Genomic DNA, 72089 nt, shown 5'->3' with positions numbered 1-72089 from the left:
TGCAGGAGTGTTTGTCTGCAATATAATACGTATTAAAGATGAATGGCTACATAGAGCTTTTAGCATCACTCAATTTTTTGATGGATCATGAGTTAAGTATTGACTTAATTCTACATAGTTTACCGATAAGTCATTCACAATTTGTGATGAATTATCGGATGAACAATTTGGAATCGACCATCCCCGAGATGATAAATATGCTTAAGACTGTGGAGCCTTCTGTTAAGGGCGAACAGAAAACTGTGATGTTAGTAGACTTCTCCAAGAAAGGTTATAAGAGGAAGTCAAAATATCAGGCTAAAGGGAAGAGAAAAAAAACCAAGATTGTAGAACAGACACAAAAGGGCACATGCCATCATTGTGGCAAGATGGGACACTGGCGAAAAAACTGCAAGATCTATCTTGAGCCCGTGAAAAAGAATAAGGCATTCGATGCCCCATCCTTTTCAGATATTTTTGTTATTGATTGCCATGCTATTTCCTCAGATACTTAGATATTAGATACTGGGTGTGACTCACATATATATAATGACATACAGAGGCTAAGGAATAACAGAAGACTCGTCAAGGAAGAAACAAGTCTGCGAGTTGGGAATGGAGCAAAGGTTGCTACAGTCGTCATCGAAACATACTTGTTAAAGCTTTCTAGTAGACTTGTCTTAGAACTAGATAATTGTTATTTTGTTCCAGCATTAATAAAGAATATTGTTTCTATTTCTTGTTTAAATAGAAAAGGTTTTCATTTAACTTTTAGTAACAATTGTTGTTATATAACCTTAAATGACATTCTTTATGACACTAGAACATTATGCAATGCCATCTACGCATTAGATATATCTAGTGACATACTCAATATCGAAAAGAGCAATAAACACGCTCGATTAGATAATCAATTAACCTCTTACTTATGGCATTGTCGCCTTGGCCATATAAGCAAGAAACACATGTCTGAATTACAAAAGATTACAGTTCTCGAATCATTTAAATTAGATACATTTGATACATGTGATTCATGTTTAAAAGGCAAGATGACAAAGTTATCTTTTTCTTGAAAGGGTGAATGAGTTGATTAGTTACTTGGGCTCATACATACCGATGTATGTGGACTAATGACAACTCATGCATTAGGAGGTTATAGCTACTTCATTACTTTCATTGATGATCACTCTCGTTATAGGTATGTGTATCTAATGAAACATAAGTCTGAAGCCTTTGAAAAATTTAGAGAATTCAGAAGTGAACTAGAGAAACAACTTGGTAAAAATATTAAGATACTTTAATCCGATCGAGGTGGTGAATATTTAAGCCAAGAGTTTCTATATTATATAAGGGACAATGGTATATTGTCTCAATGGATTATGCCTTATACGCCACAACATAATGGTGTATCGAAAAGGTGTAATCGAATCTTGTTAGATATGGTTAGATCAATGATGGATCGTGCAGATCTTCCCAAGACCTTTTGGAGTTATACACTCATGACAACTGTTTATTTGCTAAACAGAGTCCCGACGAAGGTAATTTTAACTATTCCATATGAGGTATGAACTAGTAAAAAAACCCTCATATCTTATTTGAAGGTATGGGGATGTCCTACTTATGTGAAGAGGACTATATCAGATAAGTTGGATGCCAAGTTTGATAAGTGTTTATTTATTGGATACCTAAGGAAACTGAGGGTTACCAATTCTATCACCCCTTGGAACAAAAAGTGTCTGTTTCAAGGCATGCTACCTTTCTAGAGAAAGAATTTCTTTTACAGGAAGCAAGTGAGAGTATTGTTGAACTTAATGAAGTTCAAGCGACTCTAATAAACACTAATGAGTTGCCTAGTCAAGAACCACAATCAATTATGATATAACCTCCTCGTAGATTAGGTAGGACACGCAATATTCCTGAGAGATATGGATCTCTTATAAGAGAATCGAATGATGTGTTAGTCATTGAGGATGAGGAACCTGCTGATTACGAAGATGCTCTGAATAGTTTAGAAAAGGACAAGTGGCTTATAACCATAAAGTTGGAAATGGATTCTATGTACGAAAACCAAGTTTGAAACTTGGTGGACCCACCTGAAGGCATTATGCCTATAGGGTGCAATGGGTTTTCAAGAAGAAAACTGACATGGATGGTAATATTTTTAACTACAAGGCAAGGTTGGTGGCGAAAGGCTATCGTCAAAGGCAAGACATTGACTATGACAAAACTTTCTCACCTGTGGCCATGCTTAAATCCATTCGGATACTCCTGACTATATTAGCTTATCATGATTATGAGATATGACAGATGGATGTGAAAATAGCTTTCCTTAATGGAAATCTGCTTGAGGATGTATATATGACACAGCCCGAAGGTTTCACATTTGTCAACAAGAATAAAGTATGCAACCTTCAATGGTCTATTTATGAACTAAAGCAAGCATCCAGAAGTTGGAATATCCGTTTTGATGAGGCGATCAAACAGTTTAATATCTCACAAAATATAGACGAATCTTGTATGTATCAAAAGGTTAGTGGTGTTGGGGACCAGTGGCCGGCTATAATGGGGGTTGAATAGCCCTGTACAAAATTAAAACAAATACCCTTCTCGGACTTTTAAAATAACACTTACATAAATAATAACAAAAATAAAATAAAAGGAAGAGGCACAGGAGTTTACTTGGTTACAACCGGGGAGGTTTTTAATCCAAGGAAGTTGAAGCGCAATAGATATCTCCTTCAGGCGGAGAAGCCTCTTACAACATTCAAGCATAGAAAATGAGAAGCTAAATTAACAATGAAAGCGTACAAGTGTTGTATACAGAAATTACTTGTTCATTGTTAAGCTTTTGGACCAAGATTATATTTATAGCTTTGGTTGGGGTGCCGGAAGGGTTCCAGGCACCTAGAGTGGGATAAAAAGTTATCCCCGATGCAACGGTCAAACTCCACATCATTGTGGATAAACTTTAGGTTCTGGGCGCTCGGATTCTGAGGCGCTCGGAAGGGTCTGGGTGCTTGGACTCCGAGCGTCCGGACCCTCAAAGTCAACACTGTTGACTTTTTTGGTCCGGACCCTCTGCTTCAGTTTAACTCGCCTCGGCTTGGGTTTTCCGCTCTGGCTCTGCTCACTTAGGTGATCTCGGCCATCCGGAATAGGGCTCACCCGAACCTAACTTCCGGCATTCTCGAGCATGCTTCCGCTCTGGCTTCTCGTCCCTCGGAATAGTCGTGTGCTTCCTTCTCTTCAACCAACGTACTCATCCGCAGCTCCTCGTCCCTCGGACGCACTGAGCCTGTCGGCTCTCTCCCATGCCAACCATCTCTCTAGCTGCGTCTCTTACTCCTCGAGTAATCTTCCGCTTTGGCTTCATGTCCCTCAAAAAACCACACGCTTCCTTCTCGTCTGCCGGTGTACTCTTCCATAGCGCCTCGTCCCTCAGACGCACCGAGCCTGCCGGTTCTCTCCCGCACCATCCTTCTCGCTAGTTACGTCTTCTGCCCGACTTCTTGTGCTCCTAAGCTCCTGCACACTTAGACACAGGGTTAAATATAAACAGGACCTAACTTAACTTATTTGATCACATCAAAACAACCTTAGGGTTCCAACAAGTGGGAGCATAGTCGTATTCCTAATATTATATGTTGGTGACATATTACTTATAGAAAACGATGTGTCAATTCTACAGTCAGTTAAGTTTGGTTGTCCAATACGTTCTCCATGAGACACATGGGAGAAATAATTTACATCCCTGAGGATGAAAATCTATAGAGATAGATCAAAAAGGTTGTTTGGTCTTTCGCAGTCGACATATATAGACAGAGTGCTAAAACGATTTGGCATGTCTAAATTCAAAAAAGGTTTCATACCTATGAGGCATGGAATTAAACTTTCGAAGTCTATGTGCCTACGCACAGAAGACGAAAGGATTTGCATGGAGAAGATAACTGGAAACCCATTAAACTAAAAAGAAGAGTTGTAGTAAGGAGTCCAAGTTATATTTTTTCTAGAAATAACTATTACATGTGTGTGAATTCTAGATTCAAATCTATTTTTGGGGTTTCTTATCTTAATATTGCAAATCAAACAGAATAAATCTGGAACCCTATCTCTTTATCCATAAAACTTGAGCAATAGTTCTCATGATTCACTATCATCTCATCAAATTAGCAATAATAAAGTTTGGATTTTAATGCATCATTAAATCAAGTAAACAATTAACTGATCATCAAATCGCAATCACAATCAACAACATATAACAGAAGCAAACAATTAACAACTCATGTAACATTTAAGCTCAATCACAGTCACAATATCTCAATTGAATAGAACGGTAGTTTGCTAACTCAATAACCGAAACTAAGCAATTTTGTAGTAAATGAAATGGCAAATTCAAAATAGATAGAAACATTGCAAATTAAGCTAATCAGATCATCAGATCTGAGCAAGTGAATAGAAATCAAAGTAGATAAAAACAAAACAAAACACATTCCACATTCAAAACCAAGATTCAGCCACTCACTCTATCGTGACATAGAAATGCTCTGGGAACCCCCCTTCAAGCATCCAGCGAGGAATGTCCAAGCTCCTTACTATTATCAAATGACGTTCACGGCTCCTGGGTATCTCCCTTTAAGCTCACAATCGGCTGGTAATCACATCACCTGAAGAACAGAGGATGAACTTTGTGAATCGCTTAACCAGATCGATTGGTCAAATCGATCTAGTATCGCTGCGGAATGAAGATCGGAATAGAATCGGAAACTATTAGGTACCTCCCTTCAAGCTCTGTGAATGGAGAAATTTGTAGATCAAGAACCTCCCTCAATCTGGAATGCAGCAATGAACAAAAATCCGAATCGCAGATTGGGGTACCTCCCTCGTTGTTCTCTGACATCGGATGATGAACGCTGGCAACTCAGAGATCGCCGTCGGTGATAGAACTTGCTCTCAGATCTTGAATGTGGATGGAAGCATTGGGAGGAAGAAGATGAACAGTGGAAAAATCGTAAGGAAAGAAAATACCCGAGCCCCCAAGATCACTGTAGCTTCTCACGCCTTTTAAATAAACTTCCAATCTGATCGGACGGTCCAGAATTCTTCTATCTTGATTAACGGTCCAAATATCTCAGATTTGGATCAAAAGCTCTGGATCTTCATCAATGGCTGTGATCTACTTCCACATGGCTCAAATGGAGTAGATCTTCGATGAATAGCTCATATCTATCTTAATCTTGGATGGACGGTCCAAATTGCTCCAAAGCTTGATCGTCTTACTTAAAATTTGATTCGAGCACAATTTTGGTTCAAATTAATCTGAGTCCAAGATCCTTTGACGCCTACAAAATAATAATCAAATATTAGCTTCAAATAACACATTAATAAGATAATTTGTAATTAAGTCCAAGAATAAATGCAATGCATGAAATGTGATGTAAATATGAGTTTCATCTATGAACAAAACATCAAATCATATATGTATGAATCAAAATAGTGTAGCAAAATCAAGGTTATCAAATCCCCACACTTAGTCTTGAACGTCCCGTGCAAGTCAAGAAAAATAAAGATCCTACTTTAATGGCACCCCCTAAACAAAGTCCTAAATATGATTAGAAAAATAAAGAAGGAAACCATCTAAGATTATCACATTCCAAAATCTCAAGCATTCATGGACTTCCAACTCCACTCTTGGTTAACTACATAATAATTTCCATCCTTCATGAATAAATTGAAAATAATTTCACACTAAAACCTCACAAGATTTAATTTTTTGTGGCCCTCATCCTATTTCACATATAATCACAAAAATAGAGGGCACTCATGCTACTTGCACTACCATATGCTTGCTTATCTTCTACTCTCCACCACTATCCAAAGCATTAAAATACATAATTATGAAGGTTTATAATGATGAAAAAGAAAGCATGAATCAAATCAATTGAGAGTTTGTGAGAATAGAAATGAGGAAGATAAAATTCAAAGCTATAGTGGAAGACATGGACACAAAAGAATGCTATAGAGATGAATTTTGGCCATACTTCCCTCTCCTCTTCTTTGAATTTACTGCCCAATATACAAAAGAAAATTTCTTAGAAGTTCAATTCTAAAATCTAGAATAATTTCTTGTTTTTTCAAAGTTGTCATTTCCACATCCGAATTCAATGTTGTAGCAAGATTTCCATGAAGATCATTCAAACTAGCACCCTATGTCAAAGTCTTCAACTCTATTTCCCAATTCTAGCTTCATTTCAGTTTAGCTCAACTGGATGAATCTCAAAACTAAAGAAGTGAAACTGCTTTTCTTCACTACTTCTAATTTCAGAGGTTGCCACTTTCTTCACATTCTCAAGTTTTATGTTGCATGTGAAGTGTTTATGGTACTCACTACTTGAAGTTTGAATTCTGATCCAAAGTGATCCATCTCCAGTAGCTACATACTCACTACTCAAGTTTCCTGAATTTTTTTAGCAGTTCAAATTCTCTAATTCAACAACCAAGAGCTCCACTAAACCTTCTTACTGATATACCTTTGATACAAAAATTTCCAAAGACCACTACACTTACACTTCCATTTTCAGTGGTTCACAAGAATTTCATATTACAAATTGAGTTAATTCTGTTAACTACTAGATCCTGTTCATACTGGATTCTGTACATTCTGGATTCTATGCAGTAACATCACTTCTTCCCCCACACTTAAAATTTTGTTCGTCTCGGACACTTAAACTCATCAAGTGATCTGTTGTACAACATCACTTTACAGACTCTCAATTTACAAACTTTGAAGTTAGAATGTTGGCACAATTTTCTTGCTACATCCTTCATTCTCTTTTGATATGCAGATTCAACAATTTTTCAAAACTATCAAAGTTCTATTTTTCAGTCAAACAGATTAGAATCTGTTCTGTAGATTCATCTCTAGAATTTCCTTCAGGGCCTTTGGTGAATCAGTAATTTGAGTTGGCCATTGCATGCTCTTGATCCCATTCATTCCTTATCAACAACAGCAAAAAGAATTGAGTTCACTAACTACAATTTCAATAACCAACAAACAAACTACAGAATATATTTTGTTTCAGTTTCCAGTTTCCAGCTTAAACACTTAGACTTCTAGTAACTCTTCCTTACTCATAGCTAGTAGTCCTCTTCTAGTTAGTTTAAAACTAATCTTCTAGAGAAACCATTCAAATTTAATCTTGCATAGGAACAATTTTCCATCTTTGCTTATCATTGTTTTCAGTATCAATTGGTTGCCATTATCATCATCTTTCATTTTTAAAAATTTAAAACACCATCTAGAATGCTTCTCGAACTAAATGGCAATCACCAATTGAATTTCCAATCCTACTCTTCAATCATCTCACAATTTTCCATTTCAGCAGTCCTAACAATTCAAAAATCTGTCCATCAGGTTTTTGAAAAACATGGAAAGGAAGTAAATAACATCTATTTTTGAGAACACAAGAGCTTCACTTAATTTCCCATTGGTTTCAAAAACTGATGATAAGGGATTGGTACACACTTGATACAATATTTCAAATTAAATTTCTATTTGTTCTTGTTGTCTTACAGCATTTCTGAAGCTCACTCCCACTGATAGCATTCTAATTAAACTTGTCTCATCATTTGTATTTAACACTTGTTTCTTGGTTAGTTGAAAAATATCACTTGAATTTTGAATCCTAACAATAGTGATTAGAGTTCCAACATTTGCCTTCACTGGTTCACAGCTTCATCATTTCAGGTTTAAGAATTCTAGAATTTCTAAAACTTGTTCATCTAACTTGTTACTGAGAATACATTTGTTATTGAAAATACAGGAGCTCCACTTAGTTCCTAAATGATTCGAATGTTGCCCACAGATTTCGTTTCCTTTGGGCCTGATATTTAGCATATCAGGCCTAATGCGGTCCTGATATGCACAATATCAGGCCCAATGTGCCATCAACTTTCTCCATTTCATTTTTTGAATTGACATAGCTTCTCAATTGATTACACTACACCATCTATGTAATTTTTGCACAGCAACCATTATTAGCATACATCTGTTTCCAGCAGATTCATTTCCAGCAATTTAGGAGTTTCAAAAATCACAAATCAATATCATCCAAATTGTAGAAGACCTGGAAACAAATGAACTCCATTTGTTGCTGAAAAATATATGATCTTCACTCTCATTGATTTGAGGGTTGCTGATAGGATTGAAGTACAAACTTGATACATCATATTCAAAATCAAATTCTGTTTTCCATCTTTTCACCTCACTATTTTGAGCATCAATTTCTACCCTTTTCTTCAACTTTTCAGAATTAATGATACCATCTTGAAGTGCTTCATGAATAGAATGGTACTTCCCAATTGTAGTTCAAATTTTGATCCTTGATTAAGTTACTAGCATATCAAATAGTTCACTATTTCTGCATTTCAGCAACTTCTGAAATAAAAAATCACAGCTTCTAGTGCCATTTGTTTTGAGGATTCGTAGAGAGATATGAAATCCATTTGTCATAGATAATGCAAGAGTTTATTTGTTCTCCCTCACTATTTTGAAAGATGGTTATAAAAACTGATACATACTTTATACCACACCTTAAACTGAATTCCTGTTCTGTAGCAATGTGCATCTCAAATCCAGCAGCCTTCCTTGGTTATAATCTCCTTGGAATCCCATTTCGAAACCTCCATAATCTATCTCATTTAACACTCAATCAATACAAACTTGAATTCAATTCCCTTTAAATCGGATTACCAATTGACAACTTTGTAAGTTGGAAAGTTCTAGCTTCATAATTCTAGTTACTAAAATTTCAAGCTTCCTTGCTTGCTATTAAGAGACGACTTCTTGTTACTCATATGCAGGAGTTGTTAAGATTTGACCAACTACTTCATTTCAATTCCAGTAATCAGCCCTGGATTACAGAATTAAGGCTTAGGCTTCATGAGAATTGAAAGTGGCTTCGGCTTAACTCCTATAAGATTCAACTTGAAAGTAAGTATCATTTAGCACTAGCATGATTAAGTTTCATGTTTCTACATTTCCTCTTCAACTCAACTCAACCTCTGTTTATCCATAGATTACCTGCAATCTTCTTAGCATTCCATAGTCTCTTAAAAAACTTACAAATTTCAATAGCAATGATCAGAATCATCTTTGTTTCACTAACATTCCATATCTCTTAATGACATATGCCATTAGCAAGTCAAATGAACAAACAACCTCTGAAATTACTGCTCACAGCAATGTGCAAGTTTACAGTTCTGCATTTCTTGCACCTTAAATCATCAATTTAATACAAGTTCATACAAGTAGTACTTCTGATATTACTGCACAATATCAATGTCCAATTCTCGGATTCAGTAGTCCCTTCAATCCATCTCTACAAATCTCATTTTTATATTCTTTAGTGTACAGATTTATCTATGCAAAATTTGACTTCTGCAATGGCTGCTCAAGGGCAATACTCAGTTTCTGAAGTCATTTCAGTTCTTCACTTGCATTCCATTACCACTCAACAACAATCACTACAAGAAAATTTGGATTCTACAACACTTAAACGACAAATTTTTTTATAAAAAGAGTTGTCTATTTTTTTTTAACAACGCTTTTAGTGAAAAGCGTTGTCTATTTCATTATTTTCTTATTAATAGACACCGTTTTTCTAAAAACCGTTGTCTATTAGGTATTTTTACGGGTCAAAGACAACGCTTCGTAAAAAGCGTTGTCTATTAGACTTTCTTTTAGTGTCTACGACAACGTTTTATAAAAAGTGTTGTCTATATTTAAATTCTCATCTAAATCTTGATTAATACAAACCGTTGGATCTAGGTAAGGAGTAGAAAACCCGAACCCTTCTCTCAACTTCTATCTTCCGATCGTTTTTGATCCCGAACCCTTCTCCCAACTCCTCATCTCACGCGGCCTTCTCCATCCAACTCCTCTCCAACAAACTCCTCTCTGGCGAACCCCTCTCCGCGAACCACTCCTCCGAACTCCTCTCCGTCAAGACCACACCTTCGTCAAGCGGCAGATCCCGATGCTGAGGCGATCGACGACGACAGATCGACCCATCTCTTCACCTCCTTCACCCCCGCAGCAGATCCCATTGTCTTCTGGTATGCTACTGTAACCCCAATGATTCCTTGTCCTAGTACCTTTTAAGTTGTTCCTCCAAGCCTTGAAACTCCTTGTGAGAGTGATTTCATCTGGTATGCTACTGTAACCCCAATGACGCTGAGGCAATGTGCTTTCGGTAGCTTTCTTGTGAGAATTTGAGACCTTTTGTGAAATTTTGAGATCTTTCTCAAGCTCCCTTCTTTGGTCTTGTTTCTTTTTCCTTGTTGTTGTCCTTTGTCTTGCCATTGCATTCGAGTCCCAAATCAGCATTCAGTAGCCTCCAAGAAGTCAAAATACCAATTGTAATTTCACCCAAAAAACAAAATCATTCTCTTTCATTAAATCCATCTTCTAATCCATGCTAATCATATAATAATTGCATCCAAGAAGTCAAACTTCATTCTCTAGCTGTTTAGATTTTCATCACAAGTGAAAAACTCAATTTTCCCATATCTTTACAAAATATTAACCACCTACTTCTGTTGGGAGATATAAGTATCTCCACTGCATTAGCAAACTTATGCCTAGAAAACATAATTCATAAATATCTGCTGTTGTTTGCTGTTTTCTTTTGTTGTTGATATTCTAAAATATTTGTAATTAATATCTGTTGTTATTTTTATTTTTGTTTTTTGTTATCTACCTTTCCTTTGTTATCTGTTGTTTTAAAACTTATTTTTGTTTGTGTTAATATTTTGTATATTATTTACAACTATTTTGAAGGTGTTAGCTCATTGTTGGTTATTTAGTTGTTACAAGAATGGACAAAGAATGGATGTCAAAGGATAGACTATCACGCGAATATGAGTTTGGAGTAGAGTCTTTCTTGCAATTTGCAGGGACAAATGCTAATGATCGTAATGCAATACCTTGCCCATGTGCAAAATGTGGTAATTTAAAGAAGAGAAATGTACAAACTATCAGAACACATATGTATTGTAATGGTATAGATTTAACATATCATACATGGATATGGCACAGTGAAAGAGCTATGATAGGGAACTCAAAGAATGATAGTGATCAAGTAGGGCCAGATGAACAAAAATATGTTGCTGAGGACCCAATAGATATGGTACATGCTGCATTTGATAGTTATGCCGAGAATCCAACCCAATTCAATAAGCTACTTGAAGATGTCGAGAAACCTTTATATCCTGGATGTACTAAATTTACAATGTTATCTGCAATTGTGAAATTATTCAACTTGAAGGCCAAATATAGTTGGAGTGATAAAAGTTTCACTGACTTACTTAGTTTGTTAGGAGAAATCCTTCCAGATGATAATGAATTACCTTTATCTTCTTATGATGCAAAGAAAAATTTATGTGCATTAGGGATGGATTATGTGAAAATTCATGCTTGCCCTAATGATTGTATCTTATATCGGAAGGAGTATGAGGATTTTATCAATTGCCCTACTTGCGGGATGTCAAGGTGGAACTTGGGCCAAACAAATACGATAAAAGAAGGAGTTCCTGCAAAGGTTCTATGGTACTTCCCCCCTATTCTAAGATTTCAAAGAATGTTTCGAAATAAGGAGATATCCAAGGAGTTGACTTGGCATGCTGATAAAAGACATCGTGATGGATACTTACGTCATCCAGCTGATGCACCATCTTGGAAAATAGTTGATCACAAGTGGCCAGATTTTACTACTAAGGTAAGAAATCTTAGATTGGCCATATCAGCTGACGAGATGAATCCCCATGGTTCGATGAGTTCTGCATATAGTTGTTGGCCAGTTTTAATGATCACTTATAATCTTCCTCCATGGTTGTGTATGAAGAGAAAATTTATGATGCTCACATTGTTGATATCTGGTCCCAAACAACCGGGAAATGATATTGATGTTTACTTAGCACCTCTAATTGATGACTTAAAATGCTTATGGGATATAGACGTTAAAACATATGCTGCATATCGACAAGAAACTTTCTCGCTTAGAGCTGTCTTACTATGGACTATTAATGACTTCCCTGCATATGGGAACATGTCAGGATGTATTGTAAAAGGATATCATGCATGCCCTATTTGTGGTGAAGAAACCTATTCACAAAGGTTGAAGCATAGTAGGAAAATGTCATATACAGGCCATAGAAGGTTTCTACCTGCAACTCATCCTTATCGAAGGCAAAGGAAGGCATTTAATGGAAACCAAGAGTTTACCCCTGCACCAAAACCATTGAGTGGCGATTAAGTTTTTGAAAGAGTTGAAAGAATTAATTGTCATTGGGGAAAAATCAGTGGGAATATTCAGTCAAAGAAGGATGATGTAAAATCATGCTGGAAAAAGAAATCAATATTCTTTGAACTTCAGTATTGGAAACATCTACACATTCGACATGTTCTTGATGTGATGCATATTGAAAAGAACGTCTGTGAAAGTCTCATCGGTACGTTACTTGATATTCCAGGAAAAACAAAGGATGGAGTAGCATCGAGATTAGACCTTTTGGAAATGAATGTGAGGATAGATTTGGCACCAAGGATGGGGAAGAAGAGAACGTTTTTGCCAGCAGCCTGTTATACACTTAGTAAGGATGAGAAAAGAAAGATTTTGAAATCTTTTTTTGGAATACAATTTTCGACATGTTACTCATCCAATTTTAAAAATCTTGTGTCGATGAAAGATTTGAAACTTATTGGCCTTAAGTCACATGACTACCACACTTTAATGTAACAATTGCTTCGAGTTGCCATCCGTGGTGTCTTGCCCACATGTCAGACACACTATCACTCGCTTGTGTTTCTTTTTCAATGGGTTATGCAATAAAGTGATAGATGTCTCAAAGTTGGATGATATGCAAAGAGAGATTGTGACGATATTATGTTTACTTGAAAAGTATTTTCCTCTATCATTTTTTGATATGATGATTCATCTAACTGTTCATCTTATGCGAGAGGTGAAATTATGTGGACCAGTTTGGTATAGGTATATGTACCCATTTGAAAGATACATGAAGATTTTGAAAGGTTATGTGCAAAATCGCAATCGGCCTGAAGGGTGTATAGCTGAATGTTATATTGCTGAAGAGGCTGTTGAATTTTGCTCAGATTATCTTTGTAGTGTGCACACAATTGGGATCCCATTAAGTCATCGACAAATAGAACTTACTAAGTCATTATCGGGTGTTGTGGTGCACTCCACTAGTCACGTTGAGTTGCAGCAAGCACATCGTTACGTATTGGCAAATGATGCGGAGATTGATTTCTATATCGAGTAATTTCTCCAACTTATTAATACTTTCATTTGGTTAGCTTACATTCTATTGGTTTATTTATTCCTAATAATTTTATTAGGGAACACATGGCATATTTGAATGCAAGATTTCGTCAAAGGGCTAAGTCCAAGAAGTGGTTACAAGATGAGCATAACCGAACGTTTGCTACTTGGTTACATGATCGTGTAAGTTCCTTTAGTATTACGTATTGACATACATTCATTATCATATTTACGCTTAATTAACAATTTATCACATAAAAAATATAGGTTGCACGTGTAGACCCTTCCACTCATCAAGTATCAGAAAGATTGAAATGGATAGCGCGCGGACCTAACAAGCAAATCTTAAAGTACTCTAGTTATTTGATTGATGGGGTTACTTATGCTATAAAAGAGCGTGATGGTATACGAGTTGTACAAAACTCCGGAGTCAGCTTAGTCGCAAAGACAATGTAAATTGCTAGTGCAAAGGATAAAAAACCTATTGTGTCAGATATGGTTTTTTATGGAGTTATAGAAGAAATATGGGTAGTTGATTACACGAAATTTCAAATTCCAATGTTCAAATGTAATTGGGTGGAGAATAAAAATGGTATTAAAGTTGATGATCTTGGTTTCACATTGGTAAACCTCAATCGAATTGGATGCAAAACCGACTCTTTTAGCTTGGCTAGTCAAGCAAAGCAAGTATTTTACACCGAAGATCCTTTATGGAGTGTTGTACTTGCAACTCCAAGCAGAGAGTACTTTGAATACATAAATGGTACAGAGTTTGAAGAAATTGCAATCCACTATCAATGTTTTAGCAGAGGGTTACCACCAATGGATGTTGACGGAGAAGATGATAATGAACCACCATGCATTCGGGATGACTGTGATGGGAATTGGGTCGACAATATTTAACTGTTGAACTTTTTACTTTTCAAGATGAGTTTGTAAACAATTTAAATTGATATGTTATTTACCTTTGAAGAATGATATGTTGTGGACAATATTGATATGTTTTGTTTCTCATGTTGCGGTTAGTTTTTATCACTTTGTCTAATTACTTTTTTCTATGATTATTTTATCAATTCTCGGTTCTCAAAGTTATCTCAAATGGATGGGTATAGTGTTATTTATAAATGAATGGCGAATCACTTATTCCTGCAGTGTGAATTGTTAGAAAAGAGATCCATCTATAAATTCATGATTCAAGTTCTAATCTTTATTAAGAAACCATCTAGGAAGTTCTTTAAGAACATGCTACATTAGGTTTTGATCATGCTCATCCACTGGAATTGAAAAGAGATACAAGTCTGGCAGTGGAAAACATCACTATGGCAACCAGTCTTAGTTTCACAGTAGCCTAGTTTTGTGAACAACACCACACAAAACATCTAGGAAGTTCTTTTCTTGTATCTGTTGTCTATTTACTTTTTTCTATGATTATTTTTATCATGTTGTTGTGATCAGCAGAAGGTGTGGACTCCATGGAAGCCTCTAGAAAGCATGCAAAAAAAGGTAAGGGTAAGGAAAAAATTGAAACTCCAGCCACTGCCGAGAGTTGGGATGGTAACACAGAGTTGGATTCTACAAACACCCAAACCACAAGAATGTCTAGAGGTCGTACACACCTAGATAAGCTAGCTAAGCAAAGGATTCAAGGAGTTAGAAAGGATGTTGCATTCAATAAACTTGGACATCCAATAGGAGAAGCAGCTATTGCAATGCAAAGTTATATTGGTGTGCTGGCTTGAGAAAAGGTTCAAATTAGTTACAAGACTTGGAAATATGTTCCAAGTAATGTTAAAGAACTGATCTGGGAATCAGTTAATGTAAGTAAATTAGCATGTTTTATCAATTATTATAATATATTTACTGTTTGTCTTAATTTTTTTTAACATATTTCCATTTTTGTGATTTACAGTTGATGTACAATGTTGACCCAAAGTGGAAGAATGGTTGTTTGAAATCAACAAACAATAAGTGGTGTCAATACAAAAGTTATCTCACTAAGACGTTCATTTTAAGTAAGCTTGATAAACCCGAGGAGTTGGACGAGCCACGTATTGGCTATGGTATTACAAGAGATACTTGGAGGTCGTTTGTGATTAGTCACATGTCTGAAGACTTCATGGTAAGATTTGTAATTTAATCTTTTAAAACTAGTTTATTTATATTCAAGTTTAACAACACATGTATCCTCATGTATCCTCACTAACTAGAAACTAAGTGATCAACAAAAAGAAAGAAGAAAACAACACATGTATCCTCATCGGCTTTCACGTAAAGGATATGCACGATTTGCGGAAGAATAGTAAGTATTTTTTTAGCATATTTTCTTATGAACCCTCCAATTTATTCACATAAAATTATTTGAATTTTCACTGTGCCAATGGGATCACTGATTATGTCTTGCTGTTTTCTCATATTCCCTACTATTTGGTGGCATTTCACTGTCAATGTGGTTGCTGAGACGCAAGTTCTATGTAGTAGACGCAAGTTCTATGCAGGAGCAAACCACCTTTGGTACCGCATACTCAACACCTGAGTCTGAAACTAAGTATGCGGGGGGCTGGCTTGTTGCTGCAAGTTGTTGGCAGTTAGTGATACATTTGGTACCCCATGCCTTAAAGCTTTTCCCTGATTTCCCATTTCATTTAATGATTGTGCCTCTGCGAGATGTGCTGCTTCAGTTGGCTCTAATCTTGATCACAATCCTGATTGTTCTAGTGCTACAATTTGATGCCCAATTCCTGCGAGTTTGTTTCATTTAATGACTAATTTTATTCATTTAACTGTTATTGGAATTTTCTTATTGTAGGCAACTGAATTATGTGATGATGAAGACATTAATAGAGCTATTATGTGGAAGAAAGGACGAGTCACCAAAGAAGGTGGCTTTGAAGGAGAGGATTTGATAAAAAAAAAAACTAACAGATTGTAAGCAAAATAACAATAAGTAAAAGTACCATTTTTATTGAACTGATAACTCTTTTAGTAATAATGCTTTTTTAATGTGCCTGACAGGATGATTACATTCAACAAAAGAGGGAGGGTAAGCTGATAATTGAAGGAACCAAAGAGGATATACCTACCAAAGCACTTGACACTGAAGAATATAATGGCCGTGTGAGGGGTATTGGAGGTCATATCACTCCAACAATATATTTCAATTCTGGTAGAAGATGGAAGCATGCTGATGTAATCACTGAGCATAAAAGGGAGCTGATGGAGGCGAGGAAGAAAATTTTAGAGCAAGATGCACGTATACAAAACCTTGAAGTAATGGTGTATAAAAAGGGTACCATGTGCGATAATTCGATTGATGACAAAGGCAGTTGCTCAGTAAAGTTGCAACCCATGATTGAAGATGACATGAAGAACGATGATGATGACGTACAAATTTTGTGTCAAGCTGATGTTTTGCAGGTATAACACTAGTTGCATTAATTGTGACCTGCTGCTATTTGTGACCTGCTGCTATTTGTGACCCGCAACTTTTACATTTTAGGGAAAACCAGTTGCATTAACATTGGAATCTAGCACAAATATTGTTGCACATGGTACAATTGTTTGTGGCAATGAATATGATAAAATGCTTCATGGTGTTCCATTTCCCAATAATTGCATGGGAGTCTCCATTGATGAAGCAGTAGAAAAATCAGCACCTTTGCCATATCCAATTCCAAGTGAATTTGAAGTAATTGGTGATGATGTAGGAACCCATGTGGCTTGGCCAAAACACTTGATAGTGAACCAAGATGAGGTATTTGTGTTTTATTCATTTCAAATTAAATTGTCACTTGTTTTATTAATCATCCTATCTAACTGTCATGATTTGAAATTATTAGAAGCCTCGAAGGAAGAAGCTTGAACAACCAAAAAAGAAACATACTTTGTCAACAAGTGCCCCAAGAGCATTACATATGTTATATTGTTATAGTAAGCGTGCTTTAGATGATGACAGATATATATCAGTGAGTTTTGATTATGACGTGTTTGATGATGATTATGAACTTGTTCTACACCTTGAGGACATCATTCCTTTGTATCATTTGGAGCCCCTTTCAGGCAATTGTGTAGTTGGCTACATATAGTAAGTGTTTACATTTAACAATTTAAATATAATTTTAACAGGTTTACTGAAATCTATGATAATCATCCATTTTGTGAATAACTTTCATTTTTCAATCTACCTCTTCGTTTTATTATGTTTGCAATGGCAGACATCTTTATAAAAAACTGCTGAAAGATAACAAGAAAGAGAAATTCAGATTTGTGAATCCACATAAAATCCCATATATGGCAACCAGTGCACATGACAAAAAAGGCAAGCTTGAAAGGCTAAACCAAAGGGCAAGTCATTTGGCAGGCAGGCTAAGTGGTGCATTTGTAGATCAACTTGTATTGGTGCCATGTAATATCGGGTAAGTAAGAATTAAAACATCACTTTCAATTGTTGTCTTTTGATAATTTATTGAATTATATGCACTAATTATGTGTTTGTTGCATAGTTTCCATTGGATTCTCACTGTTATTGACCCTTACAATGAAGTTATTTATTTGTTGGATTCTCTAAGGCACCGCATTCATGATGAGGATTGGAAATATATAGTGGAAATGTGAGTTCATATTTCTTGTTTATTAAGCATTTATGTTAATACAAAACTCATATATAAAAAAATCATTAACGTATGAAGGGCCTTAAGATTGTTTAATTCAAACAAGGGAAGGAAAGGTAGAAAAAAGGCTATGTGGGTAATAGTAAAGGTATGTGTAATTACATATAACAGATATTTTAATGTGTATGTTTATCATTAATAATATGTCTCTAATTTCCATAGGCTCCTCGACAACAAGATGCCAAACAATGTGGTTACTATGTGATGTGATTTATGAGACAAATTGTTGAAGAAGTTGAAATTATCGAAAGAGATTCACTACGATCTATAGTAATGTTTACTTGCTTATGTCTCAAATTATTTGAAATAAACTATTTAAAATATGCAAAGTCAATGTTGATTTTTTGTTCCTCATTAATGTTCACAGTTCACACAAGCAGAGTATTCTCGAGAAGAAATTGATGAGGTGCGATCGGAGTTGGCAGAATGTATACAAGATCATATTTATGAGTAGGTGCGTTCAAGTTTATGTAAGTTCATTACCTTGTTTTAGCTAAAGTTTATGTAATTAAGTTCATTATCTTTACCAAGAAGCAACTTTTTGCTTCTTTAGAATCCATTTTCAGCTATGAGATGCAATCTACCCTTGTTTGTTATTCTCAGTTTAATATGTGATAAAGAGTCTTCTTGGTCATTAACTGAATTATATAAACTGAATGCATTTTAGAATGGAGAAATAAGCTGAATGCAACTATATTGAGTTTCTACCCTTCATTTTGGCTTTTCTAATGACCACATACAAATAAATTAGAAAGGAATGTAAACAGCACAAACCTCATCTGATGTCTCATAAGAAGTTCTTATAGAACTTCATTGGATGTAGGCGTAGAAGCTTACTATAGATCTGTATTATTTAACTTCAGGATATTTGCTTGTATTACAAGATATATACTTCATGTAAATATGAAATAAAAAACACAGATGCAACATAAGACAAAAACTAAGAAATGGATGTTATACTGAATACTACAAATCACAGTTTATCATATTATAGTTGATTCTCTAGCAAAGTTTCACATTTTGAACTCGTTTATTTTGATTTGAAATGTCTACAACTTTTACTAATGTTTGATGGTAAAATTTGGTGTTTGGTTCTTTATGCAACTTTTTATTGTTTGCTATAAAGTCGCCATAGCAATGTTGTAACCTTCACAACTCTGATGTTGATCAATACCAGTGGGTATTGTCTGAGTAGCTTCATTTATGTTTGGAAGTTTCTTATATGGGTTGTTCACCTTTTTGGTACCTCCATTTAGCCTTGTGTAGCGAAATCACTCGTTTCCCTTTGAACATAATTGAAGAAAATTTCATGAACGATGGTTGCTAGTCTTTTTTAATTCTCTCTTGGTTTTCTCAAAAAAACAGCAAGGGAATTCAAGTCAGTTGATGGTTGCTGATTATGAAAACTCAAGGCAGCTTCAGTTATTAGATATTGTAGAGTATCAGATGTAGAAATCAGAATTAAAAAAAAAAAAAGGGTTCTTTCATACTCCTTGGAATGGTGTTCGAGAATTTGTATGTACCATTGAAGGTCTTCCCTCCAATTTGCTGCTATAAATGGTCTCATCAGTCCCTATTTCACTGGTTGTTGAAAACATCTGTTGCTTCAGAATTTGCCAGGACAGTAATATGATTTCTGAAACTGCACATCTGAATTGCAATGCAAAAATTGAGAAACCTACTATTCTCCATACTAATCTGTAATGACTCCGCCATTGTCCCTATTTTCTTAGCCTTATTAAACACGTATGCATTAGATAGTCCCTCTCCTTCATGCTGCCCAGCCATTAATGGCTTGATACTCTGCTGCTGCAAATGAGAGCTTATAGACTTCCATTTTCCAGCACTTGTTGCATCTGTGTTATGGCTTGTAGGTACTGATTTGTTGAACCATTCGAGATACACATCAAGTTTAGAAGATCTTAAAAGTGCAGATGTTATAATTGAAGCCATTGTGGAATCTGAAGTAAAAAAAAAGTAGTTATTTTCAGAACTTGATAGGATTTCAAAAGTTTATGCAATTTAGCATCTAATGCTAGTTCTCCAATGATTGTTCATCTAATATTAGTTGTGAGTATTCATTCATTCGTCTCCAATGATTGTTTTATTTCTTTTGAGAGCCATCAATAATGCTCATGTATGGACTTGAAACATATTATTGCTACTTTTGTAGGTGGATACAGGACAGTCGAGATCAGTACACCACCCTTGCTTGGATTCAGTAATTGATCAGTACACTAAGCGTCTGGATTCAGTAACTACTGTACTGTTTTGAGTAAATAGATTCTTGGCTACTTCTTCAGTATTCAGTAGCTACTTCTTAGATGTGAATAGATTGTTGGCTAAGCAGATTGTAGCTGTTCAAAACAAATTTTTTGTGCTCTTTTATTTTATATGTGAATATCACTATATATTTTGAAACAGAATTAGTATTAATTTTGATATTTACTAGCTTCTCATGTAATTAAATACTAATATTACTTCAACATCAGATTTCTATTATTTTGGTATGAGTTTGAAATCATTAACTAAGTTGATTATATGCAAAATTCGAATCTAGACATGGTAAAAGAAAAATAATAGTTTCGTAAATATAAAAATAATGATTTTTAAATAATTTTTATTTTATTTTATGTCTTTAAAACGACAACGCTTTTAAAGCGTTGCAAAAGTGTTGTCTTTGTAAAAAAACAACAACGCTTTTAAAGCGCTGTAATAGTGTTGTCTTTGCAAAATATGACTACGCTTTTAAAGCGTTGCAAAAGCATTGTCTTTTCTACCAAAAACAACGCTTTAAAAGCGTTGCAAAATGTTACCTTTTCATAAACCGACAACGCTTTTAAAGCGTTGTAAAAGCGTTGACTTTGCTACAAACGACAACGCTTTAAAAGCGTTGTCGTTGAGCGGACTTTTAACAACAGTGCCTTTAAGAACGCTTTTTCAGGCACAAAGACAACGCTTTAAAAGCGTTGTCTATTAGCTTTTTTCTTGTAGTGAATATCCAAATTCAGCCACTTCATCATCTCTTCTTCATTTCTAGTTAATCCCTATACTATTCTGTATCATCCTTATTTTTGTATGGCATATACCTTTCAAACATTCAGCTCTAATAGGTTTAAACATTCAAATTCACAGAATTATTATAAGCTTCTGAATTGGAGTTGATTAGCCAAAACTAATTGAGTTCTACAATCCAATAGCTCTCTAGTTCTAACTTTCTTTTCACTACACTCATTATTGAACCAATTGGAAGATACACTCATGTTGCATTGATAGAGAACCAACTCTGGTTCAATGTATCAATAATAGCAAAATAGCTTACAATTCACAGTTTGTTTCTACAGCTCAAAAATTCCAGATTCTGATTGTAAGGACATTTCAGTAAAATTTTTAGCAAGTTTAGCATTGGAAGATAGTTCATTTGATATTGAATCGTGAAGACCTTGAATTCCATTCATTTCATATCAAAAACATCAAGGACACTATGGCACAAAGATAACCCAGAAAACCTTTGTTTTATAAGGGTTTCAGAAATCCTGATATCAACTTCAGATTCAAGCTGAAGTATTTCCGCAACTCAGCTTACTAAAAGATCTCATTTAGTACTAAATAAACAAGAGCTCAAACTCAAGTTATTTAAATTTACTATTGATTTCTGGCACGCAATTTATACAACATTTGCACTTTTCATGTTTCTGCATATCTTATACTTCTGCATATTCATGTTTCTGCATCTACAAATTTCTGCCTTTCCATGTTTCTGTTATAAATCCATACTAGATTTTCTCCACTTCAATTTAAGTTCTCGAATTAGCCAACCTTTAATCCAATTTCTCAACAGCAATGTTTCCAGCTTCTACACCAACTCTCAATCTATTTCTCACTGAAATTCTCACAGCATCCCAGCAATGATCAGCTTCCATGTTTCCAAAATAGAAATGTTTAAAATCAGTGATGTTTTCGAAATCAATGATGTTCAAAATGGTTGTGGCTTCCAAATTTGAGCAGTGTAGATTTCTATGGTTTTCCTGAATAGTAGTGATCAGCATGGTCAGATTTCATCATTCAGAATTCAGTAATTTCAAAACCTTCTCCCAAACTTACCTATGGTGTTTTGAATGTATCACCATAGTATCAACTTCCAAAATTCAAGGCTAGCTATAGAAGCTTGCTCTTGACATGTTCAAACTCAGGGAATGGATACCTTTACCATAGAATGATAAGAGTCATTCATTCACAAAAGATTTTACAGCATATTTGCACAAGAAACATCTCCCAAAACCAGCCCTTGCTCAACTATTTTCCAAACCCTGAACCATTCCTGAATTGTACATAATTCAAACTCGATAGCCTATAACATTAAACTCCATTGCATCATTCCAACACTCCATCATCATTAGCTTGAATATGAATTCTGGCCATAAACAAATGCATCCAATTACTCCAAGCACTCAAAAACACAAAACACCTCCCCCACACTTAAACTTTGACCTCTTGGCCAAATCACTCATCATATAACATTCAAAGTATCCACATCCAAAGAAAAATAAAGAATTAAGATAAAATAAAATGATATGATGATTAACAAGAAGATTAGCAAGAAACATGTGTTGGGGTTGCAAGATTGTAAATATAGTCTCACATCGACAATACATGGGAAAGATCGTGAGTTTATAAGAAAAAGATATCTCAATTGGCATGAGGCCTTTTGGGTAGAGTCCAAGCGCAAAACCATGAGGGCTTAGACCCAAAGTGGACAATATCATACCATTGTGGAGATATCTAAATTCTTCTCGATCCTACAATTACTATCAGAGCGAGATCGCTCTTCACCGGACTAACCGCCGGAAGAAGCACGAGCTAGAGCCATAATCCAAGATTGAACCATGTGGGTGAAACCTTGAATGAAGAAGTAGGGGAGGCCTTGAGCAGGTCAGTGACCTGATACTTGAAGGGATGCCCTGAGTAGGTCAAGAGTGACCCAATACTTGAGGGGGATCCTGTGCTTCTTTGTTTGAGGGGGGATTGTTGGGGTTGCAAAATTACAAGCATAGTCCCACATTAAAAACATATGGGAAAGATCATGGGTTTATAAGAAAAAGATATCTCCATTGACATGAGGTCTTTTGGGTAGAGCCTAAGAGCAAAACCATGAGGACTTAGGCCCAAAGTGGACAATATCATACCATTGTGGAGATATCTAAATTCTTTTAGATCCTACAACATGTGGAAGAGTGGAAAACAAAGGATACACCTTCATAAGTATGATCCCATCCATGGAAATATAGTTTTGAAAGAATCAAAGCAAGTTCTAGAGTAGCAATAACATAAGTGCATCACTCAATTAAGGGTCATCCTCACTAGGTATAAATATATCATCTCAATTTATCAATCAAGTGTCCATCATTAAGTAGCAACCTTGAGAGAATTAAAAGTCCATTTATGTGTAAAATACCGGAAATAGGCGAATATTAATAAGGGAATTTTCTGAAATTTTTAGAAATTTTTCGAGAATTTTTCGGAGCTCGTATGGACGAGTTAACGGGGACAAAAATGGGGCCCGGAAAAGCCTGTTTTGGCTACCCCATTTAAATGAGGAAAAGTTGATTTTTCTTAATTCCGTTTTTCTTTTCATTTCATTTATTTTTCTTTTCTCCCTGTGCCTAAACTTCCTTCTCACCCAACCCTTCTCGCGTCGACGCCTCCCCCTCGTGCCGACTGCTTGCCCTAACCGGCGCCACACGCGGCGGTTATCTCCTCGTCCGAACAACAGCAGTGCCCCACCCCTTCTCTGATCCTTCTCCTCGTTACTGCCCGAAGCCCTCCTCTGCCGCCACCACAGCGACGCCGGCCTTCTCTACGCCGAGCTCTGCACAACATCACCGCCGACGCTCTCCCTTCTTCCTCCTTGTCCAAGCGCCGGCGACACGCGAGCACAGCCGAGCAGAGCCCTACTCTTAACTCCAGCGCTGTCCTCCTTCCTTCTTGTCTCTGCCCGACGACGCCACCCGAGTCCTCACAGCGAATTTTGCCCTAGCCGACGCTGTGCCCTAGTTTGTGTTCACCGCCGAGACTCCTCTCTGCCCTAGCCGAGCCCTAGGTGCCGAGTTCTTTCTTCCCTTGTCACGCTGCCCTCTTCATCTTCTGCCGACGCCGTCTGTGCCTAAATCCCCTTTGCCCTAGTTCCTTACTGCTGAGCCAACAAGGTGAGTGGGTTGTAACACTTGGTTGCACTCTTGATTTCCCCTTCTGACCTAATCTGCAGGTGTAGGGTTTAGCGGATCACTGATTACGAGGGTAATCTTGTGCTGTTGATTGTTCTTGGGTCCGACAGCCACTTTCTAGCTGCTATTTCTTTCGGCAGCAACCAGTTTTAGCTGTGATTTGAGGTAAGGATTAGGTGTATTTGAATACTTGTTGCAGAGCATGTTTTGAATTGGAGGATTTGGTTAGATGATCATACGAATCTAGGCAAGGAACACGATTATGATACATGTTGTTTTAGGTACGTTTTGATACATGGTAAATTATAGTTCATGTTTCAAATTTGATATTAGTTAGGTATGATTATTTTGTTGTAGATAAATTATACTCGATGGTTGTGTTGATTAGGGTTAAGGAACTATCCCTAGTGGACCCACTGATTTTATTTAATTAGGGTTCGTTAATTGTGTTGGGTTGATTAGTTGGATCCAATTTAGAATTTTTTTTAATTGGATTAGAATTTAGTTTGGCTAATTGTTGTATGATAGAATTAGCTAAACTAGTCCTTTTGTGTGATAACACAGGAGTTTGACGCGGGACGAGCACTTCGTCACAGAGGTCGTTTAGCTCGATCTATATCGGAGGTGGGTACTTTGACTTATGTCTTTTGATATGCATAATAATGTGTTTAACATATAGCAATGATTGTGTTTCTTCCATTTGTTTCGGTTGGTCACTACATGATCTATTACATGTTTGCTTGTTTACTCGTTATGCACTGCATGTTATTATTTACCTGATCATACCTGCTTTATAGGTAGTGACACAACCATATGATACATTATGTTCAGGACTTAGGATTTATTTGATACCCTATCTGTTTGTGTACCTTCCATCTGATACATTGACTTGTGGTACACCTTTTACTTATGTATGGATCTTGCTATGCTATTCATGATATTGCCATGTTTAGTGTCATGCATCATATTGCATGATTGCATGCTGTGCGATTGTCTGCTCCATTATTGTGAGCGCATCGCTAGTTACATGTATCTGTACACACCACCACTCATGAGTTACTGGTATATCAGACAGGTGTGTGGCAGTTCTGCTGTTTGGCTCCGTTGGTCTGGTGACTCAGCGTGGTAGCCGGCAGACAGTTCCGCTCTGTTTGGCTCCGCTGGTTTATTCATCCGCGTAGTAGCTGGGTAGTGTGACTCAGCGTGGTAGCCGGCATAGAGTCCTCCCCGTCATCGTGTACCGGGAGATGAGAGCATTGCGCTCCCCCATTTATTATTTCGGGGTAGGAGTATGTGTATACTCCGACAGCATCCCGTCCACTCGATCACTCATCAGGGGCAGTGATGTCAGAGTACACGGTTGTCACAGCCCTACCCACTCGGACTCACCATTGTGTGTGAGATGGCTGACTGGCGTCAGGGGTGACCATGTCATTGGCATCATATGCATGATGCATTTATTGTTTGTGTTTGCTGCATTTACTTGCTGCATTTATATGAATGCATATGATTGACATGCATACAGGATTATGACACCTTCAGTCTGACGACCCTGTTACCTTTTTACCTTGATCCTGGTTAGTACAGTTTTCTCCTGTTTTTGTTTCAGTTGCATTTATCCTTCTCGTATTCAGGAGACTGTACGCATGATTAGTGTTTGTTATTTACTTTATTTTGTTTATAAGTTGTACCTGCTGAGTGTTGGACTCACCCCGCCTCCATTGTTGTTATATTTTCAGGTTGAGGTTGTCCGGAGCAGTTCCAGTCGCTAGTCCCCATCTGCACGTAGTGCTAGTTCTCTGCTGGTCTTGAGTTGTTATTTTATCTTAGTTTCTCTATCAGACTTTGTTTTTAGTCTTGTATTGTTTTACTTATGGATATTGTATGGATTCTTATCGTTTGATGGATTTTTGGTATGATTTGGATTTATTTTACTACATGCCTGCCTGGACGGTAGAAAAGCTGAGTTCATCGGATTTGAGCTTTACGAGTGTAGTTGAGTAGGGTTGATTTTGAGTCATGGTATTACTGCTTTGGTTTGCTTATATTTATATAAACTGCGTGGTGATGGTTTATTTACATGTTATTATTCCAGCCGCATGTGGCTGAGGTATATGAGGATGTAGAAAAGTTTCAGATTGTCCGCCGTACAGGGGAGATGCTGCCGAAATTTTCTCAGACAGAGACTCCTCCGGGGCGTGACAATTTATTTGGTATCAGAGCTTAAGTTTTACGATCTTTATTTTCGTATGTTGGGATATTTGGGATAACCTGATACCAATTTAGTTTGTATCAGAGCGCCAAAGTTTGGCGATACTTTTTGGGTTTCCGTGTGTTGGATTTTCGAGATTTATCTGATACCAATTTTTTTGGTATCAGAGCAGGGTGTGATACCTGCTTTTAGTATTCTGGATATATTGTGCTAGCCCAAGTTTGCGAGTCAAATTGGGTAGTTATTTTGGTTGCACGGATTTTCCATTACGTATATGTTTTGGACTTTCGTTTTGAATTTATATGGATTTCTGGTGATTTTCTTGTACGGAATTCCGAGGTCAATTTGGGGACTGGACAGTGACGGAACATCTCCAGACAGCAATTAGGTATGATGTTATTTTGGTAATTGGTTATACTGGTAGTAATATCTGTAATATAACTTAATAGATATGAGGCGATCTACGCGTATTGCTGCGAGACGTGGCGCTGGACAACCACGTACGAGGACCGCGGAATCTCTGGATATGCCATAGATGCCTCCTGTTGATGAGCCTGTCAGCCAGGGACAGACTCAGCATGTTGCGGGTGCGTCAGGCTTTCAGACCCCGATGGCTCCCTTAGAGGTACCTACCTCAGCTGCACCGACAGTATCCACTCCTACTGTATTTCAGGTACCACCAGGGGTACCATTGGCATTCCCGACACCAGCTCCAGCCCAGCCTACGGCGTATTCGGCACCACCGCCACCTGGACCTACCGTGTACACGACACCCGCGACACCTGTGCTCCCAGTACATACGGTGTACCCAACAGCACCTGCATTAGGGATACCGGCTGCTCCACATTCGGTACCATTGCCTACCGTACGTCCAGTCGCGGCCACCTATGTTCACCCGGCAGTACCACTGACGGCTTATACTCCAGTTTATCCAGCAGCACCGGGAGTACCTCCTCCGGTTTATGCAGCGGTACCACCTGTAGCACCAGCTCCAGTGGTTCCGCCAGTCCCGACAGCCGCTCCGACACACCTCACTGACTTTGTCGCGGCACGAGCCAGGATTCCAGTGTTGGCAGAGTCGATGAAGAGTTGATTCACACTCTTCCGAGGAGACCGAGATCCGAGTGTGGCCCTGTCTTGGATTGAGACTATGGAGCGGACCTTCTTCTATATGGCTTGCTCCGAGTGGGAGAAAGCAGAGCTGGCTTCTTTTCATTTACGGGACGCGGCCGACACCTGGTGGCTTACCCAGCGTTCCATCATCGGTGAGCAGAACATCACTTGGGCCAGATTCAGAGAGGCTTTTGAGAGCCGTTTCTTTCCACGAGCTTATCAGATGGCTCGTGGACAGTGACTGAGTATAATGCAGAGTTTGACAGATTGGCCAGATTTTGTCCAGAGCTTGTTGCTGAGGACAGTTCGCGTATACAGCAGTTCATTCAGGGGCTGGATGGACATTTGTAACTAAGACTTGTCGGTCTTGGTATCACATCTTATGCGGAGATGTTGGACAGAGCCCTCATTAATGAGTCAGCTCAGCAGAGAGTTTTTCCGGATAGGAAAAGGAAGCAGCCGAGTCAGACATCTGGATAGGTCCAGCAGTCACAGGCTACACCACAGCAGAGCAGGCGCAGTCGGTCAGATCAGGGTACTTCTGGGGTATCTCGTAGGTCTCAGAAATCAGGACAGTCTTCTTCAGGACGTTTTCGGTCTCCCCAGCAGAACCGGAAACAACCCGCCAGCGACATTCGCTGTTTCAGATGTGGGTCCAGAGATCATATCACCTCAGCCTGCTCTCTGGGACAGTCAGTTTGCTTTCATTGCAAACTGCCTGGGCACCAGAGCCGAGATTGTCCGCAGAAAACTCAGCATATGACTTCCGGAGGGTCTGATCATGGAGGACAGTCCAGTCAGTCTGGAACTTATCGGGGAGGGAGAAGAGCCCAACCTTCGCATGGCCAGTAGCGGAGTGCTTCACCTGCAGCAGCTGCATTTGGCATGCTTGGACAGGAGTACTCCAGTGCTTCCATAGCACCCCAGAGTTCTGTTCCGGGGCTTTATTATCCGACGCAGGGGCAGTATCAGATGCAGCCTCAGCCTTTAGGCCAGTACCAGACTGCAGCGCCTCAGTGGCAGGCTTCTGTCCAGCCGCAGCAGCCGCTGGCAGCGTTACCACCTCCTCCTCCGCCAGAGACTGGACGTGTTCATGTGATTACCAGACAGGATGCGCAGCGAGCCGACGGATCCATTTTCCGCGGTATGATTTCCATTTATGCATTTTCCGCTGATATATTGATTGATACTGGTAGCTCGCATTCTTTTATATCCCGTACCTTTATGCGGGAGATTGGTAGATTACCTACTTTTAGACTGCAGCGATTGATCGTCTCCCTACCATCTGGTGATACTTTAGACGTCACCCAGGAGGTCAGAGGTTGCCCGTTAGACTTTGGCAACATGATACTTACGGTAGATCTTCTAGTATTGGAGATGGTCGAGTTTGATATCATTCTTGGCATGGATTGGCTGTCAGTATATCATGCTACCGTTGATTGCCAGACGAGGATGGTCACCTTCCGGCCTCCGAACCAACCCTCGTGGGATTTCACTGGCATCAGAGATGATGGCATATCGATCATTTCGGCGATTCAGGCTCAGAAGCTGCTGTCACATGGTTGTCAGGGTTTTCTGTTATCTTTGATTAGTACTGAGGACAGCAGTAGTTCGCAGCTCTCTGAGGTTCCTATAGTCCGAGAGTACCCAGATGTATTTCCAGAGGAGCTGCCAGGTTTGCCTCCCAGAAGGCAAGTCGAGTTCGCTATTGAGCTGATTCCGGGGACCGCACCGGCATCGAAAGATCCTTATCGTATGACACCAAAAGAGTTAAACAAGCTGAAGGTTCAACTCCAGGAGCTTTTGGATAGGGGATTTATTTGCCCTAGTGTTTCTCCATGGGGTTCTCCAGTGTTATTTGTCAAGAAAAAAGACGGCACCATGAGGTTATGTATTGACTACAGACAGCTGAATGCAGTGACCGTCAGAAATAAATATCCTTTACCACGGATCGAGGATTTGTTTGATCAGCTCAGAGGTACATCAGTGTATTCTAAGATTGATCTGCGGTCCAGATATCATCAGTTGAGGGTCAGAGACTCAGATATCCAGAAGATAACTTTTCGTACGAGATACGGTCATTATGAGATTTTGGTAATGCCATTTGGGCTTACCAATGCTCCAGCGGTGTTTATGGACTTGATGAACCACATTTTTCTTGAGTATCTGGATCAGTTTGTTATCATTTTCATTGATGACATATTGGTCTACTCGCATTCCGAGGAGGAGCATGTACAACATCTTCATATAGTCTTGGAGACTCTTAGACGGCATCAGCTGTACGCGAAGTTCAGCAAGTGTGCATTCTGGTTATCCTCAGTCGGTTTTCTGGGACACGTGGTTTCTAGAAGAGGTATTTCAGTTGATCCTCAGAAGATCGAGGCTGTCACCGGTTGGGAGCAGCTCAAGTCAGTTCAGGAGATCCGCAGTTTTCTGGGATTGGCCGGATATTACCGACGTTTTGTCGAGGGTTTCTCGCGTATTGCTATGCCGCTGACACGCCTTACCAGGAAGGGCGTTAAGTTTACGTGGACAGAGGATTGCGAGACCAGCTTTCAGGAGCTGAAGCGAGATTAGTGTCGGCTCCAGTTTTGGTTTCACCTTCTAGAGAGGACGGATTTGTACTCTACACCGACGCTTCTCTACAGGGTTTGGGTGCTGTTCTGATGCAGCATGGCAGAGTAGTCTCTTATGCTTCTCGTCAGCTGAAGGAGCATGAGAAGAACTACCCAGTTCATGACCTGGAGTTAGCCGCCATCATATATGCTTTGAAGATTTGGCGTCATCATCTGTACGACATTACATTTGAGATTCTCACTGATCATAAGAGTCTCAAATACATTTTTACCCAGAAGGAGCTTAATCTCCGACAGAGGAGATGGATGGAGTTCCTGAAGGACTACGATTGTACCATTATCTACCACCCGGGGAAAGCTAATGTGGTTGCCGATGCACTCAGCAGGAAGTCCAGAGCGACTTTGGCTTGCCACCGAGTTTCAGTTACAGACTTGGTTCAGGGTTTCTCTGAGTTAGACCTTGAGGAGCAGGGACAGACAGAGCAGGGTATTCTTGTTACCATGGTTGCTCAGTCGTCGATCAAGACGAGGATCTGAGAGGCACAGGCTGGTGATCAGCATTTGCAGTTCATTAGTAGTCAAATAGCTTCCGGGCAGCAGACCGAGTTTACACGAGACGAGGAGGGTATTATATACTTCCGAGGCAGATTGTGTGTACCTCAGTCTCATCCGGTCTTACAGGAGTTACTTCAGGAGGCTCATCGCTCTCGATTTGCGATCCATCCAGGCGGGACTCGCATGTATAGGGATTTGAGGCGTTCCTACTGGTGGAACGGTATGAAGAAAGACATCACGGATTTTGTAGCTAGATGTCTTGTCTGTCAGCAGGTGAAGGCTGAGCACCAGAGACCTGCCGGTTTACTTCAGCGAATTCCTATTTCTGAGTGGAAGTGGGATCACATTACCATGGACTTTGTGGTAGGGTTGCCGAGGACACGACGAGGCCATGACGCAATTTGGGTAATCGTTGATCGATTAACCAAATCCGCGCACTTCTTAGCGATCCGGAGGACTGATTCCCTGGATCGATTGGCAGATATGTATTGCCGAGAGATCATCAGGCTACATGGTGTTCCGTTGAGTATCATTTCGGATAGAGATCCACGGTTTACGTCACGTTTCTGGCAGAGTCTGCAGCAGGCCTTGGGCATACAGCTTCGTTTCAGTACAACTTTCCATCCACAGACAGATGGACAGTCAGAGCGGACCATTCAGACTTTAGAGGACCTGGTGAGGTCATGTGTTATGGATTTCGGAGGCAGTTGGGAGGACTATCTACCGTTGGTAGAGTTTGCTTACAACAACAGCTTTCATTCGGCTATCCAGATGGCACCGTTTGAGGCATTGTATGGTAGACCTTGTCGGACACCCATCCTCTGGGATGAGGTTGGAGAGGCCCAGATGTTGGGACCTCATAGAGTTCAGCAGGATGCAGAGTTGGTCCGTACTATTAGACGGAGGATGTCAGAGGCGCAGGATCGCCAGAAGAGTTACGTTGATCGGAGACGCAGACCACTAGAGTTCTCTGTTGGCGACCATGTATTTCTGCGAGTTTCACCCACGAAAGGGGTGAAGAGATTTGGCCTCAGAGGTAAGCTAGCTCCGCGGTACATTGGCCCTTTCGAGATCTTGGAGAGGATCGGAGCAGTAGCTTACCGACTGGCACTACCACCGTCCCTGGCAGGCGTTCACGATGTATTCCATGTATCTATGCTACGGAGATACGTGCCCGACCCGACGCATGTGCTGGCAGATATTCCAGTTATAGTTCAGCCTGATATTACTTATGAGGAGATTCCGGTATGGATTTTGGACTGGAAAGAGCGTCAGTTGCGGAACAAGACTATACGGCTGGTTAAAGTCGGATGGCAGCATCATTCGGACGAGGAGGCTACATGAGAGCTCGAGGATACTATCCGAGCTTGATACCCCCATCTTTTTACTTGAGGTATGTGATTTATTTATCGTTCATCATTTATACTATTTATCTGTTGTTAGTACTTGCTGATAGTAGATAACGAAATTTGGGGACCAAATTTTTATTAGTGGGGGAGAATGTAAAATACTGGAAATAGGCGAATATTAATAAGGGAATTTTTTGAAATTTTTAGAAATTTTTCGAGAATTTTTCGGAGCTCCTATGGACGAGTTAACGGGGACAAAAATGGGGCCCGGAAAAACCTGTTTTGGCTACCCCATTTAAAAAAGGAAAAGTTGATTTTTCTTAATTCCTTTTTCCTTTTCTTTTCATTTATTTTTCTTTTCTCCCCGTGCCTAAACTTCCTTCTCACCCAACCCTTCTCGCGCCGACGCCTCCCCCTCGTGCCGACTGCTTGCCCTAACCGGCGCCACACGCGGCAGTTATCTCCTCGTCCAAACAACAGTCGTGCCCCACCCCTTCTCTGATCCTTCTCCTCGCCACTGCCCGAAGCCCTCCTCTGCCGCCACCACAGCGACGCCGACCTTCTCTACACCGAGCTCTGCACAACATCACCGCCGACGCTCTCCCTTCTTCCTCCTTGTCAAAGCGCCGACGACACGCGAGCACAGCCGAGCAGAGCCCTACTCTTAACTCTAGCGCTGTCCTCCTTCCTTCTTGTCTCTGCCCGACGACGCCACCCGAGTCCTCACAGCGAATTTTGCCCTAGCCGACGCTGTGCCCTAGTTTGTGTTCACCGCCGAGACTCCTCTCTGCCCTAGCCGAGCCCTAGGTGCCGAGTTCTTTCTTCCCTTGTCACGCTGCCCTCTTCATCTTCTGCCGACGCCGTCTGTGCCTAAATCCCCTCTGCCCTAGTTCCTTACTGCTGAGCCAACAAGGTGAGTGGGTTGTAACACTTGGTTGCACTCTTGATTTCCCCTTATGACCTAACCTGCAGGTGTAGGGTTTAGCGGATCACTGATTACGAGGGTAATCTTGTGTTGTTGATTGTTCTTGGGTCCGGCAGCCACTTTCTAGCTGCTATTTCTTTCGGCAGCAACCAGTTTTAGCTGTGATTTGAGGTAAGGATTAGGTGTATTTGAATACTTGTTGCAGAGCATGTTTTGAATTGGAGGATTTGGTTAGATGATCATACGAATCTAGGTAAGGAACACGATTATGATACATGTTGTTTTAGGTACGTTTTGATACATGGTAAATTATAGTTCATGTTTCAAATTTGATATTAGTTAGGTATGATTATTTTGTTGTAGATAAATTATACTCGATGGTTGTGTTGATTAGGGTTAAGGAACTATCCCTAGTGGACCCACTGATTTTATTTAATTAGGATTCGTTAATTGTGTTGGGTTGATTAGTTGAATCCAATTTAGAATTTTTTTTTAATTGAATTAGAATTTAGTTTGGCTAATTGTTGTATGATAGAATTAGCTAAACCAGTCCTTTTGTGTGATAACACAGGAGTTTGACGCGGGACGAGCACTTCGTCACAGAGGTCGTTTAGCTCGATCTATATCGGAGGCGGGTACTTTGACTTATGTCTTTTGATATGCATAATAATGTGTTTAACATATAGCAATGATTGTGTTTCTTCCATTTGTTTCGGTTGGTCACTACATGATCTATTGCATGTTTGCTTGTTTACTCGTTATGCACTGCATGTTATTATTTACCTGATCATACCTGCTTTATAGGTAGTGACACAACCATATGATACATTATGTTCAGGACTTAGGATTTATTTGATACCCTATCTGTTTGTGTACCTTCCATCTGATACATTGACTTGTGGTACACCTTTTACTTATGTATGGATCTTGCTATGCTATTCATGATATTGCCATGTTTAGTGTCATGCATCATATTGCATGATTGCATGTTGTGCGATTGTCTGCTCCATTATTGTGAGCGCATCGCCAGTTACATGTATCATATCAGACAGGTGTGTGGCAGTTCTGCTGTTTGGCTCCGTTGGTCTGATGACTGAGCGTGGTAGCCGACAGATAGTTCCGCTTTGTTTGGCTCCGTTGGTTTAGTGTAGCAGCATTGTAGCCGGCAGACAGTTGGACTTTGTTTGGCTCCGTTGGTCCGCTCATGGGTAGTGTGACTCAGTGTGGTAGCCGGCAGAGAGTCCTCCCCGTCATCGTGTACCGGGAGATGAGAGTATTGCGCTCCCCCATTTATTATTTCGGGGTAGGAGTATGTGTATACTCCGACAGCATCCCGTCCACTCGGTCACTCATCAGGGGCAGTGATGTCAGAGTGCACGGTTGTCACAACCCTACCCATTCGGACTCAACATTGTGTGTGAGATGGCTGACTGGCGTCAGGGGTGACCATGTCATTGGCATCATATGCATGATGCATTTATTGTTTGTGTTTGCTGCATTTACTTGCTGCATTTATATGAATGCATATGATTGACATGCATACAGGATTATGACACCTTCGGTCTGGTGACCCTGTTACCTTTTTACCTTGATCCTGGTTAGTACAGTTTTCTCCTATTTTTGTTTCAGTTGCATTTATCCTTCTCGTATTCAGGAGACTGTACGCATGATTAGTGTTGTCTGTTATTTACTTTATTTTGCATATCAGTTGTACCTGTTGAGTGTTGGACTCACCCCGCCTCCATTGTTGTTATATTTTCAGGTTGAGGCTGTCCGGAGCAGTTCTAGTCGCTAGTCCCCATCTGCACGTAGTGCTAGTTCTCTGCTGGTCTTGAGTTGTTATTTTATCTTAGTTTCTCTATTAGACTTTGTTTTTAGTCTTGTATTGTTTTACTTATGGATATTGTATGGATTATTATCGTTTGATGAATTTTTGGTATGATTTGGATTTATTCTACTACATGCCTGCCTTGACGGCAGAAGAGGTGAGTTCATCGGATTTGAGCTTTACGAGTGTAGTTGAGTAGGGTTGATTTTGAGTCATGGTATTACTGCTTTGGTTTGCTTCTATTTATATAAACTGCGTGGTGATGGTTTATTTACATGTTATTATTCCAGCCGCATGTGGCTGAGGTATATGAGGATGTAGAAAAGTTTCAGATTGTCCGCCGTACAGGGGAGATGCTGCCGAAATTTTCTTGGACAGGGACTCCTCCGGGGCGTGACATTATGACATTAAGCCCAAAATAAGATACTCAAATCTAGCTCACCTTCTCTACTTCTAACATATTATAGGAAAATGTTAAGGGGTGCCATTTTCTTATTCAAAACTAAAATTAAATGCAATAAGAAAACTTCCTACAGTAAAGAATTAATTTCTCAAAACCAAAATCAACATTTGCACACAAGGAGTTTATTGAAGAAAAGATTAAATATAAAGCATGAATTAAAATGTAAAAGAAAACAAAATTGGAACCAACTCCCTTTTATTCCTGGTGGTTGAAGAAGATTTAGTAAGAGAAGCCACGCTGATAGTGGAGTAATTATCGTTACAATCAAATCCTTTTTATTCATCATTTTTCCCTTGAAAATTCTTTCTAGAGGTCGAAGGCGGTTCAGATTAAGTAATCATTTTAAACATCTGTTGTATCCTACAAAAGCAAATAAAAACAACCCCTCCCGAACACTTTCATAATAAGAGAAAATACTGAAACACAATTAGTCTTTACACTAAATGTATCAAAATGAGCATCACATTCTATAAATTCAAAAACTTGTACCTTAAAGAAATTTTCTGAAAAATCATAAGAAACACTAACCTTGTCATGTTCAAAGGTACATGTGAGTTCTAAAATGGTGTCTGTGACCTCCTTCTCATCAAATAATGGTTCAAGTTCTAGTTCAGGTGATTCCTAAGGTATTGCTTCCAATGTCCAATCCCCTACACTTATATCATCAACATCTAGTTCAGGTCCTACATCATTCACAACATTTACAGAAACAATATCAGTAGAATCAGAAATCTGTACATCTACATCATCATCACAAAAAATACTAGAAAAATCTTATGAAGTGATGGAAGTAGGGTCAGACCTGACACAATCTCTACTTTCCATTTCCCCATTGGAGTTTTGTGTTTATAGCTGGTTGATGGATGAGGTAATTTGATCTAATTAAATCTGTATATTCTGTATCCTTGCAAATTGTTGATCTTGATGTTCTCTCATTTGTTGCATAACCTCATTGACTTTCCATGTTGACTCTCCATATTGAGGATCGTTTTGTTGAAAAGAGTATGGTCAAGTATATGCTGAAACCTCCTGAAACCCATATGAATTCTGGTAGGCTGGATTTGGCTCAATAAATGGTCCTTGTGCATTTTTATATCTGAAATGTAAATGATCCACCCAATTAAAATTATAAATATTAGAAAATGACTCATACCTATTTTGTTGATCCATGGTTGGATAAAATTAATGCTCAGGATGAAAATACTGACTCTCTATTCCACCTCCAAAATACTGAAAATATGGATCCATGCTAAAAGAAATCTCCTATTCTTATACTACAACACTAACAATCAATATTCGAAAACTCAGGAGCATATAGTTTCAAACACATGGATATATGAACATTAAAGAACTTGATAATTCAAGAATAAGTCAACATGAAAATACAAAAAGATAAGCAATAAAGTAAATAAAGATGCTAAACAAAGAAAACCAACCAATGCACAATCTAAAATAAATATACACTACTAGTTATGGTTTCTCGGCAATAGCTCCAAAATTTTGATGTTGGACTTTTTGCATGTCACTAGGCACTTCAAAATTAATAAAGATTGGAAACTCATTAAACTAAAAAGAAGAGTTGTAGTAAGAAGTCCGAAGTCATATTTTTTCCAGGAATAACTATTACATGTGTGTGAATTCTATATTCAAATCTATTTTTAGGTTTTCTTATCAACTTTGAATTAATCTTGCAAATCAAATAGAATAAATTCGGAACCCTATCTCTCTATCCACAAAACTTGAGCAATAGCTCTCATGATTCACTATCTTATTATCAGATTAGCAATAATAAAGTTTGGATTTTAATGCATCATTAAATCAAGTAAAACAATTAACCGCTCATCAAATCACAATCACAATCAACAACATATTACAGAAGCAAACAATTAACAACTCAAGTAACATTCAACATTTAAGCTCAATCACAGTCACAACAGCTTAATTGAATAGAATAGTGGTTTGCTAACTCAATAACCAAAACTAAGCAATTTTACAGTAAATGAAATGGCAAATTCAAAATAGACAGAAACATTGCAAACTAAGCTAATCAGATCATCAGTTCTGAGCAAGTGGATAGAAATCAAAGTAGATAAAAAAATAAAACACATTCCACATTCAAAACCAAGATTTAGCCACTCACTCTGCCATGACACAGAAATGCTCTTGGGAACCTCCCTTCAAGCATCCGATGAGGAATGTCCAAGCTCCTAGCTATTATCAGATGGCGTTCACGGCTCCTGGGTACCTCCCTTTAAGCTCACAATCGGCTGGTAATCACATCACCCAAAGAACAGAGGATGAACTATGTGAATCGCTTAACCAGATCGATTGATCAAATCGATCTAGTATCACTGTGGAATGAAGATAGGAATGGAATCGGAAACTCTTGGGTACCTCCTTTCAAGCTCCATGGATGGCGAAATTCGCAGACCGGGAACCTCCCTCGATCTAGAACGCGACAATGAATAGAAATCCAAATCACGAACTGGGGTACCTCCCTCTGCTGCTCTCTAACATTGGATGATGAACGCCGGTAGCTCAGAGATCGCCGTCGGTGATAGAACTTACTCTCAGATCTTGAATGTGGACGGAAGCATCGGGAGGAAGAAGATGAACAGTGGAAAAATCGTGAGGAAAGAAAAATGCCCGAGCCCCTAAGATCACTATAGTTTCTCACGCCTTTTAAATAAACTTCCAATCTGATCGGACGGTCCAGAATTTTTCCATCTTGATCAATGGTCCAAACATCTCAGATTTGGATCAAAAGCTCTAGATCTTCATCAATGACTGTGATCTACTTCCATATGGCTTGGATGGAGTAAATCTTCGATGAATAGCTCATATCTCTCTTAATCTTGGATGGACGGTCCAAATTACTCCAAAGCTTTATCGTCTTGCTTAAACTCCAATTTGAGCACAATTTTGGTTCAAATTAATCTGAGTTCAAGATCCTTTGATGCCTATGAAATAACAATCAAATATTAGCATCAAATAACGTATTAATAAGATAGTTTGCAATTACGCCCAAGAATAAATGCAATGCATGAAATGTGATGTAAATATGAGTTTCATTTATGAACAAAACATCAAATCATACATGTATGAATCAAAATAGTGTAGCAAAATCATGGTTATCAATACCTTATGCGTCCGAAATAAGATCTACACTGTATGCTATGTTATGTACAAGACCTGATGTATCATATGCTCTGAGTGTTACGAGCAGATACCGGTCTGATACAGGAATAGATCATTGGGTGGTTGTCAAGATGATCCTTAAGTACTTAAGAAGAACTAAAGATATGTTCTTAGTTTATAGAGATAGTGATATGACCATACGCAGATATACATATGCTAATTTCCAGATGGACAAGGATGACTCCAAGTCTCAGTTTGGATTCATATTCATATAAATGGAGGTGCAGTTAGTTGGAAAAATTCCAAGCAGGATATTGTTGCAGATTCTACCTGTGAGACAGAATACATTGCAGCTTCGAAAGCAACAAAGGAAGCAGTTTGGATCAAGAAATTCATTACTGAACTTAGAGTGGTTCCATCCATTGTTGATGCATTACATGTTTACTGCGACAACACTGGAGCTATTGTACAAGAAAAGAAATTGAGGTCTCATTATCAATTAAAACATGTGCTTCGCCGTTATCATCTAATCAGGGAGATCATTAGTAGGAAAGAAATGCAACTCGAGAAAATTTTCATTGAAAGGAATCTAGCAGATCCATTGACAAAGGATCTACCGTAAAGTAAGTTTGAGAGTCACGTTTGTGCTTATAGTTTATGACACAGTGGCGATTGATTTTAGGCCAAGTGGGAGTGTTAAAATTTGAGAGATGTCCTAAGGCAATCACCTTACGATTTTTTTTATTTATTTGATAAGTATAGATTCATTATTTGAGTTCATCTTATATGTTTGATTGTCTTAAACTCATTTACTGAATATCCGTAATATAATTCATAGTATGAGAGAATTTGTGCTTGGATCGTAACTAGTGATTATCTCTATATTAGTAATTATGAATATATTGAAATTTCCCTAGTAATCGAATTGATGCATTCAGACATCATCAATTCTGTAAGACTAGCACGGGTTATAGTCCTTGGTTCGGCCAAACAGCTTTTCTCACTGGCTGGAGACATTGGGATGTCCAGAGTTAAATGTGGATGCTGGTTATGGTAACTAATTCATTAGAGTGACTCGCTGTAAGACTTCATATCTCTCTCTCTCTCTCTCTATATATATATATATATATATATATGCCTGTGAAGTTCTTATTGCAGCATGAGTGCAAGTTTCCTTCGACTTGAGGTATACAAGTCATCTTGGTCATGGAGACTTATACTTTAACATCTTAAGTAAGCATCTCATTGAGGTGTGGACTTGGGATGATTAGGTATAAGTTGAAGTGTCCGAAGATGTTTGTATAACTTACAAAGGATTCACCGTTCCTTGCGAGGAGACGTATATCCTAGGTCACTCGTTAGGATTATTACTCAAAGTCTTTGGCCAAAGTATCACATGTTAAGAGTGTGAGACTCTTATACACATGTATGAGTAATTTAAATCCGTGAATGAGGAAGTATTACTTGGGATAGGTGTCCTAGTGGGGACAAGACACATAGACCATGCCCTGAACTAAGTGGGTATAAGATGAGCGAAAGGAACGAGGAATAACTCACTGTAGCTGCTGAAGGGTTTATAATTAATTCTAAGATCAACTATGATTTTCTGACCAATTGGGGATCATGATGTACCACTAGGTGTCACTCATGATCGTTCTATAATTAAGTAGTTAATTATGGACGACCAAGATAAACTGGAAACCTATTGGGTCACACGCACTAACAAATTTCTAAAAGACGTAAAATAATTTAAAGAATATGATTCTTAGATCAAGAGATAAATGTTTGGTTGGACCATACATAAGATAAATATGGAAATATTTATCGCAATGGAAGCGCGGATGGGCCACATCTCTTATGGAAAAGTTGGAACATATTTGGTTTAATCATGAATTAGTCATGAACAAACTTGGTTTAATTGTGAATCAAACCAAGGGGTTAATGAGTTAATTTTTGGTTAAGGGATAATGGGTTGGATTTGGGTTTTCTAATCCAACTCATTAATAAGGGCTATGTATTAATATGGTTGAAAGAAAATTAAACACATGAGATCATTAATTGACTTGTAAGGTTTTTAGAAAACCTTAACTCAATTTCTCTTCTCCCTCTACCCTCTCTCTTTGCCATCGCCAACAAAGGGAAGCCCTCCCCTTGTTGCCGTGACCACCACAAGGAAGAAATCTCTTCCTTGTGTCCTTCTCTTCCTCTTCCTCTTGATCTCTCTTCTTCGCTCGTGACTTGTAAGTTTCGAAGGAGAGTCTTGTACTCAAGGAGTTGTCTTGAGGAGCTTGGCATGGATACTAATAGAGGCAAGGTTCGACAACGTCGCTATGGTTGATGCCCTTCTCGTTACAGGTCATCCGTAAGGTACATCTAGCATAAATTTACTTTTGGTAAAAATTTAATTATGTAATTATGTTTGACATGTTGTATCCTTGTATGCATGTTGTGCGTGTTATATAATAATTTACGAATTATTATTTTTTTTATTTTTTCCGTGCATGTTTACGAAACGTATTTTATCACACATCGCACCGGGCATATCCCAACATTAGAGCCACATGCTCTAGAAGTCGAGCGGCGACTATAAACACTTGAGTCAGAGATTCCCGTGCCGATTGGCCGGGTTTGAGTTATATTAGTGCCACGGGCTCTAGAAGTTGAGCGGCGACTTTAAACGCGAGTTTAAAAAAAGCCGAGCAGCATCTCTACACTAGAAGCTATGGAGATAGCCGAATAGCGGTCTTAGGCACGACCTTGACCAAATTAGATGCTTGGCCGGGTTACGACTATTCGACTAGTTGGAAAGTTTTGAAATTTTTTGTAAGGCACATGGTTCCTCTTGTGCCGAGCAGCAATAACCTCATCGGTGTAAAACTAAAAATGTTCGCAAAGGTGTTCATTAATACTTGAATTTTATAGTACAGCGAAGAGTTACAAAAGATGACTCATAGAAAAATGGGAGCTCACTTAAGGTAATCTAGCATGTCATTAGGCAGCGACTCGGTTAGCTTCTTTTTGCTGATCACCTGGTCAGTGAGCGTGTGAGGGAGATAGCGGAGCGCCCAATCTATAAGTTTGTCGTTGAAGGGGTCCGAGCAGAGATATTGCTTCTTGAAGACCTCGAACCGACTAGGTTCCCCCTCTTGATAAACTGTGAAGGCTGACCGGGAAGCCTCCAGCTCAACCCTCAAAGAGGTCAATTCGGCATCCTTAGAGGTAAGTTGGGCTATTGCCATGGTTTATTTGGCTAAACGGCTATCCCGCTCAGTAATCAATAGGGCCTTTGCCTCTTTCATACTCTCAGTTAGGGCGCGGGCCTCTTTGTTCTTATGCTCCAAGTTTCAATAGCACGGTTCTTCCTGGAGGTGGCATACTTGATTTTGGATTCGAAGGAGTCGACCTGCTTCCTTAGTCGCTCTAGCTGTGAAGCCTACTCGGTGCTAAGTGCCTTCTCATTTTGTAGGTCGGCCCTTAGCTGAGTCGCCTCGGTAGTCAGTTGTTCGATTTGGGCTTGGAAAGCCTCCGACTGGGCACTCGCAGCTGCTGAATTTCGTACTCCAAAAAAGTGAGCCTTTGGCACATGGACAAACTCTCGACCCAGTACTACAAAGGAGAAAAAAAATGGTAAGTGCCAATAGGAAGATATGCCCATGCAGCTAAGAGTACTTACCCCAGTGGCCATCGATGTGTGACTATCTGCTAGCTCCCCTGGTGCCACAACCGTCGCTCGGGCTCTAGCGTGAGGCCATAGTTGCACCAAGGGTCCTTGGATCTTGATTTGATGTTCAGGGGAGAAGGCCCTAGCATCGCCTGGTTGGCACTACTCGGTAGGGGCAGATGGATGATCGTCATTATGTGCCTCCGGCCGCTCAAACCAGAAGGCTCAGAAGTCGCCTTGCCTACAAACTTGTCCACGGGCTGTATGGTGGAGATATGGGCTCTCGAGGAGTGCGGTGGTGCGAAAGTGACCGAGGGCGCACAAATGACCCCCACAGGTATCTCGGACGACGAGGGTGTCCGCTCGTAGGACATCGAAGGCAAGAATGTGACATCTCCATGCTCAGGAGCAGGCAAAGCCACCTCTACTCGTTCGGGGGAGGAGCGTGGACTGTTGAGCGGAGCGCGCATATCAGATGTTGCCGAACGGGATGAACCCTCCCCGCGACACCTCTTGCAGCGTATCAGCGACTCCTTTGAAGCGGCCGAATCCGAGGGCACTGAGACAGGCGCCAGGGGCAGTCGTTCGGTAAGTGGGCCCAGGGTGGCAGCCTCAACCTCGGCAGCCACTATTTGGCTCATCCCCTCTTCACTCGCCTATGCATGAGTCCCCTCATCGACGCCGATCAGATCGCTTGAATGGCTGACCGGCTGTAGGCCACGACTCACCAGTTCAGCAATGACAGTGGCATTAATCTAAACGTCTAACAGCTTAGTCTTGCCAGCCATATGCGCTCACAACATGCCTTTGACTACAAAAAAGAGAGAAAAATCAGTTAGAGTCAACAATGAAGAAATGAAAGAGCATACCTAGACTGGATGAGAGCGGCGTACTAATCGGGCTCAACCCGAAGACATATAGCACACCCTCCAAAAATAGTTTGTGGATGTAATACTTCTGATCGGCCAAACTGCTGGCTGCTTGAAAGTAATCTGAACAGCTGTGATATTTTCTTAAGGAAGGGGGCACCATCAATTCGGTCTGCCAGTAGGTTGGGAAGTCCGACCGAGCGGGAAAGTGGACGAAGAAATAATACTCCTTCCGGTGCTTATTGGATGTCGAAATCTTATAAAAAAAACACAGAGCCAACTCGGGATTGGAGCAAGAATGTCCCCGGTTCGGACAATTTGGGGTAGTAGAAATAGTGGAAGACCCGGGGCACCAAGGGAATGCCATGCAGACGAAACAACACGACAATCCCGCACAACAACCGAAAGGAGTTCGACATTAGCTGATGTAGGGAGAGGCGGAAGTATTTACAAACAACAAAAAAGAAAGGGTGGATGGGAAAACAAAGGCTTGCGCTAAACTGGTCCTTAAAAAAGGGTACAAAACCCTCGGGAGACTCATGGGGTAAGTCGTGAGCAGACAGAATTGCAAGTTCATAACCAGAAGGAAAGTGGTAGAGGGATCTTATTTGTTCTATGTCGTCCCCGCGAACTTTGACTCGGTCAAAGTGTACCAAACACTGGGGACAAAAACAGGAGTTTGAGAAGAACTAGCCATCGGAAATATAAAAACAACAGAAAACTAAGCAAGAGGGACAAGGGGGCTTACAGAAAGTGATCGCCGGAGAAGAGAAGGTGGTTTTGTAGGCGAGGAACCGAAAGCTAAATCGGAAATGCCAATGAAGATGGCGACGAGAGGGAGGGGGCTTATAAGGCTCGGCGGGAAGTTGCTCCTAGTCGTCCGATCAAGGGTGCGAAAAGCAAGGAGAAAATCCAACCATGAAATTTGAAGAGCCGCCTGTCTCATCGCCATCGGATATCCGTATGTCATGTCAAGCGTGTGGTGGCAAGAAGTGGGACACATGACGACACATCACAAGGAGCATTAATGAAGCGTAATTAAAAAGCATGGATGGTGGAATCGATCATCATGAGGAGAGATTTACACAATTCCCAGTAATTGAGGTGATGTCAGCCCTTATAGGCGAACACTCATCCGTGGGGGCTCGTGCGGTTGAAATTTTTTTTTGTACAAGTGTCATCGCCAGACCGCTCTAGTGAGTATTGGTATAAAAATCTGATCGACGAGTGAGCTAGGAGAACGATGAAACTTAACGCTTATAAGGGGCCAAACGACAATCAGAAATAGGGGCCCGATCGGAAAGCAGGGAGTAAAAGAGGCGGCCGTTAGAACATGCCCGATCGGCATGGAGTTACCTGGTACCCTGCCTGTCTAGTCAGTTGGATTTGCACCCTCCTTCGATTAGACTTGAGGGAGAGGCTTGTGATGCGGTGGTAAAGAGGGACCCATCGTTCGGGTCAAGGGTGGTGATGACCGCCAATGTCTAGATCAAAGTCAAGTAGAGCGAAGCGAAGTCAATGAGCCTCGTCTGGGATGGCCGACCGGATCCTCAACAGGTCCATCCAGGAGGCCCAAGCGGAGCGAAGCCATGTATGGCTGATCGGAGAGCAACTAGGTCCGTTCCGAATCATGAGGTCCCTAACAGAATAAGGCCCAGTCGAGCGGCCCCCCACCCAACCAAGCGACAAACACTAACGAAAGCAGAGCACCTTGTCGAGTGGCTTCCCCACTCGACCGAGTATTGAGTACTAACGGAGCAAGGCATATGGTCGAGCGGCTACCTCGCCCGGTCAAACAGTGGATCACACTCACATCCTTTTGGGAGTTAGCACCGTTGACACCCAACAAGATCAACAAGCAGATCATACAGTAAAAATTTCCACTATCCTACCATAGATATACACATCTTGTAAAGTTAAGAACATCTACCATGTTCTCATCAAAGGGGTGTTATTAATATTAAAAGGGTTGTGAAGGAGACACGTTTAAGATTTTAAACGTGTTCAATAGGTGGTGGGGTGGGCTAGCCCTGGCCCACCCCATTAGTGCATTTTTTTAAATTTTATTTATTTAATAAATATACATTTTAAAATTAAAAATTAAATAAAAGAGGTAGATAATAAACTATTAGAGTATTTTTTTAAAAAAAAGTAAGATTAATAATAATAATACTAATTTTAATATTTTAAAATATATTTAAATTATATTTATTTAATATTTATTAATTGCAGATGCTCTTAAATGAGGTTCTTGGCAACGCAGTCGCGCGGAGTGGCTAAACGGAAGATGAAGAGACGATGCTTGCCGAAGAATCCGTGTTTTCGTTTGACGGCTCTCCCCCGCAGCCACGCCTCCCCCTCTTCCACCACTGCCGCAACCACCGACGTCGATTGCGATGGTGGCGTAGGCACCCGGAGCTACTTGATGCACCTCTTAACTGATAAACCCTCCCACAATGCCTCACTTGGCTACCTTAACTACCAGCTCCGCTCCCTGCTCGGCTCCGCCTCTCCCGGTCGCCTCTCCACCGCCTTGTCGATTCTCCGAGGCATGCTTTCCCCTGACTCCACTTCCCCGCCTGACGCCGCCACTGGGCCGATCGTTTTCTCCGGCCTGGCCAAGCATAGCCATCCCCTGAACGACGAGTCCCTCTCCATCCTCGTCAAGATGGCCAAGATGGGATTTTTTCCGCCCGACGCCTTCGTGTTCACTCAGCTCATCAGCAAGCTGTGCCGCAGCGGCGCCACCTCCGCGGCCTGGGATTTCTTCCACGCCGTAAAGGATGCTGGCGGCTCCATCGAGGCCCCTGTGTGCGACGCCCTCTTCACTGGCCTCGCTGCAATTCGAGACTTCCCAAGGATGAATCTTCTGTTTTCGGAGCTGAAGGGCTTGGGCGTGCGCCCCGACGTAGCCACCTTCGGTATACTCATCAATCACCTCTGCAAATCAGGTCGCCTCGACGATGCACTGAATGTGCTTGACGCAATGTCAAGCCCAGATTCAGAGGTCACCCCTAGCACAATCATTTTTAACACTCTCATCGATGGGCTCTGCAAGGCAGGAAGGATTCAGGATGGTCTCTCCTTGTTTGATAGGATGAAATCAAACCATGCTTGTGATCCTGACAGTGCGACTTACACCATCTTGATTGATGCCTTCTGCAAGGCTGCAGAGTTAGACAAAGCTTATGAATTGCTTACCAGGATGGAGAAGGAAAGGGTTGCCGTCGATGTGTTTACGCTGACCGCCTTTGTAAATGGAATGTGCAAACATGGGATGATCGGAAGTGCCCTAGATTTTTTTCGAAAGAAAAAGGTCAAGTGGCCGGAAGTTAAAGGCAATGCTATCACCTATAACATCCTGATTGCTGCTTTTCTTCAATCCAACAAAGTAGGAAGGGCGATGGCATTGTTTGCTGAGATGATCAAGGAAGGAGTTTCCCCTGATTCGACAATATACTCCACTCTCATCTGGGGGTTGACTCAAGTTGGTAAATTGGATGATGCTTATTCGAATGCGTTGTTGATGAGAAAGAATGGTTTTCGAATAGGCATAAAGAGCTATAACATTTTGATCAGTGGGTTTTGCAAGAAGAAGAGGTTGGATAAGGCATTCGAGATATACGACGAAATGGTGGATGATGGATGCAAACCTGATGTTGTCACTTATGGAACTCTGATCAACGGTTACTGCAAGGCTGGTGAACTTGACCAGGCCATGAAGATCTTCAGGAGCATGGAAATGTCAGTGGTGCCGGCTAACACTGTTATTTATACCATCCTCATTGATTCTTATTGTAAGAATCACAAAGTTGATGACGCAATAGACCTCTTCAATGAGATGCAGAAACAAAATATATTGCCCAACGTCAAGACCTACACCTCCATTTTCAAGGGTTTTAAGGACCAGAACATGTCTCACAAAGCCTTCGAGCTTATGGACAAGATGAATTTGCAGGGATGCAAACCAAACAATGTGACAATGAATGTTCTTACAGGATGGTTAACTGCGATCGGTGAAGCGGAGAGACTGAGACTATTTGTGCATCGGATGGGAGCTTCTGATATCGACTCGAGCAATCCTGATGTTTCATAAGTTTCTACTTAGTATGATTTCTGAAGCTCCTTTTCATACTTCATACCTATCACTGTGTTTCAGATCATTTCCTCCTGAACTTGCAAAGAAAATTGGGTTGAAATTGGATTTAGTAACTCTTTTACAGTTCTTTGTTGAACAAAATCTGTGTACAATTGCACATTTTAATTTGTACTTTAAAACTGTTTAATTCTTTCATAAGTATTTCCTTTCTCATCCTAATCATTTTCAACCCTTTCAAGATTTCATAAAGTTCAATGCCTCAAGTTGCAGTTTTGTTGTGCTTCCTGTAGAACAGTATTAGTGTGAAGAGTTTGACTAGGACACTTCACATCTACCTGGAAGTTAGATTTTGTGCGGATTTTCCTTTGAATAGATGTTCCATATTATAGCCTATTTCGATCGAGTAATCTAACCGCAACGATCCTATCATCCTCCTTTTAGGGCATTCGGTTCTTGCTCGTCTCTAGGGCCTGCTTTTCCTTTCTTTCATCCCATGCCCAACAATATTAGACATGGACAACACTAAATCTATTATGATCATATTAATATCGCATCAAATATGCTTTGCGGAATGTGTTATTATAGTAAGTTAGCTCGGGCAAAATGTGAGGGATCGTAACTAGATGAGTGCAAGTTGAGGTTCATCGATCTTGGCTAAGGTGACTATCAATGCCACTACTAATTACTTGAGGTGAATGAAAGGTTAGATTTAATTATAGCAGTTGGAAGACGCCCAATCATATTTTTTTTTATATAAATCAAAAGATACTCAATCATAGTAGCTGTATGCCATCCAGCTTCGCATTTGAACGCTTCATCATCGATGTAAATGTTATAATCAAGAATTAGTATGAGACTTAAACGCTGTTATAATAAAGAATTGTTTTTTTCCCCTAGAACATCGATCACAAGATAGCAAGAGCCATATTTTAAGCCATGTAGTACTGCATATATAGCCACATTTCTATCTTGCAGTCTTAGCTAACTCGTTAGTTAAGAAAAAAAATTGCATATGCTGAGGTTGTTAATAGGTTATATACAGCTGAGTGATCGCAAGGTCGGCGCTTAGTCAAACGAACACGAATCTTAGCTAAGTGTTTTGGTTGAAGATTTCTTTGTTCAAATGAGATCTTTGACACCATGCCTTTTCCAACTGGTAATAGAGAATTCTAAAACACTCAAAATATAAGAAGAGTTCACGAAGGGGCTGGGTGCTACTTGGAATTCTGTTCTGTTTCCCTTGTAAAAAAATTTTATACAAGCACAGAACTTTTCCTAGCAATCCATGTGCTTTTCAAAAGTTAAACTTGGATTAGAAACGAAACTTAACATTTTTACTCCAAGTTCGTTATTCAAAGTTAAACTTGGATTGGAAACGAAACTTAATATTTTTACTCCAAGTTCAACCCATGTGTTCTTCAGAAATTAAATCATATTACAGAAGTTGTTTAAATAATTATTTCAAGGATTGGCTTCCAGGTCGTTGGCAAGGCACTAAGTCTTCTTGGTTATGGGATCATCCACCACTTCCTAGACAAAACCTTTCAAAGAAATTAAATATTTAAATTTCTCACAGTAACTTTAGGTTTAACTACAGAAATCTCAATCAAAGCACAAGATTGAAACACAAAATCGAAGCACAAAGATAAAAATAAAAAATCGCTAGCCTCTTGTGTTGGTATTTCAGGATCCATACAAAGAAAACAAAACTAGTTTCGTTGCGGAATAAATAACTAGTTGTACCTTTCTTTGTAGACAAAGACCTCTTGATCTTCTGTCGTATTCCTCTCTTCTTCTTGGACGTCGTGTGGGCGACGATCTACCAAGATAAAAACCACCCGAACCCTCTTTTGTTTCCAAGCCGCCTACCACCAAAAGATGCAAATAAGAGGAACGCCTTCTTCTTCTTTTCCTCCTCCAAACCGCCGGCCACCAAGGTGCTTCGTCTCTTCGTTTTCTTTTCCTCCAAGCTCCGGCCACCAAGAGAAAATGGGGCGCTAGCTCTAGAGGGAAGAAAAGGGAAGAAGAAGTGGAGCGCCGACCCTAGAGGAAAGAAAAGAAAAGAAAGAAAAGAAGAGACGAGGTGTCGACCATAAGCAAGGGAAAACAACTCAAGAGAGATTGGATGATTATGGTGGCATGACCTCCTCCCCTTTTATAACCTTCTGCACCAGATAAAAAGGAGAAAAGGTAATAGATTTTTATTTAGAAAAACTCTTTAGAAAAGAATTAACATAATTCTTTTTAGAAAAATTTCTTAAGAAAGAATTAGTATAATTCTTTTTAGAAAATTTCTAAGAAAGAATCAATATAATTCTTTTTAGAAAAATCTCTAGGAAAGAATTAACATAATTCTTTTGAGAAAAATTTCTTAGGAAAGAATTAATATAATTCTTTTTAGAAAATTTCTAAGAAAGAATCAATGTAATTCTTTTTAGAAAAATCTCTAATTCTGTTGAAAAAAAATCTCCTTTTTTTTTCTTTTCTTTTCTCTTCATTTTCTCTTCTTTTTTTTTCTTTTGGTTTAGCCGGCCCCTTGCTTGGGCACCAAGCAAGGCTTGGCTAGCCCCTTTCTTGGGTAGGAAGCAAGGCCTGGCCGACCCCTTGCTTGGGCACCAAGCAAGGCTTGGTCAGCCCTTTTCTTGGGTAGGAAGCAAAACTAAAATGGGTGAATGCGAGGATTTATAGAGGCTACAACAGGGACCGAGAGGAGAAATTGGTTTTGGCCTCCTGATGGACTTGAGCTTCCTGTGTTCGACTCGAACACCCAACTCAAGTTCATCAATAATAACTCATACCACTAAAGAGTTATTATTGAACTATCACACCAATCTCATATTATAATATGAGCTCCTTCTTATCATGAGTGTGTTAATCTCCCTGTGTTTAAGATATCGTATGTCCGTTAATTAAATGGGTTACTAACAACTCACTTAATTAACATCGAGCTCCAAGAGTAGTATCACTCAACCTTATTATCATGCCGGACTAAATCCACCTGTAGGGTTTACATAATAATCCTTATGAGCTCCTCAAGGGGACATCATCAACCTACATTACTAGGACACTGTTTCCTTTTATAATCAACAACACACCATACAAATAATATTATTTTCCAACTTATCGGGCCTATTGATTTAACTGACTAAATCTCACCCTTTAATAAATTAAAGAAATAAATACTAAGTATATGTGTTTGTTATTATATCAGGATTAAGAGTACGCACATCCATAATAACAGAGGTTTTATTCTTTTATGCAGTCAATATAAAAAGAAATAACATCAAATGTCCTACTCAATACACACATAGTGTACTAGTGTAATTTTATAGTCAAGATAAACTAATACCAAATTACACTACAATCATTCCAATAGTTTGTCCCAATCTATCTTGGTTGTGAGCTACTATTTATAATTTATAAGGAACTGATAACATTATCTTCTGTGTGACACCACACACCATGTTATCTATAATATAAATTAAATGGACAATTGCATTTAACTAAATGTAGACATTTGACCAATGTGATTCTCATTTCAAAATAAATGTTCATACAAAAGCTAGGCTTTTAGTATACATCCTAACAATCTTTCACTTATACTAAAAGACTATGCTGCCATACATCTGATTCTCATCCTCTCAACATGCCTGTCAAAAGCTCTCGCCGGAAGAGCCTTAGTGAAAGGATCTGCCACGTTATCTGCTGATGCAATCTTGGCGACAACAACTTCTCTTCGCTTTACGATGTCTCGTATCAGGTGGTACTTGCGCTCAATGTGTTTACTTGCCTTATGGGCTCGTGGTTCCTTTGAGTTTGCTATGCACCACTATTATCACAATAAATTATGATAATTTTGGGTAAATCAGGAATCACATCTAAGTCTATCAAGAAGTTTCTGAGCCATAGAGCTTCTTTGGCTGCCTCAGAGGCTGCCACATATTCAGTTTCCATGGTGAGTCTGAAACGCATTTCTTCTTAACACTCCTCCATGTTATAGCTCCGCCTCCCAAAGTAAACACATACCCCGAGGTTGACTTACTACTGTCCCTATCTGATTGGAAGTCTGAATCCGTATAACCCACAGGGAAAATCATCTGCCCAGTAAATCAGCATATAATCTCTAGTCCTTCTCAGGTACTTTAATATATGTTTTACGACAGTCCAATGTCCCTGTCTGGGTTACTTTGATATCTGCTAATCATACGCATGGTAAAACAAATATCCGGTCTCATGCATAGCATTGCATACATTAGGCTTCCTACAGCCGAAGTATAAGGAACTATCTTTATCTCATCTATCTCCTTTGATGTTTTAGGAGACATCTCTTTAGATAAAAGTACTCCATGCCGAAAAGGTAGAAAATCTTTCTTGGAGTTTTGCATGCTAAAACGAGCTAGGATAGTATCGATGTATAAAGCTTGGGATAAGCACAACATTCTTTTTTTATTATTACTTTGATCCCAAGAATATGTTCACATTCTCCCAAGTCCTTCATATCGAATTGCTTGGACAACCATACCCTTACGTCTGACAACACTTTGACATTATTGACAATGAGCAAAATGTCGTCTACGTATAGTACAAGAAATACCACCACGTTTCCATCACTTTTCTTATATACACAAGACTCATCCGGACACTGAATAAATCCATAAGACTGGATTACTTCATCAAACCGGATGTTCCAAGATCTTGAAGCTTGCTTCAGTCCATAAATGGATCGATTGAGCTTACAAACTAGATGCTCTTTGCCTTTTGCAATGAATACCTCTAGTTGCTTCATATAGATGTTTTCTTCAAGACTTCCGTTAAAGAAAACTGTCTTGACATCCATTTGCCAAACCTCATAATCCATATGAGCAGCAATAGATAAAAGAATTCGGATAGACTTGAGCATGGCTACCGGCGAAAAGGTTTCCTCATAATTGATTCTCTCTTTCTGAGTATACCCTTTTGCAACAAGCCTTGCTTTGAAGGTTTCCACCTTCCCATCTATCCCTCTTTTTTTTTTGTAGACCCATTTACATCCAATGACTTTTATACCATTTGGTGGTTTTACAAGCTCCCAGACCTGATTAGAATACATAGATTCTATTTTGGAGTTCATTGCACTTTGCCATGATACTGCATCTTTATCTTGAAGTGCTTTATCATATATCCAAGGATCAACTTAATGTTCACCAGGGATCAAGTCCGAAGATTCTCCTAAAAACATGAATCTATCAGGTTGTCAAACAACCCTCCCACTACGATGAGACATTACCTGTAATTGTGCATCATTTGTGACACGCGTTGCATTTTCTTGTGGTATCTCATCTTGTACCGTTGGTACTAAATCAGACGTGTCCTCTCGTATTTCCTCAAGAACAATTTTACTCATGGGCTTGTGGTTCATCATGTAGTCCTCTTCTAAAAATCAGGCATTGGTGCTAACAATAACCTTCTGATCTTTAGGACTATAAAATAAACCACCTTTCGTTCCTTTAGAATAACCCACAAACAAGCGAACTTCTGTACGTGATTCCAACTTATCAGCATCTCCCTTTAGCACATGTGTTGGACTACTCCAAATCTGAATGTGTTTCAAATTAGGCTTACGCCCACTCCACAATTCTATGGGTGTAGAGGGTACTGACTTAGAAGGTACCAAGTTCATAATGTACGCCGTCGTTTCTAGAGCATATCCCCAAAACGAATTTGGCAATTCTGAATAACTCATCATTGATCTAACCATTTCCTTAAGAGTCATATTCCTTTATTCTGTCACACCATTCTGTTGGGGTGTACTAGGTGCAGACAGTTGGGATTGAATCCCAGCCTCTGATAAGTAACTCCTAAACTCTCCTAAGAGGTACTCTCCACCACGATCAGACCGTAGTGTCTTGATACTTTCACCATTACGTTTCTCCACATCAGCCTTGTACTCTTTGAATTTATCAAAGCACTCAGACTTACGACGCATCAAGTAAATGTACACATATCTCGAATAGTCGTCTATAAAAGAGATAAAATATTCAAAATCACCTCTGTCCTGGATAGTCATAGCCCCACACAAATCAGAATGAACCAATTCCAACACTTCTTTGGCTCTATACCCCTTTGCCTTAAAAGGCCTCTTAGTCATTTTTCCTTCCAAGCAAGACTTGTAGGTTGGAAAGTTTTCCACCACTAATGAACCCAAAGGTCCATCGGCTATTAACCTTTGAATCCTACTTAAGTTAATATGATCCAACCTTAGATGCCAAAGATATGTTTGGTTCATTTCCGAAGGTTGCTTTCTCTTATTAGAATTAGAAGATGTGTTATTAATTTCCATTTGTTGCATCGTGGGAGTTATTGGATTAAGAATATATAAATTGCCAACCAACGCACCAGAACAGATGATCACCCTATTTTTCTTGACAACCACTTTGTCATCAAAAGAAACAGAATATCCATCCATAAATAATTTAGAAACTGAAATCAAGTTCTTTCTAAAACATGGTATGTAAAGACAATTTCTCAAAATCATAGTTTTATTCCTATCAAAAGATAAATAAACATCTCCCACTGCAATAGCTGCCACTCTCGTAGCATTGCCCATGTAGACGGTGATCTCCCCTTCATATAGTCGTCTGGTTTCCTAAAACCCCTGCAATGAATTGCAAACATGATCAGTGGTTTCCGTATCTACATACCAGGTACCGGTAGATAACACCGCTAAACATGTTTCAACAACTAATGAATAAGATATACCTTTATTGTTCTCCTTTCTGCGAGGACAGTTCACCTTCCAATGTCCAGATTGCTTGCATGTGAAGCACTTGCCCTTCGGCTTTTTCACACCTGCCTGCAGCCTAGTCCCTTGAGGTCGAATCACTTTCTTTGTCGAACCAACTTGTTTCTTCTTCTTCTTTCCACCATTCGACTTAGAGGCAGAAACACTTTCAACAATGTGAACTTCAGAACTTTGACGAAATAACCCTTCTGTCACTTGGAGTTCTGTCAGAAGTTCCGCCAATGAATAAACCCTTTTGTTCATGTTGTAGTTCAGGCGGAACTGCTCAAAACTCTTGGGCAGCATTTGCAGAATGATATTAACTTGTGTTTCTCCATCGATTTCAGCTCCAAGGACTTCCATCTCATTCAAATGAGTTATCATCTTGAGGATATGATCCCTCACGGGTGTCCCCTCAGTCATGGTGGTCGTCATTAAGTTTCTCATGGCCTCCTGCCTGGTAGCCCGATTATGGTATTCGAAGAGTCCCTTGAGATTGAGCATCATGTCATAGGTAGTGGATATGACCTGATGCTTATGTTGCAACACATTTGACATAGAAGCCAAAATGTAACATTGCGTCATCTCATCTGCCTTGACTCATTTCCTATGTCTCTCTATCTCCTCTTCACTAGAATCCTTATCAGGCTCGCTAGGAGAAACCTCAAAAAGTATGAACTTGTATTCTTCAGCAATTAAGACAATGTCCAAGTTTCATTTTCAATCAATATAATTTGGACCAGTAAGTTTGTTTTCTTTTAAAATAACAACAAGAGGATTGAAAACCATTTTGAAATCCTGAGAATTACAAAATAAAATATTTGGTCAAAACTTTAAAATTTAAAATAATATTGATTCCTCAAACAATATAATTTAAATTCACCAACACCTCAAAATACTGTGAATTTCGTATGTCACGATAGTGTGGACGTATACTAATTTAAGCATTTGTAAGAGGAGGTTTTACCCATTAATTTTATTATTTTGTCAACCTGACTTTATGATAAATAAAATTAATAGTTAGTTCATCTTCGACCACACAAATAATGGCAGTGACTCCGATGGGGAGGATACTATTAAATACGCCTAAGTGTATACCATTACTTGATACTTAGTCCATTAATTAGGATTGTGCCCCTTCAGATAGAGAAGATCACACATACCTAAATAATTTCCTATAATCATCCATAGAGGAAGTTTGATCTAATTATCTGCAAACAAACTCATCCGATATTGAGGAAGACACTTAAAGACAACACGCAATTTTGAATGCATCACTTACAAACCAGTAATGGAGACCGTGGAATTTATTTAAATGATCCCTCTCCTACTTAGTTATTTAGATTGAGGAATTTTGACATGCACACACATCACAGCACATAAAAACAGCATATAAAGGCAATAAATATGAAAATAAAATTTCCAACTATTATGACCTCATCCATTGCTATCCTCCAATATGCCGCCAATGGATCATGCAGTCGCATCTATCTTGCTTCCTTCTTCGTCGTGCCTCTAGTCCTCAAAATAACACCACGTATAGCAAGGATACAAACCGCGATAAAAAGAAATAAAATTTTATATTTACCGATCCTATATTTCACAAAGGAATTTACATGTAATCTAGATCGAACAGAATGTAAATAATAATAATAATAATAATAATACAGCAACCGGCTATATTTAATTATTACAATCATACACAGCACAAAACAACCTCGACATGCCCGAGGGTTCAAATCATACATAAACACAAAATGCCATAAGAGTTGGAACTAGGGCGCCTGCAATCACAGAATTAATCTTTCTTGCATATCCTACTATTATCTTGCCTAAATTCATATATGAATAGTGCATAATTTAACCGAAAACCAATCACACAGAGCCAGAAAACCTCGCTCTAATACCAATTGAAGGCGCTGGATTCCGTTCTGTTTAAATTTCCCTTGTATAAAGATTGTACAAGTACATAACTTTTCCTAGCAACCCACATGTTCGATCAGACATGTGTTTGATCAACCAAGCAAATTCTTGGTGGATCAAAGCACACCTTGATCGAAGCACAAGATCGTCGGCCTCTTGTGTTGGTATTCAGGATCCATATAAAGAAAACTAAACTAATTATGCAGCGGAATTAAAGATCTAGTTGTACCTTTCCTTGTACCCAAAGATCTCTTGATCTTCTACTGTATTCCTCTCCTCTTCTTAGACGTCGTGTAGGCGACGATCTACCAAAACAATAACCACCCTTCTCTTCTTTCTTTCCAAGCCGTCGACCACCAAAAGAGAAGCTCTAGGATGGGGCGCCTCTTCCTCTTCTTGCTCTCCTCCAAGTCGCTGACCACAGCTAGGTGAGGAAGAGCTTGCCGCTGCCCCTAGCTAGGGTTAGAATCCTTTGTTGCCACCGGCCCTAGCAATGGGCGGAGGAGAATTGTGGAAAGTTAGTTTTAGGGGCCGCCACCTACTCCCTTTTATAACCCTTGTCGCCGGCTACAAAGAAAGAAAGAATTAATGGAATTCTGTTAGGGTGGATGCGAGACTTTATATAGAGACTACAACAGGGACCTAGAGGAGGAATTGGTTTAGGCCTCCTGATGGGCTTGGGCTTCCTGTGTTCGGCCCGAACACACAACCCAAGTCCATCAATACTAACTCATACCACTAAAGGGTTATTATTGAACTACCGCACCAATCCCATATTATATATGGGCACTTTCTTATCATGAGTGAGTTAATCTCCCTGTATTGAAGATATCGTATGTCCGTTAATTAAATGAGTTTCGGACAACTCAATTAATTAACATCTGATTCCAAGAGTAGTACCACTCAACTTTATTATCATGTCAGACTAAGTCCACCTGCAGGGTTTACATGACAATCCTTATGAGCTTCTCAAGGGGACATCATCAGCCTAAATAATTAGGATACAGATTCCTTCTATAATCAACAACACACCATATAAACAATACCATCTCCCAACTCATCAGACCTATTGATTTAACGAATAAATCTCACCCATTGATAAGTCAAAGAGACAAATACTAAGTATACGTGCTTGTTATTGTAGGACCGTTGGGCCGGCTAGAAGGGGGGTTGAATATCCCTGAAAAATAAATGGCAAAAACCCTTTCTCGAACGATTAAACTAACACTTGAAAAATAGATTGAGCAGAAATAAAGCATAAAAACGAGGCATCGGATTTGACTTGGTTACAACCGGGGAGGTTGTTAATCCAAGGAAAGGATGAAGTGCACTATCAATCTCCTTCATGCGGAGAAGCCTCTTACAGCGTTGAAGCACTAAAAGAAAGAAGCTAATCTTAAACAGTGGAAAGCACACAAGCGTTTTTACAATTTCTGAACTGATGAAAAGCTTCTGGACCAAGGCAAATATAGCCTTGTTCGGGACGCTTGGAAGGGTTTCGGGCGCCCTGGGGGGGGATAAAGTTTATCCCCCAACGATCAGATCGAGTCAAAACTTGATCCTGGTCAAAAGGCTATTCCGAGCGCCCGGAAGGGTTCCGGGCGCCCCGGAGGGGTCCAGGCGCCCCAGTCAGCTCCGGGCACCCCGGACCCCAAAAGTCAACTCTAGTTGACTTTTTCGTCCGGGACCTCTGCTCCGTTTCAGTTCCACCTCGGTCCGGGTCTTCCGCTCCGGATCCGCTTACTTAGGTGATCTCTGCCATCCGGAATAAGGCTCACCCGAACCCAACTTTCGATCTTCTCGAGCGTGCTTCCCTCCTGCTTCTCGTCCCTCGGAATCACCACGTGTTTCCTTCTCGTCCGCTAGCGTACTCATCCGCAGTCTTCGTCCCTCAGTCGTCGACCTTCTCGCTAGCTGCGTCTCTTGCTCCCCGAGCAATCTTCCGCTCCGGCTTTCGTCCCTCGGAACCACCGCGCGCTTCCTTCTCGTCCGCCGGTGTACTCTTCCGCAGCGCCCCGTCCCTCGGAAGCACCGCGTGTCGTCCTTCTCGCTAGCTGCGTCTTCCGCTCGAGTACCTGTGCTCTTAAGCTCCTGCACACTTAGACACAAGGTTAAATACAAACAGGACCTAACTTAACTTGTTGATCACACCAAAACAACCTTGGGATTCTAACAGTTATTATATAGGGATTAAAAGGACGCACATCTATAATAACAGAGGTTCTGTTCTTTTATATAGTCAGTATAAATCGAACAACCTCAAACGGTCATGCTCAATACACACATAGTGCACTAGTGTAATTTTATAGTCAAGATAGACTAATACCAAATTACACTATAACTGTTCCAATGGTTTACCCCAATCCATCTTGGTTGTGAGTTACTATTTATAATTTATAAGGAACCGATAACATGATCTTCTATGTGACACAACACACCATGATATCTACAATATAAATTAAATGGACAACTGCATTGACATATATATAAATATAAAATGCAAACATTTGACCAAAGTGATTCTCATTTCAAAATATTTCAAAATAGATGTTCATACAAAAGTTAGGCTTATAGTATACATCCCAACACAGTCAACCTATTGGCCACATCCCCGGCAACCATCCTCACGACTTTCGGACAGGATCAATGTCATTTACACATATTTGAGCTATAAATATATCTTTTTCTTAGGATTTAACAAATAGGGTAGAGTCAATTTGGTTGAATCCTTTAGAAATTAAGTAGGTTAATAGTCTTTTCTACCAAGCTCTGGATGCTTGTTTTAATCGATAAAATACCTTTTTTTAGTATGAAAAAATGGTATGGGTGATCTAAGTCTTCAAATCCATATGGTTGACCTACATAAACTTCTTCCTTAATAAATCCATTAAGAAATGCATATTTTACATCCATTTGAAATAACTTAAATCCTTTATATGCTGCATAAGCTAGTAACATTCTAACGGACTCAAGTCTAGCTACTGGTGCATATGTTTTATCATAATTAAGTCTTTCAACTTGACTAAATTTTTTAGCTACTAATCGAGCTTTATTGCTAACAATTTCTCCTTTATCATCTAATTTGTTCCTAAAGACCCACGTTGTATTAATAATTGATTTATTTTTTAGTTTAGGTACTAAGTCTCACACTTAATTTCTTCCAAATTGGGCTAGTCCTTCCTATATAGCTATGATCCAATTGGGGTTAGGTAATGCTTCTTCTATAGATTTAGTTTCAATCGTGGATATTAGGGATGACTTAAGTTTCTATATGATGATCGAATTATGACTCCTAGAGTTGGATCATCTAAAATTTTATCAATTGGGTGATTGGTTCTTATTCTGGATGTTCCCATATTAGGATCAATACTTGGTTCATTTAGATGGTTTATGTTAGGTTCATGTCTAGGGTCATCATCTTCTAAATTCCTAATAAGTTGTTCATTATTAAAGTTGATTGAATTATCCTGAATATTATTGCCTTCATCAAATATAATATTAAGTCTTTCTTCAACTTTTAGAGTATTTTTATTATAGACTCTATATTGTTGGGTCACTTCGAAGCTAGGGGTGAATAGCTTGTTGTGCTTCGATGATGATGATTTGTAGCGGAATAGACTCGAAGTAAGCTCTCAATGCTAGCACCAATGATTTACTTGGTACCACCTCAAGTAGAGGTGACTAATCCAAGGATCTGACCCTCACTCACACATCTACTATGAAAAATACTCCTTCTCAGTCACAACTAGAGGCAGAGAAGCCTCGTACAAACTCACATATACTGAAATACAAGAAGAAAGAAAAGCTAATATAAAAGGAATCTTACAAGATTACACCATGAAACCCTAGCTTCCTCTTCTTCTTGCTTGAGTACACCACTTGATATGCTTGGAAGTTCAACAACACTCCTCTCTAAGCTTCCAAGGACTGGTGTGCATCGGTGAGCTTGATGGAGAAGAGAACTCTTGAGCGATAGTGAGAACTGTGCATGTGAACACCTTTTATCGGGTTGATAACGGCTAGTTTTTCAAGCATAATCAATTATGCCTTCCTAATCGATTAACCTAATCGATTATGCATTCCTAATCGATTAGGAGGCTTTCTGTTCACACGATAAACCTCGTAAGCAATTAAGCCTTCAGGATTAATCGCTTACCACACTCTCTGTGCATTCGGGAAATTGGCCTTAATCAATCACCCTGATCGATTAAGCTACGGTAATTGACTAACCTAGTTGATTACCAAGCCCTCTATGCATTTCACAAAAACCAGCTTAAGTGATCACCCTGATCGATTAAGCTATGATAATCGACTAACCTAGTTGATTACCAAACCCTAACTTCCAACTCGAAGTCTAGGGTTCACTTTCTCAACATCTGGTCAACCGTGACCTATTGGGACTCCTTCTTACCTAACATATGGTCAACTTTGACCTGCTAAGACTTCTTCATCAAGTGTCCGATCAATCCTCTGACCCACTAGGACTTTTCTCCTCATGCCAAGTGTCTGGTCAACCTTGACCCACTTGGACTTCCCAACACCAGGTCTCCGGTCAACATTGATCCACTTAGTTCTCTACGTGACTGGTTTCACTCACCAGGAATTTCACCCGCCTTCACTCACCAGGACTTTCATTTACCTAGCTTCACTCACTAGGACTTTCACCTAGCTTCACTTACCAGGACTTTCCTTCTGCCTAGCTTCACTCGCTAGAACTTTCATCTGCTTAGCTTCACTCACTAGGATTTTCACCTAGCTTCACTCACCAGGAGTTTCCTTCTTCCTAGCTTCACTCACTAGGACTTTCATCTGCCTAGCATCACTCACTAGGACTTTTCCAATCAAGTATCTTGTCAACCTTGACCTACTTGACTCTTCTTCATATCGATCTAGTCAACCTTGACCAATCTCCCCAAATAGACGACTGCGCCAGCAATCTCCATATATTGTCAAACATTGAAACCCAAACATCACGACTGAAGCTTGAGCCAACTCAAGCTTAATCAACCTAGTCAACCTTGACCCAGGGGATATTACACTAACAATCTCTCCCTTTTTGATGTTTGACAATACATTTAAGTTAGACTAATCTCATAGCCTCAACTTCTTCTTCATGCCAAAGCATGAATGAGAGTTTCCTTCATTCCCTCCCTTTCTAGAGGGTAAATTCTCCCATTAAGTAATGAAGATCTAACTTAAACTCTACATTCTCTCCCTTTGGCATACATCAAAAACACTCCCCCTGAAGAGTTGTCTCCATGTTATTCATAACGTCACTCGTTGTTCACAACACTATAATGAAGATCTCATACCCTTCATTGTCTCTAATGCTTACCCTTGAGCACTAGACCATTTCACACTGCTCATCCTAGAGCATTCTGTTAGGATCTTTGTGCCCTCTCGAGGGGGGGTGAATAGCAATTCGTCGCGCTTGCGTCGGTTGCGTCTTGATGATGTGCAGCGGAATATAAAGACAAAAGCAACCACAACTCTAACACTCGGATTTACTTAGTATCCACCTCAAGAAGAGGTGACTAATCCAAGGATCCACACACTCGAGCACTCTCCACTAATAAACAACTCCTTCTCGGTCGCAGCCGGAGGCGGAGAAGCCTCGTACAAACACACACAACACTCACACAAGAAGAAGATACAAAAATACAACTGAAATACACCCTTCTTCTTGCTTACTTGTTGATTGTTGTTGCCTCTTGAACCTTTGGAATGCACCCCAAGAGCCTTCAAGAACTGGCGGAGAAGCTCGTTGAACAATTGCTGTGAGCTCGCAGGAAAAGATCGCACAGATCTGCTGAGAAAACGCTCCGTCAAGGCTTTAAACAGTGCTCCCAATCGATTCAATCCATCCCCAATCGATTGCCACGTCAGCACCGCTCGATCCTAGCCGTCCATCGCTCATTTCCTGCCCAACGGTCAAATTCCAATCGATCGACCGATCGATTGGGAACATCTGAATCGATCGATGGATCGATTCAGAAGCTTTCTGTGTTCTCGCGATCACGCGAGAACTTCCCTGCCCAATCGATCGACCGATCGATTGGCAGTTCCCAATCGATCGCCCGATCAATTGGGAAGGCCTCTGTGCTTACGATTTCACATCCCAATCGATTGGTCAATCGATTGGGCCTTCCCACAATTGCAACACAGTCCAATCGATCAACCGATCGATTAGACCCTATTTAATCAATCACCCGATCGATTGAACACTCTGGACTTGACTCAAGCTCAAGTCCAAAGTCCCAAACCCAACTCCCGGTCAACCATGACCTGTCGAGTCTCCATGCCTAGCATTTGGTCACACCCGACCAACCTCGAACTAGCCTTCTAGCCTCCTCCATCAGCCTTGCATCCCTCGGATATCTCCCATCATTCACACCTTGCCTTCAAAAGCTTCCTTCGGCCTCATCCTAGTTGTCGGATTAAACCACCACACTCGACTAACCTCGAACTAGCCTTCTAGCCTCCTCCATCAGCCTTGCGTCCCTCGGATATCTCCTCATCCTTCACGCCTTGCCTTCAAGAGATTCCTTCGGCCTCATCCTAGTTATCGAGTTCTCCTTGCTAAGTCACACTAGGACTTACCTTGCCAAGATCACACTTGAACTTACAACCTTTGCCAAGATCACACTTGGACTTTCCACTTGTCTGGCTCCTCACTATGACTTTCTCCTTTGCCAAGATCACACTTGGACTTTCCACTTGTCTGGCTCCTCACTATGACTTTCTCCTTTGCCAAGATCACACTTGGACTTTCCCGTTGCCTGGCTCCTCACCAGGACTTTCTCCTTTGCCAAGATCACACTTGGACTTTCCCGTTGCCTGGCTCCTCACCAGGACTTTCTCCTTTACCAAGATCACACTTGGACTTTCCAATTGTCTGGCTCCTTGCCAGGACTTTCTCCTTTGCCTAACCTTCAATTAGGACTTCACCACTGGCTAAACTTCAGTTAGGACTTCACCACTGCCTAACCTCCAGTTAGGACTTCCAGACGCCTAACCTCCAGTTAGGACTTACACATTCAAGTCTCCTGTCATCCCTGACCTACTTGACTTATCTTCTTATCAACCTGGTCAACCCTTTGACCATCTCCACAACCGGATGATTGCCCTAGCAATCTCCATATATTGTCAAACATCAAAACTCAAATTCCAACTCAAGCTTGACTCAACTCAAACTTAGTCAAACTGGTCAAACTTGACCAAAGGAAATTGCCCCAACAATCTCCCCCTTTTTGATGTTTGACAATCCCTCTAAGTTAATACCTCTAAGTTATGCTAAATTCCATAGCCTTAACCTCTTTTTTATACCAAGGATAAATCTCATAGCCTTAACTCTAACTTCCTTAACTCCAACTTCATATCAAAGCTAAATCCCATAGCCTTAACATCTTCCTTATCACAAGGCTAAATCCCATAATCTTAACTCCTTCTTTATACCAAGGCTAAATCTCATAACCTTAACCTTCTTCTTGGGATGAAGTCCTAACTTAACCTCCAATTCTTCCCCTTGTCACACATCAAAAATAGAAAACAACTCTTCTCCATAAGAGTTAACTCTTCGTTGTTTACAACCTCATATGTTGTTAACAACTCCACAATGAAGATCTCATAGTCTTCATTGCCGCTAAAACTCCCCCTGGAGCTCTACTTCACTTCACAATGCTCATCCTAAAGCATACATCAACTTCCCAATGAAACTCTCATTCATTGTATTCAATGCTCCCCCTTGAGCAGTAATCTTCTTCTCAATGTTCATCCAAGAGCATTTTTCACTTTACCAATGAAGGTCTGATCCCCTTCACTAACCCAATGCTCCCCCTTGAGTAGTAATCTACTCCTCAATGCTCATCCAAGAGCATTTGTCATCCTAGCAATGAAGATAACCAATCTTTCATTGCTCCCCAATACTCAACCCTGAGTATTAATTCATCACAAAGGTTTAACCCTCTTCCAAGGTCTTTGAAAAGATTTTTATATTTTCAAAGAGTAACTCCCCCCTAAAACATGGTCAAACTTCTATCATTGCACCAACAATGACTTGAGATTCCTAAATAATTAGGAAAACCAAAACTCGAAGTTTTGAGGTTCAAAATTCAATAAAGAAGCTAAACCTCACTCTAAACTTCACCTAAGTCTGCCTTAACCAATCCATGCTTGTTTTCATCATGAAAACTCCCCCTAAGTGTATACAAATGTATTCCAAAGGGTTAAGAATGGTTAACGACCCTTAAAAACCAAAACTTGAAGTTTTAAGGTTCCAAAATTCAGAATTGAAGCTAAACCTTATCCTAAACTTCACTTTGGTTTTTCTTAACCAATCCATACTTGTTTTCACCATAAAAATGCCCCCTAAATGTATACAAATATATTCCAAGGGGTTTGGAGTGGTTAACGGGACTCGAAGTGACTTGAAGTGCTGAAATCAGGCTTTTCCAGCCAAGATCAGACTTCCCAATCGATTGAAGTTGGGACTCAATCGATTGAATTCACTTCAATCGATCCATTGATCGATTTAGCAAGCTACTGCTCGCAGAAATTCCCTCTGAATCGATCGACGGATCGATCAAGCCTAGGTCAATCGATCGGCTGATCGATTCACTACCCTTCTGTTCGTAGAAATTGGCTTCCCAATCGATCAACTGATCGATTGAACCCAATCCAATCGATCGGCTGATCGATTGGGTTTCTGATTTCTTTGAAATTCAATTTCAGCATAATTCAGAAACTCCCCAATAATTCTACAAATCTCTAAAAATCATGAAAACTTATGTAGTCATTATTTAGGGTATACTTGATCAAGGAAAAATAGTTTTCTATGAAAATACTACCTATTTTCAAAGATTGTCACAAATTCGAAAACTCTTGAAAATTTCAATGTTTTCTCCTAGTTTGTGTCTAACTTTCCAATGATGATTACTATCAAAAGATAGTTTTCACCAAGGTTTTCTAAAAGTATTTTAAAATGTTTTTCAAAACCAATATCCAACCATGTTTGTTGGGCTCAATGCGCATGACTTATACATTAGCTTTCCCAATGATTGGAAGACACATAACTATGTGTTTTGATGAACCTAAAACTCAACAAGATGCACTAAATCAACATCTTGAGTTTTGTTCACTATCCTAAGATCTCACTTGTATCTAACGTATATTAAAACACATACAAGTCACCTTATAGTTCTTGTGAAATGTATATTTGGTTTTACCCTAAACTAAGGGATCATGCATATCTATCTAGGCATTATGAAACTTGTGATCATCCACCTAGGATTTCACTTAGTATAATCCCACTTGTTGGGATATTTACCATTAATGATAAATGCTTTTTTATCCTTAATTATAAGAAAATTAACATAATGCATGATGACTAATGGCATACATCAAAATAAGCAACTTTCAAAAGAAAAGCATGCTATAGCTACATGATGTATATATGGCATGATATGGTATTTTTGTGTTTTTCATAATAAATATGAATGCAAGACATGATGTCATGACATATGATAGGCAATCAATCATGGTATATTAGCATAAATAACATATACCTAGATAATCTATCTAAGCATTCTTAATTCTTAGCTAAACCTTAAACTTTAATCCTAGATTGCTTATCTCTCGAAGGAATGTCAAAACCCAACTTGACATATCTTTTACCCAATTTCTATTTGTGCCAATTGAAATTAAGAATTCAATCCTCAAGTATTTGTTTGGCACATATTACTCTCTTTAAGGATCAAACATTTAGATTGAGACTTAATTTTGCACTTAATCCCTTAAGAACATACTAATATCTTAACTAGACATTTCTTATCCTTTCTCCAAGTATGCCAACTTACCTTTGATATGATTCCTCAAGGTTTAGCACAACTTACTCTTCCAAAGAGTAATTAATTTGATTAAGGTTTAAATTTTCCCTTAACCCCTCAATAGAATACCAAATTTCTAACTTGGTATTTCTTTTTGCATTTGTGCCAATTTAAATTTAAATCCAATTCCTCAAGACTTGGCACATTTTACTCCTCCAAATAGTAATACTTTAGATTAACACTTAGATTTCCCTTAAATCACTAAGAGGATACCAAAATCCCAACTTGGTATTTCTTAGATCTCTTGATTTATTTATGTCAATTAAAATTAAGCACATTGCTCAAGTTTTGGCATATTTATCCTTCCAAAGGAATAATCACCTTATATTTTAAACCCAGATTTATCCTTGACTCCCTAAAAACATACCAAAATCTCAACTTGGTAGTTCATATGATTCTCCAAATTGTGCCAATTTAATTCAAACATAATTTCTTAATATTTGGCACATGTTACTCTTTCTAAGAGTGACAATTTTGATTAAGATTTACTTTTCCCTTAATTCCATAAGAAAATGTCACATTCCCAATTTGGCATTTCTTTTGCTTCTCTCAAGTGTGTCAATTTAAAATTAGATTCAACTCCTCAAATTTTGACACATCTTACTCTTTCAAAGAGTAACACTAATAATCCTTTTTCATTTTCAAAGGTTACCAATAATCTTGAAAATGCTCTCAAGTGTCAACTTTACCAAGGTTGAGTTACCTACCCTTCTAATTAGAATTGACACTCTCTAAACCCATCTAGGGTGTAGAGAAAATGCTCCTAGGAACCCAATACCTATTGGTGCTCCTTGGATGCTCTAGGTACTCACTAGGGATAACTTCCCTAGATACCTTCCTAAGGACCTTTCTAGGCTTCTTAGAAGCCCTGATCACTTCTACAAGGTCAACTCTAGGGATAGCTTCCCTTGTGACCTTCTTTGTGACTTTGTTAGACTTCCTTGAAGTCTTAGTCACATTGGTCTTAACAAACGTACTCTTAGGGATGACTTCCCTAGTGTTTTTGGCTTGACCACTAAACCTAGGTTTGGTTCCATAGCTATATGAAACCCTATGATAAGAAGGACCATCCTTCTTAGTTTTAGGTTTGTATTCCAAACCTTTATGGTTACTAGATTTGGGTTTGTATCCCAAACCCATCTTACCATTTGATGTTTCTTGGTTCCTTAAACCTAGGTTATGCTCATTTTAACCCTTAAGCATATTTTCCATTCTTGCTAGAGTCCTCTCTAAGTTGTCAAGTCTTGACCTCAAGACTTGATTTTCCGTCATTAAATCCATAGGTTTGGATTTTTCTTGACCCCTATGAGCATTTCTATATTTAGGCGTGTAGCCTTTATATTTATCGGACCATAAATATCCAAATGAATTAATTGCAATGGTGATTAAGCCCTAATAGCCTTTCCAAATGGTTTTCTAGTCGTCTTTCCAGCAAGACAATGCTCACATATAGACAAGTTAATCTTAGCATGAGTGCCTAAAAGGTCCTCCTTAGTTAATCTATTCATTCATTCTTGTCCTATATGACCCAATCTAGCATGCCAAATTTCATCATTAACATCAGCATTACTAGTAAGAGCAATGTTTAAAAAACAACCATCATTATTATTTGGTTCTAAATCAAAAATCATAAAACCATTTGTTACATAACCATACCCAATTAACATAGAGTTAATTCGAAGTTCCACACAACGGCTATAAAAATCTACATTATAACCTAACTCAAGAAGACAAATGACGAAAACCAGATTCCGTCGAATCTCAGGAGCATACAGGACATCATGCAGAAACAAGGTACGCACACCACGTAGGTTGAGCTTGCAAGTGTCAATTCCTTTGACTTCAATTCTTGCATTGTTTCCTACATATATCCATTTGTTGCCAGCTGGTACCTGACGGTACTCCACATATGTAGCTCAATCACGTGCTACGTGGTTCGTTGCTCCTGAATCTACAATCCACAAAAGATATGAATCAGCTAACAACACTGTACTTGCAACATATTGCTCGTGGAAAGAAGACAAAGATGGATCTACCTTTTTAGGCTCAGCACATTCCCAAGCAAAATGGCCCTTCTTGCCACAGTTAAAGCAAGTCAACTTGCTCATAGATCTCTGTCCATATCTCTTTCCTCTCTTCTTGATTTGGTTTTTAACAGCAACAACACTAGCCTCCTTTCCTTTTCCCTTTTCTTTCTTAAACCATCTTTTATTATTCTTGGAACCAGAACCTTCAGCTATAAAAGCTTGACCAAAAATCCTTGCGGATTCAATCCTCTCCGCCTCAAGTTCAACATGGCGTGAGACATCAGTGAAAGTCTTAATACTCTCACTGTGGGTCAGATTCTGTTTCATTGTTTCCCAAGAATCAGGGAGGAACCGGATAACTGCTTGAACCTGTTGTTCATCGGTCAACGCATGACCAACAGTCTTAAGATCTCGAATCATGTTACCCATCTCCCTGAGATGTTGGGCCATAGTAACATTCGAGTGTTTTTTTATAGCTATCAAACTTGATAGTTAACTGACGGAGCTTGCTCAGACTTACTCCACTGTACTTCTCTCTAAGGGCTACCCAGACAGCATGAACAGATGGTAATGGCTCATACTCAAATACCAGGTCATCCCCCATTGAACTAATCAATATACCCTTAGCAATGAAGTCCTTCCTTTTCCATGTCTTATAGGCATTAAGGTCACGTCAGTGCTGTGCTGTAGAACCATCAGTTGGTTCTTCCATAATTTGATTTACAGCCTCTAGAACTTCTTGTTCCTCAAGAACGTATTGTATCTTAAGAAGCCAAATTTTGTAGTTATCCCCATATAATTTCTCACCCTTATTGAGTTCAACTATGATGTTTTTAGTTGCCATGATCTACATAAATAAACACATTAATTATTATTTCAGTGTAATTCATATATGTGCAATTATTTATTGACTTAGTGTAAATTAGAGTTAGTTTACAAAATTGTCACGCCCTAGAGGAGTCTCAGCCAAACAAAAATCCGACAGTATCTCCCCTGTATCGGTGACAATATGAAGCATTACTACATACAAATTATACATCAGCCATACTCGGCTGGAATATATACACAATAAAACAACATAACCATGCAGTTAATATACGCAGCCTACCTGGCTGGACATAAAATAAATAAAACAACCACGCAGTTAATAGCAGCCCACACGGCTAGAAACATGCACAGCGGAAAACACAAAATAATACGAACATACGACCAACAACGACACTAACAAAATACCTGCAGTCACCAGACTTGACACAAAAATTCACATCGACTTATTGAAAAACAAACATACGCAAAATTGATATACCACCCAAACAGTAATAAAACCCAAAAAGAAAACTATCCTCAAGAGTGACGTGGGACCGACAGCCGAGACTCTCCAAGCATCCATGACTCATCTATCTGTTACCTCGCGAAAGAAAACCAATTTGCGAGGTGGTGAGTATTAGAACTCAGCGGGCAAAGATAAGATAGTGCATGAACAAAATAAACCAATAGAGAATGTCAAAAGGAATACAGTCGCATAAGGGAAGTAGCAGATACTAAAATAAAACCATAACAAGTGCTCATACCTGAAACCATATCCTAGGCTAGTAATACTAATCTGCTACAGTACTGCTCATAGCTACAGAGGAAATATGTAAGGAATATACAGACTTTCAATAAGTAAACCAAGGACTAAAGACGTACAACGAGGGTACATCTCAACATAAGCAAGCATAGCAGCATAAGTGGGCAACAGCAGTAAGTAAACAATAACAGCATATATATAAACAGCAGCAACCATAGCAAATATAATAACAGCGTATGCACGGATGGTCACTCCCGCCCACCTCTCTACACCATGACCTCTGTATGGCCGAGAGGCCAGGTCAGTGACAGACTGTACACCACTCCAACTACCACTCACACGAGTGGCCGAGGGGACAGTTGCATAGTAGCTAACTAGCTACATCTGCGATGGGGTCCCTACAGCTCGTACTCCAACTACCACTCACACGAGTGGCCGAGTGCGGCACGACAGGACAAGCGGCATCAACTCCAGCTACCACCTTCACGAGTGGTCGAGGATGCGACCTTGGTCAACGACTCTCTCGACCGCAAGGGAGAATTGGTCGTTGACATGCATGTCATGACATGATGCACCAAATGCAACACTCATCATACGAACATAAGCAAAAATTAGGTATGCTACATGAAGCCAGCATGCTCAATATAATACATAAATAAACAACAGTCAAAGCATACAAACATGGTATCTAGTATCTGCTACTAATCATGGACAACAACAAGAGACTGTATAGATATGGAAATGAATTTCTCAAAGATTGCGTGGAAGTATCAAGCGCAGGAAAATAAGAGTGGAGTCAAGGTAAAAATAGTTTATTATCCAAAATAGTTCATGCACCAAGGTCAAAATACTAAAAGAAACAAAGTAAGAAGTATCCGCCTTTACTTGTCGATCGTATCAGAATAAAATCCACGTTGTGCTGCTCGCCCTAAATCAGAGTCCTGCAAATCACGTGATATTATTTAGCTACTCTCATATGAATCAAATAACTGAACCAATCTCTATCCTAATTAGGATAGCCCTAATCGAAACACGATCTTCGCTTAGCCCTAATACAACCAACCTTTTAACAACTTTGATCCCAAGTTTTCATCATCTACCCATTGACTGATGCTTAATCAAAAATAACCCCATCCTAACTGAATTAGCAAAAGGATTACCTATTCATCTTAAGAATGTCATACCATTGGCAGAAAGTCAGACTATCACAATAAGCAAGAACACCCAGACAAAAGCCCACCATCTTCAATCTATTCAAACAAACTGAAGCCATCAAACTCACACCAAAATCTTGCTACCTACCTAACTAGATCTGTCCACGAAACCACATCTAGCTTATGGAAAATAGGAAAACAAATAACATCGAATCAATTCTCACTCTTCCTCAATCTGTTCTGAATTCCGAGCACAACATGGAGTAGAAAGAATCACCTGGAAAACACATTAAACCAACCAAATTCTTTCCCAGAAATCCCCAACTACTGGAAGAAGAAAGAATAACATTGAATTGAATCCCCACCTTCCCAATCCGATCAACATTTGAGAACCCTAATGAAGGGCACTGCGAGAAAGCAAAGAAAATCAGTTTACGGCCTCCCACATCTGTTCCCACGAATCAAAACTATTACAAGGGCTATGCAATTAACGAAAGCCAATCGAAACAGGGCATCATCTAGATCATATGGTAATCTATAGAGAGAGACATTCATCTATAAGGGAATCTACTTGCCGGATCAATTAGGGCACGGCTCGGAGAGAAGTGCATCGGCGGCTGTGGCTTCCGTTGATGGTGAGATTACCAACTGTGGCGCCCGAGTGAGGGAGAGAAGACCGACTGTTGTGCTGATCGTGCGCGAGGAAGGAAGGAGAGGCCGGCGGTGAAGATGGGGTGACGTCGCGAGGTGAGGCTCGGGGAAGAGGAGATCACCAGCTGTGTGGCCTGCGTGAGGGAGGAGGGCAGGCGGTTGTGGCTTGAGAGGGGAAGAGGCGGGCGAAGGTGAGGGCTCGGGGGTGAGGGAAGCCGCACAGTGAAGGCTCGGGAAGGAGGATTAGCGCCGTGTGGGGAGTTAGGGCAAGGGAAATTTCCTCTTTTTATAACTTAGGGAAGTTTGATTAAACCCTAGATCTATTTCTCAATTAACTCCCACCTCCGGGTATTCCAAGCGAGCTTTTTCTTGAGCCCCTAAATGCATCCACTCAAAATATGTCGTACGTGCTCCGATTAATTCCAGAAAATTTTCTAAAAATTACTAAAAATTCTAATAAGATTATTTGTCTATTAAATCTTATTATTTAATTATTATTTGTTGCCGTATTTTACATTCTCCCCCACTAATAAAAATTTGGTCCCCAAATTTACGACCTAAGTACGTTGAACAACAAATGACATGTTTTATAGCCATCCAATCTAAGCCCAGGATGATGTCAAATCCCACCATTCCCCACATATGTAGATCCATCACAAGTGTCTGACCATCAAAGTCCAAAGAACATTCTTTGACTTCTTGACTACTAATAAGTACCCCTTTAGACGGTACAGATACTGTTAACTCATATGTCCGGCGTGTAGGTAACCCCCCCATCTTATCCAAAGATACCCGAGAGATGAACGAATGAGAACTACCAGTATCTATCAATAGATCTACACTAAATGTATAAAGTGGCTAATACCTCGGAAGTCCAATCCCTCAGCCCGCTGCGCCTCCTCCCGTGTGACGGCATAACCACGTCCCACCTCTGCACTCGATGGTGGCGTCCTTAAAGTAGGCCAACGTGGAATCGGAGGAGCGTCACCCTGCTGCTGCTGCGGGTACTGAGGCTGAGTCTGCGGTTGGAATGCCGAATAAGGCTGAGATGGAAGTGCAGGGTCTTGCGGTACCGGATATGTCTGATAAGGGGACGTTGCAGTAGAGTACTGCGTGGTCGCTAGC

At 39.7% G+C, this 72089-nt stretch overlaps 1 protein-coding gene and 1 long non-coding RNA gene across 5 annotated transcripts; both read left to right on the top strand.

Moving 5' to 3' along the window:
- Positions 1-17708: 17708 nt before the first annotated feature.
- LOC122017456 lies at positions 17709-20186 on the top strand. 4 transcript variants are annotated; one of them, XR_006121361.1, is made up of 5 exons: positions 17709-17728; positions 17816-17923; positions 18002-18071; positions 18146-18253; positions 18351-18474. It is a non-coding gene; the product is annotated as an uncharacterized LOC122017456 (long non-coding RNA). The 4 variants fall into 4 exon arrangements; XR_006121362.1 differs by lacking the exon at positions 17709-17728 and adding an exon at positions 20157-20186 and having other exon boundaries at positions 17756-17923; positions 18351-18437; XR_006121360.1 differs by lacking the exon at positions 17709-17728 and adding an exon at positions 20157-20181 and having other exon boundaries at positions 17756-17923; positions 18351-18453.
- A 24982-nt stretch (positions 20187-45168) lies between these two features.
- Positions 45169-47113, top strand: LOC122014440 (pentatricopeptide repeat-containing protein At3g61520, mitochondrial-like). The gene has a single exon (XM_042570671.1). It carries the CDS (start codon positions 45184-45186, stop codon positions 46990-46992), a length of 1809 nt encoding a protein of 602 aa, XP_042426605.1. The 5' UTR covers positions 45169-45183; the 3' UTR covers positions 46993-47113.
- The last annotated feature ends 24976 nt before the right edge of the window (positions 47114-72089 follow it).

This window comes from Zingiber officinale, chromosome 8B, assembly GCF_018446385.1.
Source record: "Zingiber officinale cultivar Zhangliang chromosome 8B, Zo_v1.1, whole genome shotgun sequence".
In the NCBI taxonomy this organism is placed as follows: domain Eukaryota; kingdom Viridiplantae; phylum Streptophyta; class Magnoliopsida; order Zingiberales; family Zingiberaceae; genus Zingiber; species Zingiber officinale.
Note: the sequence above shows the minus strand (reverse complement) of the source record. Positions and strands in the feature narration are given on the sequence as shown.

Excerpts from the sequence above, each read along its gene's own strand:
- LOC122014440 (XM_042570671.1), top strand. The coding sequence starts at position 45,184 with ATGAAGAGACGATGCTTGCCGAAGAATCCGTGTTTTCGTTTGACGGCT.